The 72,089-nt window shown below is 45.5% G+C and overlaps 1 protein-coding gene across 2 annotated transcripts; it reads right to left on the bottom strand.

The window, feature by feature from the left end:
* Positions 1-19,189: 19,189 nt before the first annotated feature.
* On the bottom strand, positions 19,190-65,451 carry LOC142246569 (leukotriene B4 receptor 2-like). 2 transcript variants are annotated; one of them, XM_075319644.1, is made up of 4 exons: positions 65,329-65,451; positions 65,184-65,245; positions 61,408-61,605; positions 19,190-22,397 (listed from the first exon to the last, which is right to left on the bottom strand). In XM_075319644.1, exon 4 carries the CDS (start codon positions 22,379-22,381, stop codon positions 21,308-21,310), a length of 1,074 nt encoding a protein of 357 aa, XP_075175759.1. In that variant the 5' UTR covers positions 22,382-22,397; positions 61,408-61,605; positions 65,184-65,245; positions 65,329-65,451; the 3' UTR covers positions 19,190-21,307. The 2 variants fall into 2 exon arrangements, with proteins under 2 accessions (XP_075175759.1, XP_075175752.1); XM_075319637.1 differs by lacking the exon at positions 61,408-61,605.
* Positions 65,452-72,089: the final 6,638 nt, after the last annotated feature.

Raw genomic sequence — 72,089 nt, 5'->3', positions numbered from 1 at the left:
TGCAGAAGGGACCAAAGGACTCCTGGGTTGACCACCGGCGGGCCCTTGCCCGAGCTGCCGACCACTGGACCCAAGGCCTGCAGCTTTCCACCGGACCAGAGATCCTGGACTTGGTCATCACGGAGCAACTCTTGTGGAACTGCCCTGAGGATCTCCGCCAGTTCATCCGAGACCAGAAGCCAAAGGGGTCCACGGCTACAGCTGCCCTGGCTGATGACTACACCAACAATCGGGCCCCTGAGGCCAGGAGAGCGGCCACCAGTAGCACCTGGAGAGGGGGTAAGATGAATTCTGTGACTGCCCCACCTGCCCCTAGACTGCAGGGGGTGTCCCCCTCAACTCCCCTCTCCAGGCCCGTGGCAGAGCCAAGACGGTGCCACCAGTGCAACCAACCTGGACACTTCAAGGCCATGTGCCCTCAGCGTCCCAAGGCCCCGGCTCCGTCCCCGTCCCAAGGGCCGCCCAAGGTGTATTGTGTGGGTGGGGGTTGTGGTAGGTCCCTGGACAGCTTCCAACCTGTCACCGTCGGCCGGTCTGTGACCATAGGACTGCGAGACAGCGCCTCGGAGGTGACTTTGGTGCGGCCTGAGATGGTGTCCCCCCAAGACTTGGTACCTGGAAAAACCGTCGCTGTCTCCGGGATTGGAGGCATTGACCCGGCGCTGCCTGTTGCTGGCCTTTATTTGGACTGGGGCGCAGGGCGAGGGGTGAGGAGGTGGGGGTAACTGATCGGATCCCCGCAAACGTGCTACTTGGGACAGATTTGGGGCAGATAACCTCCCAGTTTGGGCCCCCCCCAAGGGCTGAACCTTCAGCCAGTACTGACATGCCTCCTGACAATGTTAATGTGTTCTCTATGAATGATGTAAGGGAGGAGGGAGTGAACTCTGATTTTTCTGCTTGCATAGACACACACACAGCTGCAGCTGTGACAGGAGGGGAGGGGGTCAGAGGAAGGTGTGACAATGCCTCTACAAGTAATCAGCCAGTGAGCTGGGATCTGTTGCCCTCTGCAGGGATAAGCAGAGAGCAGGGTGCTGCAGGGGGAGGACCAGTGTGTGGGATGGGGGCTACCACAGCAAATGTGGGGTCCCCAGAGATTTCACAGCGGGGTTCTGTTGCTGCAGGGGGGGAACAGGCAGGTGAGATTGGGGCCGGTCCCGGAGCGGAAGTGCTCCCAGGCAAGATCTCGGTGCAGGGTTCCCCCACAACCGGGGTGACAGGAAGCCAGGTAGGTCTGCCTGAACCAACGACTTGGTCAGGAACGGAGGAGGAGCAGGCACGACCCACGGTCGCAGCGGCTGTGGCCGCTGTCACCCGCAGTGGGAGTGCTGGAACCCAAGGGGCCTCCCGGAGGTCCGATGGCTCTTCCCCTTCTGACCAAGTGGCAGCCGAGTCAGGCGGAGGCCAGGACACAGGTCCCGGGGTACAGACCGAAGATGTGACAGTCTCGTAGATTCTGGCCACATCTAGTCCTGGGTTTCAGGCAGCGTTAGAAGCTGACGACAGCCTGAAAGCTCTAAAGGAGCAGGCGGCACAGCCTCCCTCGGACTCGGACCCGGAGCGAGTGGTCTGGGACCAAGGACGGCTGTACCGGGTCACGGTCCAGCAGGGTTCACCGGAGGCGTGGCCCAGGGACCGACAGTTGGTGGTACCCTATCCGTTCCGGACGGAGTTGTTGCGGATCGCACATGAGATTCCGATGGCCGGACACCTAGGGATCGCTAAGACCAAGGCCAGGTTAAACCAGCATTTCTACTGGGCAAAAATGGGGGCCGATGTGGCTGCCTACTGCCGTTCGTGTGAAACCTGTCAGAGAGTGGGGAAGGCGGGGCCACACCCCAAAGCCCCCCTGGTATCTCTGCCCATCATCGATGAGCCTTTCAGGAGGGTGGCTGTGGATCTGGTCAGCCCGCTGGCCATCCCCAGTAGCTCCGGGAAACGCTTCATACTGACGGTAGTGGACTATGCCACCCGGTACCCAGAAGCAGTGGCCTTGTCGTCCATTCGGGCTGACAAGGTGGCCACCGCATTGCTGGAGATTTTCTCCCGAGTGGGTTTTCCCCAGGAAATGCTCACTGACTGGGGGACCCAATTCATGTCCCAGCTGATGGAGGCCCTCTGTAAGCAAGTCCAGGTGCGACATCTGGTGGCCAGCCCGTACCACCCACAGACTAATGGCCTGTGCGAGCGGTTCAATGGCACCTTAAAGCAGATGCTTAAGATGTTGGTCGACTCCCACGGGCGTGACTGGGAGCGGTATCTCCCACACCTGTTATTTGCTTACCGGGAGGTTCCACAGGCCTCAACGGGATTCTCACCGTTTGAGCTCCTGTACGGGCAACGTGTGCGGGGCCCCCTGGCTCTGGTGAAAGAGGCTTGGGAAGGGGATTTGGCCACCCCTGGAGTGTCGGTTATCGAGTATGTCATGCGCTTCCGGGACAAAATGCAGGCCTTGACGCAACTGGTACACGACAATATGGCTCAAGCCCAGGCCGATCAGAAGCGTTGGTACGACCAGAACGCTTGTGAGAGGACCTACCAAGTGGGTCAAAAGGTGTGGGTACTGGTCCCCGTACCACAGGACAAGCTTCAGGCAGCCTGGGAAGGCCCATACCTCGTGTACCAGCAGCTCAACCCTGTGACGTACCTGGTCACCCTGGACCCTGCCCGTGAAAGGCGGAAGCCCTTCCATGTGAACATGATGAAGGCACATCATGAGCGGGAGGCGTGTGCGCTCCCAGTGTGCAACCTGCCCGAGGAGGGAGAAGCGGAAACCCTCTTGGATATGCTAGCCCAGGTTAGGGCAGGCGGATCCATTGAGGATGTGGAGGTTGGCCACCAGCTCTTGGAGGACCAACGGTCCCAGCTGTGGGCCACCCTACACCCTTTCCGGGGGTTGTTTACCAACCAGCCCGGAAAGACTGACTTGGCTGTCCATCACGTGGACACTGGGGATCATCCCCCGATCCGGCGTTCAGCATATCGGGTCTCCCTGGAGGTGCAGCGACACATGCGCCAGGAGATTGACGAGATGCTGAAGCTGGGGGTGATCCAGGCATCCAACAGCGCTTGGGCCTCGCCTGTAGTCCTCGTCCCTAAAAAGGACCGAACCACTCGGTTCTGCGTGGACTACAGGGGGCTCAATGCTGTCACGGTCGCCGATGTGTACCCAATGCCACGCATCGATGACCTGCTCGATCAGTTGGCCGGGGCTCAGTACCTGACCATCATGGATCTGAGCCGGGGATATTGGCAGATCCCCCTGACTCGCAAGGCCAGGGAACGCTCTGCCTTTATTACCCCATTTGGACTGTACGAGTCCACGGTGATGCCATTTGGGATGAGGAATGCCCCTGCCACTTTCCAGCGGATGGTCAACACCCTGCTCACGGGACTTGAAGGGTACGCGGCCGCGTACCTGGATGACATTGCCGTCTTCAGTCCCACCTGGGAGGACCACCTAGAGCATCTAGCACAGGTGCTCAGGCGGATCCACCAGGCAGGTTTGACCATCAAGCCGGGAAAGTGTCAGCTGGCCATGAGCGAGGTCCAGTACCTCGGTCACCGGGTAGGCGGGAGAACACTGAAGCCCGAGCCTGAGAAAGTGGAGGCCATCGCATCCTGGCCCTCCCCCAGGACCAAGAAGCAGGTGATGTCCTTCTTGGGGACCGCCGGGTACTATAGGAGGTTTGTTCCACGCTATAGTAGCCTGGCAAAGCCCTTGACGGACCTCACCAAGAAGAAGCTGCCCTCTGCAGTCGATTGGACAATGGACTGCGAGACAGCTTTCCGGGCCCTAAAGGACGCCCTGTCCAGCCCGCCCGTGCTACAGGCAGCCGACTTCACGCGGCCGTTTGTAGTACAGACCGATGCCAGTGACTTCGGCCTCGGTGCGGTGCTCAGCCAGGTGGACTCTGCAAGCCAAGAGCACCCAGTCTTGTACCTGAGCAGGAAGCTGTTACCAAGGGAAGTGGCCTATTCCACGATGGAAAAGGAATGCCTGGCCATAGTGTGGGCCCTGCAGCGTCTGCAACCATATCTATACGGGCGCCACTTCATCGTGGAGACGGACCACAATCCCCTCAGCTGGTTACACACCGTCTCTGGGACAAATGGGAGGTTGTTGCGATGGAGCCTTGCGCTCCAGCAATACCACTTCACCATTCACCACAAAAAGGGCCGTGACCTCGGTAACGCAGATGGGCTGTCCCGACAAGGATAGGTCGCGGACGGGCGCACGGGGGAACACCGGAGTGTGCTGCCCCCTAGCGCCCTCAAAAGGGGGGAGGTGTGAGGGAAATCCTGGGATATGAAGAGGAATGATGATGTCCAGTCATCATTTTTCTCATCACCCCCCTGAGGGCAACCCCCCTCCCTTGTCCCTTCACACACTGAGGTACTTCTCAGATGCCAGCATCTGGAAAGGTGTGAAGTCCCACTTACACCTCCAACAGCCATCTCCTCTGATATGGAGATTGCTTGTTCTCTCAGGCCTCTAAAACACAGAGAGAGGAAGACCCCCTGGGAGCTGTGTCCACTCATCAAAGAGAGTGGGCAGGGACCTAGCAAAACCAAAAGTAGCTAGCATACTGCTGGCTCTGTAATATCATACCCAGTTATGATATTACCGTGCGTCTCAGCCATACACCTCCTACATCGTTAGAATCGGGACTTCAAGCCGAATTTGTGCATATCCTCGACGTCTATGTGGCACCCTGGGTCGGCGAGATATAAAGAACTGCTAGTAGGAGTCCGGTAAATGAGTCGTGCTTGGACTCAAAATGCAGAGGGGACCCGGGCGGATCTGATGGCACCAGAACCATCCCGATCGGACCTCCCAGTCCGGAGTTGCAGGTAATAGCCCCTTCTGGGATATTACTCTGACTCAATGCAGGGGGAGTGGCAGTGCTTCCCTATGAGGTCACTAAGGTAGGAGGGGACCTGGATTTGCCCAGGTTGATAACCCTACTTCGGCCATTTCCCAGTGTTCTTTTGCTCGGGGGTCTGGTCAGGGAAGACCTGTGAGGGAGATCCTGGAAACCTGGTCCACGGCGCCCCCCTGTGGCCAGACGCACAAGGTAACTGCTGGAACTGTGTATGCCTGTTTGTAAACCATGCTTTAATTGTAACTGTACTCTGACCTATGTATATTCTGTAGATCTCCTATTGTATATATTGTAGTTTCTAGTGTGGCTTCGGCCGATTAAAATATATAATTAATCTTGGGTTGTTCTGTTATCTCGATCTTGAATCCCACGTCTGTGTGTTCGGCTAATAGTTACCGTGAAGCGGTTGGTGGCAGCGAGTTGTGCCAAGGAGTATTGTGGGGAGGCCAGTGAGATTCGGGGAGATTTTATATATTCCGCCCGCGGAGGTCGGGGGAATATCTACCCTACTCTCACCGGGGACCCTTCAATAATCGGCATAAGTAGTATAGCGGCCTCCTTGCTTATTGTCGGGCAATTCCATAATTGGCCTGACTATAAGAGGGGCGCTAGAGAGCGCGTCACGTGCTCTGTCTGTCGGTCGGGAGGTATAAAGGAGGGGTGACCCCCACTTGTTACCCCCCGATTGTGACGTACTGGTAGCCAGCGCGGGGGATTTCTGAGTGACCCCCCCGGTGGTTCGTGACACTATGTATTATAAGATAAACTGGTCTTGCACATTTTTGTATTGATCTTTTCTATCCAATATTTGTCACTTTTATACTTACCTGTGATTATAATTATCCTTTGTCCTTACCTGGATAGGTAGTCTTTTATTATTGCTGTAGTAACATCCCATTCCAGTGCTGGCATTGGCCCTGGTTTTTACTGCAGGAGCTCGGCTGTCAGCTAAGCCAAGCTCCGGCGGTGATCATATGGGGAAGTTCTGATATTTAGATTGACTGAGCAATCACAGTTTTTAGAAAGCTGGGGCCGTTGTAATTGTTCTCCGCATCACTTCCCACGCCGGTCATCTGCCGGCAAAGAGCTATTACTATGTGTTTTCACTTAGTTTAAATCCTTGATGGACATACTGTATCATGTCATGATGCGGCATCTGACTTCTGCTTATACTGCTTATGACATGCTATAACCGTCATGTGGTGTTAAGGGGTTAAGAAGATCATTTATATTTTTAAGTCATTGTTTTACATCAGGATCTGTAAGCTAAAACTAGGATTGGAACCACTGAGAGAAAAACGATAGTGCAAAAATGTTAATGTTTTCCATGCTTTGGAATCACTGGTCTGGACAAAATACAGAAAATGACGTTGATCCTTGTTTGCTTTTATTTGTACACATTTTTATTACATGATATTTCCTCTTTGGCGGTATTTCCTATTTACTGTAACTCGTGTTACTAAAGAGCAATGCATATTTATAGTTAGCAATGCTCACGCAGATGAATTCAAACTGAAATTGGCACTCAATGAAACCATTTAACTTTGTTAAAGAATTTAAAGCAGATACAGCATGTATATACGTTAGAAATGGAGGGACACGGTATGAAATGTCTTGAGATTATTGGAGAAACAATAAAACAAAATACCTGCAAGATTAGGCTATGTTCACATCTCAGTTGAATGGTGATATTTTTCCCGTAAAAAATTATGAACATTATGCCAAACCCAATATACCCCATTAAAAGTCAATGTGGGTCCATCAGTTGGAATTTGTACATAATTATAGGGATAATAATAATTTTATTCATTTATATAGCGCTATTAATTCCACAGCACTTTACATACATTTGCAATACTGTCCCGATTGGGGCTCACAATCTAGAGTCCCTATCTGTATGTCTTTGGAGTGTGGGAGGAAACCGGAGAACCCGGAGGAAACCCACGCAAACACGGGGAGAACATACAAACTCCTTGCAGATGATTTCCTTGGTGGGATTTGAACCCAGGACCCCAGCGCTGCAAGGCTGCAATGCTAACCACTGAGCCACTGTGCCGCCCGGATGTTATTTTGTTTTAGGCTGCACCTCTACTTTATGAATAGCAGTATAAGGATATGCTATACAGCAAGTACACAGTGTAACTGAGACAGTCCATGAGATTATGCAGATATCCCACCTCTGCAGCCAATTTATCATGACTATGCACTTCTCTGTCTTCAATTGTCAGTTCAATATGCAATTCACTGACAAGTATAGACGAGGCCACAGCTAATTCCTCTACTAGGCCAGTTATTGGGGAACTCAGAGTGATCCTATGGTATATATACACCTCTGATTCTAGTGCATAAAATAAATTAATGTATCCCAGTATGGTCACTGCCAACTCCACAAAAATAAAAGGAACTACTAGTTGCCACCACCAATAGTTTATACAGGTATAGCTTCAGGGATGTAGATTATAGAGCAAAAGGAACAGAGCTATTACATTTTATATACTGTATTTTTTGGATTATAAGATGCCCTTTTCCTCCCATAAATTTGGGAGGAAAATTAGGTGCTTCTTATAAGCCAAATACAGCTTACTGGGGGTGAAGGAGAATGATCACAGGAGGCAAGGGCAATGCTGCGGACTATAGTCTGTGTGCTATGCGGCAGGCAGTGCTAGTGCTCATTGTGGACTGTGAGGCAGAGGCCATCCTGAAAATGCGGACTTCAAATAATTGCACCTGTACTCGGCGCCTGTGTAGATGGAGCTCTTGGCTCATGATCTCATCTGTGCATGTGCAGCCTCTGGCCCATTGATCCTACAGCAACAGATTTAAGGAAAATGGCACCTGGAGGTGGCGCTTTAGCAGATGAAATCTCAGCTTGTCATTGAGCCGATAGCTCAATCTGTGCAAGCGCCAACTACAGGCAGCATTTTTTTTAAAGTCTGCACTGCCAATAGTTTCTATATGTTCCTGCTTCACACCACCCGCAGCGAGCATCCGGGACACCTGCTGCACTGCTCGCAGCATCACCCTACCCCACCACAGCCCCTGCTTCCTGTGACCCCACTAAATCACTACTGCTGCTATCCCCCCGGTAAATCACCAGCGGATTATAAGACAGAACCCATATTTTTCTTACCTTTTTTCCCCTCTAAATTTGAGGTGCATTTTATAATCCAGTGCATCTTATATGAAAAATTCATATTTAATTTGAAAAGTAGGCAGTTTATAAAAATAAATAAAAGATGTTGCAATGGGAACAAAATACATACCGTATTTTTCGCTTTATAAGACTCACCCCCAAATTTGGTGAAGGAAAAGAGAATTTTTTTATTAATGTTAAATGGGGTCCATCTTATAATGCCAGTGTCCGTCTAACAAATCATATAGGGTATATGTCCCTCATAGCCCCCATCCTAAAATTAACCCCCCTTAATCTGGATATGGCTCCCTTATATTGAATATAGCCCCCTTGTGCTGGGACACGTCCCCCAGTGATGCCACATGTCCCGCATTGATGACACACATCCCCTATTGCTGGCACATGTCCCCTATTTATGGCACATGTTCCCCTGTGCTGCCCATGGCCCCTACAGATGGCACACCTCCCGTGTTTGATATGGCTCCCATGTGTGCTGCCCATGGCCACTATAGATGGCACACCTCCCCTGTTAGATGTGGCCCCCCATGTGTGCTGCCCATGGCCACTATAGATGGCACACCTCCCCTGTGTTAGATATGGCCCCCATGTGTGCTTCCCATGGCCACTATAGATGGCACACCTCCCCTGTTAGATATGACCCCCATGTGTGCTGCACATGGCAACTATAGATGGCACACCTCCCCTATGTTAGATATGGTCCCCATGCTGCTGCCCATAGTTAAATAAAACACTCTTTCCTTACCTTCTCAGCACTATAATCCCTCGTGTCTCCCTCTGTGTGGTTGAGCTCCTCCTCCACTTCCTGGTTATCGGTGCCGGTCATGTGATCGGCACAGCAGAGTGATATCATCTCTGTGTGCCTGATCACATACAGCAGCAGAGACACCGGGAGATCAGCGCTGGAGGTAAGTAAAGCTTTTTTTTTTTTACTATGGGCAGCAGTATGGGGGCCATATCTAACACAGGGGGGATCATGTGCGATCAAAGGAGGGCGCAGGCAGATATAATATGCGCCGCTGCCCCAGCCCATCGCCGTGGTGCGGTTTCAGCACCATAGTGATTGACAGCGGCAGTGCATATTATATGAGCGGGAGCAGGAGATCAAAGGCTCCATCCTGCAGCTTTCACAAGCGCCCAGCACCGCTTTAGAGCTGCCCCCACCTCCCCTGGACCCTGCAGTATATATATATATATATACATATATATATATATATATATATACATATAATATATATATATATATATAACACACACACACCCGTATATTCGGATTATAAGACGCACCCCCTATTTTCCCCCAAAATTTGGGGGAACAAAAGTGCGTCTTATAAAGCGAAAAATACGGTATATACAGTTGCATAAAATGAAAGGGATAACAAAAAGAAAGTACTAAACCTGTGTGACAGAAAGGAAGAACTTCTTTTAGAAAATATGGAACAATCCTACCGAAACCTGTATCTTCCTGCATTGAACAAAGTGTCTACTTAAACTTGGGTATTTATTAAACAACAGCCATTCTTACATACCACTTCTTGATGACCTTAGATGGTACAGGTGATGGGATGTGGCTCTGGTCTCTAAAAAATTATCAGATCTCCAACTTTCAGGCTATCTTTGCCCTTGGAGTTCCAAGACAAAAAATATTGTAGTCATGTCTAATATTATAATTTTACCTTTCTATAGAGCTGAAACATGGCATGAATAGCATCATCCATCTGACCGATTTTAATTTGGGGCAGATGTGCCGATCGCACAGTTATGTAATAATATGCATGTTATTCCACTCGGGATCATGATGCCAAAAATGTGTCTACTATACCAACCTACCACAAGAACCCACTGTATGTTGGTTCTGAAGAGCCTGGTTGCGGCCCTTTGAAATCCAACAGGGCTGATTCAAGAGGTGATAAATTTGACGCTTCCACCCTGTGGTATATACAGAGCCCAGGCTTTTAATTTGCTTTATAGCAGATGTATTAGTTCAGTTACCTGTCCACACTATAGAGTCCTACTTCCATGAAGGCTGAAATGTCAGCTTCCTCTCTCTTCCTCAGTTATAATTAGTTTATCACTTCCTCAGTTAGAATTAATCTCATATGTTCAATGTAGGGGTGATATGTCCCCTCTCCGGAGATGTCTTTATGGATTGTAAAATTTTCTCTATTTCACACAGACTATGGGAAACAACAGAAAAATAAGTCTCTTGATCTCATGGGGATGTTTTCTGGGCATGCTATGTCACATGTGCAGAGGCTACTGTGATAAAGAGCTGAGTGGGAACCATCACCCATTTTCAATAGAGTATCAATTAAAATAGCAATAATAATACTATAGTACTGTGCAAAGTTTTTAGATAAGTATGCAAAGATGTGCAAATTAAGTGTCAAGCTCGCCGCCGGGAATTGCACTGCAGTGAACAAAAGTGGACCCACTGGACCATAGGGAGTTCCGAGGCTTAACTCTTTTGTGGGGTAAAGACCAGGACTATGGCAGCTGACCCCCAGGGCAGGGTTGGACACAGGAGTAGACAAGGGCTTAGTTTCAAGTATAGACGGGACTACAGGAGTGGCAGAGGCAGATGGCATGGCCAGGACAGACAGGCAAGGTTACTAGGAAGGCTGGGACCTACAGGATGGTTGAGGATGGAGGCACGACCGGAATGGACAGACAGTCTCTGGTACAGCAAGGGGGTGACCCTGATGCTGGAGACAGAGCCAGGGCGGACAGTCACAGTCTCTGGTGTGGCAAGGACCACAGAGGTAGCTGAGGCTGAAGGCATGGCCAGGGCGAACAGGCACAGACTCTGGTACAGCACGGATCAGTGCTATTAGCTCTTAAAAGAGCTATTGTATTCTGGTTTCTGGACAGTACTATGGAGGTAGTTGCACACATTGCTTTAAATACTGTCTCTGCTCAGAAATCTGTCCCTCCATATGCTACACTGACCTACACTGCAGGTAGCCCTGAACAGGGCTTTTTGTGCTATTAAGAGGTCTACACTCTCCCAAGCAGCTGCTCATTCTATCCCTATACTGATACAATCTTGGCTCCAGATGCAATGTGTGCAAAATGGTGTCCGACGGTCTATTATTGAACCTATGATGCTAATCGGCTAGCTAATCACAGTAATGCCACAACTAAGATGGCTGCAGCATTACTGTGATTGGTTAAGAAGCCCAGCATGATTATTGGCTGCAAATCAGGCACCAAAACGGCTGGGCAGGAAATCCTAATATAGAAAAGCGAATACACCATTATTCGCAATATAATTAATAGCCCGAATACCATACTATTCTGCAAATAGCGAATAGTGGCGTATACATTCACTCATCACTAGAGGGTAGCGGTGCGCTCGCATGCCCTAGGGGCACTCCAGGAGGTGTGATGCGGAGAGGCCCCGGTAGGCAGAAGGAGGAGAAGCCAATGTGGGGGAGAAGCAAGGACACCGGGCAGCATGGAAGGAGCCAGCCATGGCTGTGAATGACAGTGCATCCCTGCTGGAGGAGGAAAGGAGGGATGCAGCATTACAGTAAGAATGTTTTAAAAAATTGAAGTGTTACCAATTTATTTTTAGCAATTACCAAAATTCTAAGTGTATGAATAGAGAAATTTAAATCGAATCAGTATTAGATGTGGCACTCTTTGCCTACAAAATAGCATCAACTCTTCTAGGTACAATTGCACATCATTTTTGAAGGAACTCAGCAGGGAGTTTGTTCTAGACATCTGTCTCTCCCTATTAATTCTGTTCTATTCGATTTTTCTCCCACATTAATCTTAACTGCTGTGACACACTTGTGACGCCCTGGCAAAACCAGGTAGTCACAGTAGTAGTCCACCCTTCTTGATACCACCAAAAACCCACACGCAGGTACAACACACAGCCATTAAAGCCTAGCCACCCCCTCATTATAATAAGGACACACCAGTGGGCGGGATCAGGCAGATGAGAATGCCCACCTAGGTGTCCTGAGGTGTCAGGGGCGGGAACACGACAGTCAAGTATGGACAGTTGAGATGAAATTTGAGTAGTCAAGTGCAGACAGAGAAGTGGAGTCAGGGGTAGGGGCCCCTGGACTACTTGGCTAGGTGGCAGACAGTAAACAGGGCCACAGGCGATGAAGATCCGGTCGCGGGAGACCATAAGTGGACCGGGGCAGGGATTAGCCCGCCGGTGCTGTGCACAGACGGGGTGCCTGGACCCTAGGATGAGGAAGGTTGCATGAACCTTGTTAATCAACCAGCAGAGGACGAGGCTTCAGGCAATGTTCTCCAGAAGCTCAGAGAGCGAAACGGAAGCCCAACGTGGGGGATAATGTGTCAGTCATAACCCACAGAAATCCCAAGGGTCAGATTTCGCCACAGCTCCCAACATACACAGTACCGGGAGTGGACTTCCCCGTTCCATGTGGAGTCGTCCCAGAGAAGACACAAACACAGAGTGCAGGAGGAAGGGATCCCTGTTTTCTACAACCGGGTGTGGGACCCGAATACACCCACCAAAAGCGACTGGTCACTGGCAACTTGGTTTACCACTGGACTTGTGTGCGATTATTGAACTGTGACTACACCATTGATCCCCGGTCCAATCCGGCATGCCACCTCCAGCAGCCATTACTCCCGTGTACCAAAGAGGGCCCCAGGACTACACCTCCCCTACCCGTGGAGGGGATCCCACCTTGCTGCCCCGCTCCATCAGCCCCGGGCGCCCCATCACCGGTGTCACCATCCCTCACCGCAACCCAAGGGTGGCGTCACCGACACATCAGCCCCCTGTAAATACCCCTTTCTGACGGTTGTGAGGACGGACGGCCGTGCAAGCCCGGGTCTGGTCACCACTCGAGCCGCAGCAGCGAACCCGAATCTGAGCAGCCCAGAAGCGGCAGCTGCCCCCACCCGCAACACACTATCCTTAAGGGCTATTTACACACTGCAACATCGCTATAGATATATCGTCAGGGTCACGGTGTTTGTGACGCACATCCGGCACCGTTAGCGACATCGCAGAGTGTGACAGGCAGGAGCGACCTTAAACAATCGCAAAAGAGACAAAAATCGTTGTTATATGAGAGGTCGTTCATTTACCAAAAATCGTTGTCTCGTACGTAGCGAGGTTGTTCCTCGTTCCTGCGGCATCACACGTCACTATGTGTGACATCGCAGGAGCGACGATCATCTCCTTACCTCCGTCCACCGGTAATGAGGAAGGAAGGAGGTGGGCGGGATGTGACGTCCTGCTCATCTCCGCCCCTCCTCTGCTATTGGATGGCTGCCGTGTGATGTCGCTGTGACGCCGCACGAACCGCCCCCTTAGAAAGGAGGCAGATTGCCGGCTACAGTGACGTCACAGGCAAGGTAAGTCCGTGTATTGGGTGTAAGCGATGTTGTGCGCCACGGGCAGCGATTTGCACGTGACGCACAACCGACGGGGGCGGGTACGCTCACTAGCGATATCGGTACCGATATCGCAGCGTGTAAAGTACCCTTTACAGTTTCTGCAGTTTGTGATAATTTCCTCTATGACTAAACTGTGACCAGTGACTTTCCCTCACTATCCAGATTCATCACAAAATGGCTGCTGCATTTCACACTTCTAATTTTATACAGGCTGTGATACACCCACCCGGTTGGTTGTTCTATCATATGTTTAATGATAGCAGCAATGCATTATGGGAAAGCCTGTCTGGCTGTGCCCGAGGTCATGTGATTCTTCTCTGGCTCATACAATCTTTTACCATATGGATAATGATTGTGGTGATTTGCATGATGCAACCTGCATATAATCCCCCGGCTTAAAAGGTGTATTCCATTCTCCAAGATTTTATCCCAATATGTAGTAGGTGTGATAGTAATATTAACAAACCAATTAGAAATGTAGTATAGTGCTCCCGATATAGCCATGTCTCTTAACTCATATGCAGGGCATTACAGCTTTGGTATTCATGGTTACAATCACGCATGAGGTAAGTTACATAGCTGATCAAGAGAACTATACTAGATTTCTAATTGGAGGGAATTCATTATTATTATTATTATTATTATTATTGCACCTACTACATTTTGGGATAGAACCTTAGAGATGAGAATACCATTTTCTGAAAATTATAACCCACATTATGGGAAATCCACAATGGACAAGCCAAATTAGCCAGAAACCAGCACCTAGCAAAGATCTGAATTTTTATTTTTCAATGATGGACACTCTCTCATTCATAAGCAAAGATACATAATATTCAATGTATATTTCATCTTTTTAGGACAAGAGAATTTTTTTTCCAATTCAGATTCCATGGATGCTCATGTTGAAGAATGGAATACAAAGGCAACTAATGAATTAAGGCATAACAACTGGACCAATCTGCCCCAAATTTGGCATGTAGTAAAATCATGCGCTTTGTAATATCTAACCCCCGGACCCCCGGTTTTGTCTCTCTTGGACCTACCATTCTTGAGATAAGTCTTAAAAAAAATGGAATACAAAAGCAAATATTAATTTATGGCCAACCGACTGGGCCAATTTGCTCCCAATTTTGTGCATAGACTAATCAGATGCTTCAAAGATTTTACACAGGGATTGTCAGTAGTAAACAAACTTTTTAACCACACACATAAACAACAATCAGTTGACCTGCAAACATTTCGAAATGTTGTGCTTCCACCATCATTGGCATGGGTGGCACATACTCACATTTTAATTCCACGGGCGGACTTCTGGTTGTTAATAAAATGGCACAGGAGACAGATGAAGACCTCAGATCAATGATCTTTTCACTAAATTGAGATCTCCATCTGCTTCGCTTCTGCCACCATTTTATTGAAGACCAAAAGTGAAACCAAACTGCCACCCACAATGGTGATGGTGGCATCAAAACTTTTTAAAAAAAGAGGTAGGTCACTGAATAGAAACACAGAAGATAAGGAGAGGGGTGGAAGAGCAGTAGACGAGCCTATCCACAGTCCAACCCCGATGCACTAAAATATTATTAGAAGAAAACTTCAAACTCTGATTAAACAAGATTGGATACCTTCACCAAAGGTATCAATGTAATCAGTATCACAGCACCCTTATGACAATGTATTTACATTGCTAAACCTTTCTGACAGATTCTCTTTAAAAGAAGTCTGTCAGCACATAATGCCTGGGCAAACCAAGAAGAAGCTGTGGATGTGAATACATCCTTGGTGTGGCCAAACAGGTAGTTGCACCTTCCCATCCACTTGTTTTTCAACTCTGCTCCCTTATTCCTTGACTGACAGCTCCGACTTTTCAGGAGCCAGAGAAGGATGGAGACAGATGGAAAACAAGCAAGTGAAAAAGTACACTGAACTTCTTGTCCACACCAAGTGCATAGCTTCCAACCATCCCGAATACAGCGGGACTGTTCCGATATGAGGCAGCAGACCCACTCTCCCAGCAATTCAGAGCTGTGTCCTGACTTCCACTCACTTTATTCTCTCCAGCCATCTTCATTGCCTCCTTCTCTGGTGCAGGCCATCATCTCTCTGCCTCGTACACACATTTACATAAACAATTCTTCTCTTTTCCTAACATCTGGTCTGCCCAGGAATGGAACCCAAAACCTGCATCATTGTAGGCAGTATTAAACGCTGTAAGCCACAGCCTCCACTGAAAAGTGTAAGAGAGTTTGCTATATTTGGTGTGCAGTGAAGGCTCTGAAATCACTGGCACTATGGTCTGATACACAGAGATGCACTTGTACATAGTAGTGCATTTCTATATACAGTTAGGTCCAGAAATATTTGGACAGTGACACAATTTTCGCGAGTTGGGCTCTGCATGCCACCACATTGGATTTGAAATGAAACCTCTACAACAGAATTCAAGTGCAGATTGTAACGTTTAATTTGAAGGTTTGAACAAAAATATCTGATAGAAATTGTAGGAATTGTACACATTTCTTACAAACAGTCCACATTTTAGGAGGTCAAAAGTAATTGGACAAATAAACCAAACCCAAACAAAATATTTTTATGTTCAATATTTTGTTGCGAATCCTTTGGAGGCAATCACTGCCTTAAGTCTGGAACCCATGGACATCACCAAACGCTGGGTTTCCTCCTTCTTAATGCTTTGTCAGGCCTTTACAGCCGCAGCCTTCAGGTCTTGCTTGTTTGTGGGTCTTTCCGTCTTAAGTCTGGATTTGAGCAAGTGAAATGCATGCTCAATTGGGTTAAGATCTGGTGATTGACTTGGCCATTACAAAATTTTCCACTTTTTTGCACTCATGAACTCCTGGGTAGCTTTGGCTGTATGCTTGGGGTCATTGTCCATCTGTACTATGAAGCGCCATCCGATCAACTTTGCGGCATTTGGCTGAATCTGGGCTGAAAGTATATCCCGGTACACTTCAGAATTCATCCGGCTACTCTTGTCTGCTGTTATGTCATCAATAAACACAAGTGACCCAGTGCCATTGAAAGCCATGCATGCCCATGCCATCACGTTGCCTCCACCATGTTTTACAGAGGATGTGGTGTGCCTTGGATCATGTGCCGTTCCCTTTCTTCTCCAAACTTTTTTCTTCCCATCATTCTGGTACAGGTTGATCTTGGTCTCATCTGTCCATAGAATACTTTTCCAGAACTGAGCTGGCTTCATGAGGTGTTTTTCAGCAAATTTAACTCTGGCCTGTCTATTTTTGGAATTGATGAATGGTTTGCATCTAGATGTGAACCCTTTGTATTTACTTTCATGGAGTCTTCTCTTTACTGTTGACTTAGAGACAGATACACCTACTTCACTGAGAGTGTTCTGGACTTCAGTTGATGTTGTGAACGGGTTCTTCTTCCCCAAAGAAAGTATGCGGCGATCATCCACCACTGTTGTCATCCGTGGACGCCCAGGCCTTTTTGAGTTCCCAAGCCCACCAGTCAATTCCTTTTTTCTCAGAGTGTACCTGACTGTTGATTTTGCTACTCCAAGCATGTCTGGTATCTCTCTGATGGATTTTTTCTTTTTTTCAGCCTCAGGATGTTCTGCTTCACCTCAATTGAGAGTTCCTTAGACCGCATGTTGTCTGGTCACAGCAACAGCTTCCAAATGCAAAACCACACACCTGTAATCAACCCCAGACCTTTTAACTACTTCATTGATTACAGGTTAATGAGGGAGACACCTTCAGAGTTAATTGCAGCCCTTAGACTCCTTTGTCCAATTACTTTTGGTCCCTTGAAAAAGAGGAGGCTATGCATTACAGAGCTATGATTCCTAAACCCTTTCTCCGATTTGGATGTGAAAACTCTCATATTGCAGCTGGGAGTGTGCACTTTCAGCCCATATTATATCTATAATTGTATTTCTGAACATGTTTTTGTAAACAGCTAAAATAACAAAACTTGTGTCACTGTCCAAATATTTCTGGACCTAACTGTACCTCTAATCTAGAGGGAAAATAAGTCAGATTTATTTCTTTAAAAGTACTAAGAAATAATTAAACCAATTACAAAAATGTCATTTTTAATGCACTTTAAAACAAAAATAACAATAAACATCACAAGTCAGCAAATAATATTTGGTGTTCCTGGAATCGTAACAACTCGCATAATATAGTAAACAGATTATTTATGGCGATCAATATAAAATGGCGTGATTTAATTTTTTTCTCCATTGAATCCATAAAAATAATAAAACCTAAATTATTTTTTTTTTATATACTGTATTTTCATCTGCAGGTTTTCTACAGGTGTCTGCACCACGAGATGCAATAACAATCACCTCTGATTATTGCATTTTTGCTGGTTTGTTTGAGTTTTTCAGCTTATTATATTATGCAATTTTGGTGCAGATTTGAAGCAGTATTTTTAATGATTTTTTTTATGGTACAGAAAAGCTTTGATTCTGCACTTAAAAATACATAATATTTTGATTAAAAGGAATTTTTTTCAGGCTCCACATAAAAGCTTTTAGAAAAATAATAAACCAAAAATGCACATTTGAAAGATGCACAGCCCCAGGAAGGCAGGAGTTTTCATGAAATCACATCCACTTTGCTGGCACATTTAGCCTGTGTTCACATGTAAAGTAAATACTGCATTTTCTCTGCTGTTTTTTTTGCTCAGAAATTCTGTTGTGTTTTACTGTGCAGACAAACTGGATGTGATTTAATTAAAACTCTGCTCACTGTGCATCTTGGATGCTGTGAGAACTCCTTCACACAACCACGTCTCCAGCACGTGTGACGTCCATTTTTATAGGTAAGCCTCTATGTGGGGCCACAAGTATAAAAAACACATGTAAAAAAAAAACAGTTCCTTTAAGTGCAGATTCAAAGCTTTTCTATACTATAAAAAGACCATTCAAAATCCTGTTTCAAATCTACACCAAAAGGCATTAAATAAGGGGCAAAATACAAAAATGTAGCAAAAATGCAATGAGCAGAGAAGACTGTTATTGTGTAGTTTTGTGCAGACACCTTCGGAAAACAAAAAGCATAGTATTTACGCAATGTGTGAACAGGGCCTTACAGACATAAAAAACAGGATGTAATATAGCAAAGCTGATATAAAAATAAGAAAGTTATGCCTGATACGATTATGAAAGAGATTAACAAAAAATAAATGCATAGGTCCCAACTAAAGATGAACAGATTGAGTCATTAGTTTTCAATTCAGCATCCAGGCATAGATGACGTTGCACCACCCATGGCTAATGAAAAGTAGCACTAGGAAGGAAGAGATTCATGGGTCGCCCGTCCAGCCGCCTGGTACCACTGACTAAGATGCTGGACTGGAATCCCGCAAATCGATCCTCTTATCGCTAGTGCTCCCTGATGCAGATGTAGTGGGACAGTCCCAGATTTGGATCTATGCTCTGCAATCTTGGGCGTCTACTAAATGTCTCTCACTACCATTGCCCCTATGACATCTCCATCCAGTGTAGAAATAAATGGTAAATGTGTGGCTTGCAGGTGTGGCTAGGGACATGGTCAAAAAGTACCACATTGCGAGGCACGCACCTCTTAGTTTGTCCTTTCTGTTGTGTAAAAAGTGGGAGATGTTAGTGTGTACTTAGCACCTGTGCTTGGCTTGAACAATCATTTAATTCTAGCAGACACCATTTAAGTGGTTTAGTGGACTACAGACTTTAAAGGTGCTAAGTAGGGATGAGCGGACCTGAATGGTAAAGTTCGGGGTTCGTACCGTATAACAGGTGTCCGGATCTTGACCATGAATACTTTAAAAAAAGTCTGTGTCTGAGTACAGAGTTTGGGTACTGTTCGTATGCTAATAAAGTTTTTGAAAGGCTGCAGCACAGCCCATCAACAAGCTTTATTAATTATATGCAGAAGATGATTGTACACTGCTGTGAACAATAAAGATAAAAGAAAGACGTGTGCTACGCCTATTTTTGATAATCAGCGCAGATAAAATAACCCTCAGCTGTCTGTTTTGCCTTGGCTGGTTATCAAAAATAGAGTCAATCCAACAACATTTTTTCAAATCATTTCTTTAAATCATTTTTTAAAAAATGCTGTGAGGTTCCCCCTATTTTTGATGGCCAGCCAAGGTAAAGCAGACAGCTGGGGTCTGATAATTATCAGGATGGGAAGGCCTCTGGTTATTGGTCCCTCCCCAGCCAAAATATACCAGCCCACAGCTACACCAGAAGTGCGCTTCACCCGGCCAATCCTGGCACTTTACCTGGCTTTTCCCGATTGCCCTGGTGCATTGGCAATTGGGGTAATACTTGTAGGGTTTATGTCAACTGTGAATTGGCAGCTAACATTAAGCCTAGGGGGTTAGTAATGGATAAGAGTCTACCTACTAAGTAAGCTACTAAAAAACACACAGACATGATTTTTTTTTTTTATTTGAATAAAGATTCCCTCACATGCTCTCAATTAACAATTTATTACTTCAAAACGAGCATGAGAAATTCTGTACATACTTCTGACCGGCAGTGATCTCTAGAGCCTTGTTCTGAGAAAGTTCTGATTACTTCGGAACGTCTAGGATTTATTTTGAAGAAATAAACTGGTGAACGAGGCAATGTGGGGGAGTCTTTAGTCAAATAAACTTTTTTTTTCCCAGTATCTGTTTGATTTTTAACTGATGAGTTAGCAATGGAGGTGTCTGATAGACACTTATACATTACTAAGCCTGGGATTTATGTCATCTGTCAATTCAAAGCTGACATCAACCCCACAAGTATTACCCCAATTGCCACCACACCAAAGCAATCAGGAAGAAGAATTGGCGCATCTAATGGATGCACCACTTTTGGGGTGTCTGTGGGCTGCTATTTTTAGACTGGGGAGGGACCAATAACCATTGGGATTCTGAGCCTGATTATACCAGCCCCCAGCTGTCTACTTTATATTGACTGGTTATCAAAAATAGGGGAGACACCACACTGTTTTGTTTTTATGTAATTATTTAAACAAATTAAAGAAATGGCTTGGTATCCCCTCTATTTTTGATAACTATTCAAGGTAAAACAGGCAGTTGAAGGTTTTTGCCAGCAGCTGTCTGTTTTTCCTGCTCTGGTTATCAAAAAATGATGGGAACCCACATAATTTTTTATTATTTATTCCATATACACATGTTTGCAGTGCAATTGCCCCATTTTTGCTTCCTTTTGCAGCCCACTAGCCTTTAATACAACTATTTTAGAGCCCCAAAGTTCAGGTCCCCATAGACCTATATGGTTTGGGGCCCAGGGTTAAGTCCGGGTCTCAAGCCAAACTTTTAACTAGTGTCCGGCCGAACCTGGCAAACCCGAATGTCCACAAACTCACTGATCTCTAGTACAAGGGTTAAAGTGGAATTATGTCAGTGTAGTTTTATTATTGTTATTACACCAAAAATATTAAAACATCATTTACTGAAAAGAGTATGCTAATGGCATCACATAATGATATCACAAGTATAAAGTAGGAAAATAATTTATGTGGTGTATTTATAGTGTGGACATATTAAGTCCTCATTCACATGACTGTATTATGTGTATGTTTTGTGCTTAGCTGTTATAGATTTATTGTAGACACCCTACTATACATGTACCTCAGTAATATACTTATTTCAAAAGGAGGCAAATAGAGCTTTTTCTGTCATATTTGAGGAACAACAATTCTTCCAAACTGGCATTGCTTCTAAGAAGGAAAAATCTTAGCACATACATCAGTGGCAACATAGCATGGTATGTGGGCAAAAAGGTCCTGCATCTCCATCTCCATGGCACGACTGTATATATATATATATATATATATATATATCTCAAAATGTTCAATATGTGTGTCCGTGGCTAAAGATCACAATTTAAAGGTCCTAATTTTACTCCATTTTTCACTTCAAGGTCTACTGATTCTCCTCGACTTCCAACTCGAACAAGGCCCTTTACAAGGTCTCGTTGGGATCTTACCCTTTTTTGGATTTCTGCCACTGTTCCTTCTAGAAGCTTTGCTACAAAGCCTACACCAAATACTTTAAATAGGTCTGATGCAGCAAATGCGTACAACAGAGGGTTAACGCAGGCACTGAAAAAGGCTAAAGCAGTGGCCCCAGCTCTGCTCTTTTTAGCGAATATTGCCAGTTTATCAGACATGCTTCCTGATGTCAGATTTGCAGTCACCTGAATTGCATTGACAACATGGTATGGAAGCCAGAGAATCGCAAAAGTCACTAAAATTGCGGCAATCAGTTTCTCAATTTTTGGTCTTCGTCCAAACCGGATTGATTTCAGCTTCAGCAATACTAACATATAGCTGAAGCACACCAAAGGAAAGGGAAGCAAGAAAGCTACCAGTGTCTCGAAGGTGTAATGGAAAATAGCCTCTCCGCGGCTAGCATGGCAGGGCTCACAAATAGTTGCGTTCATTTGTTGATTTACAATGACCTCTCTGAAAGCAAATGCAGGAAGAGCTAAGGCCCCTGCCACTAGCCATATGGCTAGGAGAATCTTTGTTACCACTTCCCTTTTACGGAGTGACTGAGCCATGTAAGGCCGGAAAACTGCTAGGAACCGGTCCATGCTCATTAAAGCAATGATAAAAATACTTGCAAACATGTTGAGGCAGCAGACATAATAAGCCACCTTGCAGACACCTCTACCAAAAATCCAGGTCTTTAGGGCTAAAAATGCTATAAAAAATGGACTCAGAAGCAAAACTGTTCCATCAGCTATTGCCAAGTTAAGGATCAATATGCAGGTTACAGATTTTTCTCTCCCCTTCAGTTTCCACAAGATGCTCCAAATAATGAAGGCATTCCCAGGTAAGCCCAATGATGCAGCCAGTCCCAGAAATATTGCCCCAGAGATGCGGGAAGCCTGTGAGCTCAGGATGGTGTCATTTCCATAATTATTGACACAGATGTTCATTTTGAAATGGCTCCACCTAAATGGGAAGAGAAGGAAAAAAAAGGTGTTCATTATGGAGGAACAATATTTCCACATGGGTGTAGTGGATATTAAATAGATATTTCACATATAAATGCTATTCTCATTCCAATACTTATTCCATAAGGAAAGTTCCTTCAATTTTTATTTCTACATAGCATGTTAAATATAGGAACCATACAAAATGCAAGGTTACATAGTGAGCTGAATAATAATAATAATAATCGTAATAATATCTTTATGTACCATTAACAAATCCTGCAGCACAACAAACTGAAATATTTATATGGTAAAAATAAATTTATATGGTGTTTTACAATAGAAAATGTATGAAAACATGCTGAATCGGGTTCATAGGTATAAAGAGATTGTTTGTCATAAATGTTTATTATAGGACAGGTTTGCATAAACAGAAAATAAAAATGCACCAATACTTACTACAGTGCACATGACCACTGCAGCCGATCACTGGGCTCAGCAGTCTTGATGCCAATGTAGAACAATTCTTTTAAATGATATCCCAAACTATTTACTAAGCAAGCGCTCACAGATAAAGACTATAGAAATTTGCACTACGGTCTTCATTTGTCTATGTCATCGGTTTTTTGTATATATAGGCATGTAAGAAGGTAGCTTTTTCAGTCACTAGACCTGACAGACTCAGTTCTGATGCAAAAAAGCTTTCATAAAATGTACTGTATATGCCACATTCTCAGTTAATTATAAAAAGCTGTATTAAAGGGAACCTGTCAGGTGCAATATGCACCAAGAATCACGAGCTGTTCTGGGCGCATATTGCTAATCCCTGCCTAACCTTCCCTGTATCTAGTAGCAAACAAAGAGATCTTTAGAAAATGTATTTCTAAAGAGCATTCATTATATGGTAATGAGCGCAGGGACTAGTCGCAAGGGTCGTTAGTTCCTGCGCTCATTTCGCCCTCTTAGCATGTTAGCATGCCTACAGGGATGTGCTATTTAATGCCCATTGCCTAGCGTCATCAGCAGTGACGTGCATACCTGTGTCCATTGTCACCGCATCCAACGCCGGGCAGTGCACATGATCAGAATGCCCGGACTTCTGGTCATGTACACGTCCCGGCTTCAGAGCGGTCTAATGCACATGACCGGAAGTGCGGGGCATTCTGTTCATGTGCACTGCCCGGCGTCTGATGCGGTTACAATGGACACAGGGATGCGCATCACCATTGATGACGCTAGGCAATAGGCACTTATTAGCATGTTAGCATGCCCCTGTAGGTGTGCTAACATGTTAAGAGGGTGGAATGAGCGTGGGCAGTGACCTCTATCCTCTTGTACCAGTCTGTGCCTTGTATTGTTTATGATTATTGTACTTGTCCCAATTATGTATACCCCTTTCACATGTAAAGCGCCATGGAATTGATGGCGCTATAATAATAAATAATAATAATAACACTTTTTCTAAAGATCTCTTTATGTATGTGTGGCGCTACTGAGGCTTCAGTCGCCACAGGGTACTGCATCTCCCTTAAGGTGCAGTACTCATCCCGGGTAAGGAAGAGGTTAACAACTGGTGTTCATCACTTACACAATACAGGTTAGGTGCTTTCCCACTGGAACTGGGCTAGAGGTGGTCACCATAGCAACAGGACTTTCCCAACCACTAGTGAGTCATCAGGAAGGTGGGCGCAGCACGAGGGAAGTGAGGAGCACACAGACTTTTACCTCAGAATATAACTATATGGAGAGAAGGTATGCACACCAGTGACTATGCAAGGGGAATACATACAATACAATGTTACCCCCACTGGTGTGCATACCTTCTCTCCATATAGTGATTTTTTTTTAGGTTCTTGCACCCAGTTCAGACTTAGAATGGTGTTCCAAATGTTATTCCTTATTTTTTACCTCAGAATAGTCTGGGAACTGGAGAAAGATGGTCAGTGAGGAGAGTGCTTGGGAGCTTCCCCAGAAAGACCAGCCAAGGAGAGTGCTTTGGAGCTTCCTTGGAGGGAGAAGGACAAGAGTACCATAACATCCAGGGACTCGCAGAAACACGGCCACTAAGGAGAGTGCTTCAGAATTTCCTTAGTTAAGACCGGACAGACTGGAAGAAGCATGAGATGACCGGTGGAGCTGGTGAGACAGAGGAGCAACGAGGGGTGAGCCTAATAGCCCCTTCGGGACCGGCACAGTCAGGGTGCAGAAACCTAGGGTGGCGTACACTCCACATTGCGCCATCAGAATCTGCAAGGATGGGGGATTTCATGTCCTATTGCCCACCATAAAGGTCCCGGGGCACAGCAGCATATAGAGTCAAGAGTCAAGACCACGGTCGGCCCCACAATTGATTCGCACTGCCTGCAGACGAGGCAGGAGCTAAACGCAAGGACACTGGGGTCCTTAAGTAGCTTCACGCCACGGGGATCCACACTACAGAGCGCAAGGAAGGAAGGTTTCACAGCTTTACAACACCGGTGGTGGCCTCTGAATCATCCGGGATTGGCTGGGGCCAATCACGGCGGGAAGCGGCACTCCAAGGGCGATGACCTGACAGTGAGTAAAAGAACTTTGTCAGCAGTCCTTGTGTTGTTCAGTCATTCCCGTCGTCGACGCCCCGCGCTCTGGCACCATCGGCTGCTACCTCCCACCCTCATCCTCCCTGGGGCCGAGCTCTACCTGTGGGGCGCTGGACCATCTGTGCTACCTTACTTTGTGCCCCGGAGGAGAGCAACATCTCACAGTGGTGGCTAATCGTTGGCCGCATACCACAGGTGGCGCTGCAAAGCAAACCCCCATCATTACCTATTCTGGTCACCTTGCACCTTTTTTATTGACACCGACAGGGCCACGGAGCCAGGTCAGGTCATTCATAGCAACTCCAAATACCACTAGCCCGGTGACGAGTAGCCCTGAGGCCCCATGGGCACGTCATTTGCCACTAGATACAGGGACTGTTAGGCAGGGATTAGCAATATGCACCCAGAACTGCTCATGGTTCTGAGTGCATATTGCACCTGACAGGTTCCATTTAAATACCACTTACCCTCAGAGGATCCAATGTTGGCCCTCTGCTGTTGGTCTAGCCTTTGTTTTTGCAGCAGTGATGTCATGTCGATATTTCTGCAGTCAATCACTGAGTTCAGTGGCTGTCTACACAGGCAGAGCCATGGAGCTTGGTGATTGACTGCATTACTGGCGTCGTGACATCACTGCTGCAACCAAACATCAGAGACTGTTCCAGCAAAGTTATGAGATTTTTATAAGTATAATGCCCATTCTGCCTATTTTACACAATGTAACTGTTAAGCTGCGATTTTGAAATCTGCAACATCTCAATGTCTCTTGAGGGAAATATGTTGTTTTATAAGGAGATTTTTCCCATAGACTTGAATGAGATTAGGAAAATCTGCAGATTAAAAACACATATACACATTATTTTAGTTTCCTCAGCGTGTACTGTAATCCACACATGACTTTATTACTAAAATTGTATCAAAGCTAAATAACAGGAAGTAGTCAAAACAAAGCAACTTTATTTAAAACATGACATACATAAAGAGACTAAAAACGCAACAGAACAAACAAAATAAAAAAGCATGAAATAAATTCACTACAATAAAACGAAATGAAAAAAAACAAAACACATATATCCTAATTTAGCAAAAAGTACATAGCAGCATCTGAAACACACCGAATACTCATTGCAGTATGTATTCACACATTTTTGTCCCTTTTTTCCATAAAAAAAGTATAATTTACAGTACCAGCTTAGTAAATGAAATGCATAACATACAGCTGACTTTTTATTTTTTTTCCTTGCAGATTCATGTACATGCTATAGACAAAAAACACTTCACATCCGGTTTATTAAACTGATTTCCAGTCATAAGGGTACTTTACACACTGCGACCTCGCTATCAATCTCGTTAGCGATGTGAATTTCTAGATCGCAAGTGCGATCTTTTGAGATCGCACATAGGTTATTTTACGCATGTGCGATGTAGAATTTCACATCGCTCACGAGATCGCTATCGAGGTTGCAGCGTGTAAAGTACCCTATAGGAATTTCTGAAACCCACCTGACAAGTGTGAAGATACCCTAGAGGTGTTGTTACAAGGCCGGCTCCTAATAGGTATGAGTGGCAGAGCTGTAAATGTATTGAACCTTGTAACCCTAGAACCACTTGTAGATAAGTTACTCACAGTGTTTGTAAAGTGACTCAACTGATTCTATAAGTGCATGGAAGTGTGCATGTGTCGCCCGGGGACCAGGGGTACTCAGATCCAGGCCACAGAGTCACTTCTGCGGGTATCACGATGGCGTGACCCGGTCTGTGATCCCAGGCTCCACAGTAAAAGGGGTATTTGGGTGTTGGGATATTGTCCGTGACGCCACCCACGGTTGTGGTGATGTGTAGCACCACCGCTGCTCAATACGGGGATCCCGGGGATGGTGAAGCGGAGCAGCTAGGTGTTGTGATGCCCCTCCGTGGGTAGGGGTTGGTGATCCCGGGGCCCGGTGATGGGGTAAGCAGGGAGCAGGGCGCAGTGCTGCAGTGCGGTGCCCGAGGGCACGGGTGTACTCACAAGAAAGTCACACGGAGTCACTGGTAAACTAGGAATTGCCGGTGTCCGCAGCCTTCGGTACGGGGGGTGTTAGTATCCCACACACGGTGCAGCAGCCCTTGTTGTTCCTTCCCTGCAGCCAAGTGCCTTTCTCTCCTCTCTCTTCCTCTGTCTCCTCAGCCGGGAACGGGGAATCACTCCCCTGTAGTGATCCGGGTACCCAGGTACCGAGGGGCCACCGCAATGCTCCAGTAAACCTGTTCTGGCCCCTTCCTCACTACGGCCTGTCCCGGCCCTTTCAGAGACGCCTTGCTCCCCACCTGGGAGCTACAACTTCAGACCTCCGTCCTGTCTGCTCTCCACACACTGTCTGCTCCAGCCCCTCCCCTCTCCTCTGCTTTTCTCTTACCCTGGGGGCTGTGCTTTGTCTGGCTGCACCGGTGTGAGATCAGATTACCAAGGAGGAATAACTCTTTCTGTGACAACCTGGCTGTGCCAGGGCGTCACACACCCCCTTGGTAAAACACGGCCCGTCGAGGCACCAACATTTATTAAAACTGGAAAAAGGATCAAACATTTTAAACATTTTCAATCTTCCCACAGCGGGATGCACATTGCTTCAACATTGCAACAACAAATAACACTTTTAATAATGTCAACGTGACGGGTCCTTTAGTCACCCACCCAAACAACCTAGCCTTGGTGCTGCCCCTAAAACCCAGGCAGCACCCCTTGACCCCAGTCCAGAAACGGTTCCAGATTGGTCAACGGGACCGGTACTTTGCTGCCGTTGCGGCCGGGCGGACTGCCGGAGCCGTCGTCATCTCCGTCGCGGCCGGGCGGACTGCCGGGGCCGGTGGCAGGGTGGTGACAAAGGTGAGGCCTGGGGACCCCAGGTCTGGGTCCTCCCCAACAGGCGCTGCGGGCTCCGCTACCGGTAACAGGGGTAACGGGTCAGTGCATCGCTGCGGTGGCCTCTCCAGGAACCAAACGTTGGCAGAGTCCTGGCGTCCCTGCCTTTACAGTCCTTGTCACATAAGCTGCGGTTCCTTCTTCCTGCTCCCCCTTGGTACTCGGGAGCAGTCCTTCCAGCAACTTTTAAAGTTTCCCTTTCGCTTCCGGTCCTCCGGAAGCTTCACTTCCGCCCGCGTTCTCAGGGGGCGGAGCCTCTTTTTCGCGCCCACCGCTTGGGGAAGAAGGCGCTGGGCGGGAAATTTTCGCGCCCAAAATGGCGGCAAAGATGGCGACTTTCAAGGTTTTTGCAGCGGATCACCGCTGACAGTCCAGAATAAGGCGCACTTCCTCCAGGTAACTGGATGGGTTCGATCCTGTTCGTGACACCAAATGTGTCGCCCGGGGACCAGGGGTACTCAGATCCAGGCCACAGAGTCACTTCTGCGGGTATCACGATGGCGTGACCCGGTCTGTGATCCCAGGCTCCACAGTAAAAGGGGTATTTGGGTGTTGGGATATTGTCCGTGACGCCACCCACGGTTGTGGTGATGTGTAGCACCACCGCTGCTCAATACGGGGATCCCGGGGATGGTGAAGCGGAGCAGCTAGGTGTTGTGATGCCCCTCCGTGGGTAGGGGTTGGTGATCCCGGGGCCCGGTGATGGGGTAAGCAGGGAGCAGGGCGCAGTGCTGCAGTGCGGTGCCCGAGGGCACGGGTGTACTCACAAGAAAGTCACACGGAGTCACTGGTAAACTAGGAATTGCCGGTGTCCGCAGCCTTCGGTACGGGGGGTGTTAGTATCCCACACACGGTGCAGCAGCCCTTGTTGTTCCTTCCCTGCAGCCAAGTGCCTTTCTCTCCTCTCTCTTCCTCTGTCTCCTCAGCCGGGAACGGGGAATCACTCCCCTGTAGTGATCCGAGTACCCAGGTACCGAGGGGCCACCGCCCTGCTCCGGCTACCTGTTCTGGCCCCTTCCTCACTACGGCCTGTCCCGGCCCTTTCAGAGACGCCTCGCTCCCCACCTGGGAGCTACAACTTCAGACCTCCGTCCTGTCTGCTCTCCACACACTGTCTGTTCCAGCCCCTCCCCTCTCCTCTGCTTTTCTCTTACCCTGGGGGCTGTGCTTTGTCTGGCTGCACCGGTGTGAGATCAGATTACCAAGGAGGATTAACTCTTTCTGTGACAACCTGGCTGTGCCAGGGCGTCACATGCACAAAGGGGGACATTACGCACTCTTTAGGGAAAAAAGAAAAGGACAAGTTGTAGTTTTTACATTTATCACTTTGGGCCACAGTACCGTATGTGCTAGTGTTTACATCTGTCATTTTCTTTCAGCACTGTAAATAACTAACTTTAACCCCAGAACTACCTGTAGCTGGGCTTCTCATGAGAATTTTATTCACAGTATACACTGCAATATTGTGATATTGCAGCATAAAGAATAATATATCAAATAATTGCTAAAGGCACTGGGAAGGAAAAATCTAATATATAAATCTGTGTGTGTGTGTGTGTGTGTGTGTGTGTGTATATCCGCTAAAGTAATCCGCACCGTCGCATTTACAATCACAACATTTTGCACAGACACCCCATGTGACTCAGGGAACGTCATAGACTATGTTTTGAAGGGAAAATTTAACCCCACATTTTACAGTTACTCTTCAAAAAACCTGCTTACATTAGAGTGAATGGAGCTACAGGTTATTAATAGCAACTGTGATTGGTTGCTATAGGAACAAAGGACATTCTTAGTATAAGAAGCTTATATGTAAGGTAAAATGTTGGTGGAGACAGACAGACAGAAACACAGACAGAGAGGCAGAGACAGAGAAAGAGGCAGACACGGAAAGAGACAGAGATAAACAGACAGAGACAGATAGGAAAAAAAAGCCAGACAAACAGACAAAAAGAGACTGACAGAAAAACACACGGGGAAAGAGACAGACAAAAGCAGACAGGGAAAGAGACAGAGATAAACAGACAGAGACAGATAGGAAAAAAAAGCCAGACAAACAGACAAAAAGAGACTGACAGAAAAACACACGGGGAAAGAGACAGACAAAAGCAGACAGGGAAAGAGACAGACAGAGATAGACTGGGAAATAGACAAAGACAGACAGGGATAGACAGACAGAGGCAGACAGGGAACGAGACTAACAGACAGAGACAGACTGGGAAAAAAAACAGACAGAGACAGACAGAGAAAGAGACACAGAAGCAGACAGGGAAAGAGACCTAGACAAACAGAGAGAGACAGACAAAAAAGGGGAAAAAAGGCAGACAGAAAGGAAAAGACTTACAGGGAAAAAGACAGACAGGGGCAGACAGAAGGAGGCAGACAGGGAAAGAGACAGACAGGGAGAGAGACAGACAGAGACAGACAGAAAGGGAAAATACACAGAAAGGGAAAGAGACACAGACAGGGAAAGAAACAGACAGAAAAAAAACAGACAGGGAAAGAGACAGATAGTGAAAGAGACAGCCTGCAGCTGTTAATCAGTTATATCACATTTTCAATCACTGACAGCGATATTTAACATGCACAGGCAGAGTGCTTGTCATTCCCTGCTGATGCAATCACGAGGCACCAGTGGGTTGTCATGATATCCAAGGGTCAGCTGATAACCCTTGCATCTGCCATTTTAATTTTCCTGTGAATGCCAGCTACATGCTGGAATTCATAGGAGATGATATTGTCTGCTGTATAAAGCAGTGCTGATGCCCCGCTCTGTACAGCACAAGCAATCGAATGATTGTAACTTAGTTTCCTAAGGGGAGTACTAAAAACTATAAAAAGTAAAATAAAGTTATAAAAAATAAAAATAACACATGTTCAAAATCACCCCCTTTTGACCCATTAAAAATTAAACAATTAAAAAAAATTAAAAATACACACATTTGACATTTGAATTCGTTGCATTCAGAAATGTTTGATCTATCAAAATATAAAATCAATTAGCCTTAATGCTAAATAGCATAACGAGAAAAAAAATCTAAACATCAGAATTTCAGTTTTTCCGCCACTGCAACAACAGAAAAAAAAATATAATAAATAAAATGCAATATCAATGAAAACATCAGCCCGGAGAGCAAAAAACAAGCCCTCACCCTGCTCCATATCCCCAAAATTGAAAATATTACGGCTCTCGGAAAGTTGTGACACAAGCAAGATTTATTTTTTCAAATGTTCAGATTTTTTTGTACCACCTATATAAAACAAAAACTATACATGTTTGATATCTACTATCGAACTGATCTGTTAAAATCATATTGCCAGATCACTTTTATGGTAAAATGAAAGCTGTAAATGAAATTAAAAAAAAAATTGCAGAATTTCACTTATTTCTATTTTGCCACACCTGGAATTTTTTTCCTGCTTACCATTACATCATATGATAAAATGAATGGTGTCATTCAAAAGTACAATTCATCCTGCAAAAAACAAGCCCTCAAACGGCTATATTTAAAGAAAAGTAAAAAGGTTATGGCTTTTGGCATATGTTGAGGAAAAAACAAAAGCAAAAATGAAAAATCGCTCTATCCTTAAGGGGTTAAATCACTCCTTTTTTCCCATTCAAAAATAAAGAAATTAAATTAACATATCTGTATATAATGTGCAATTATTTGAACTACATATTATATGATGGGAAAAAAAAATTTAAACCACAAAATTGCTGTTTTTTGATCCCCATATATTTCCAAGAAACAATGTCATCAGTATTTCAAAATGGTATACATTAACCCCTTTACAACCTTTGACGTACATGTACTTACCAACCGCTGTCATCTGCTCTGGTCCCACTCCGCCATTTTATGACTAAAGCTTTTGACAGACCAAAAGTCAGAGCTAATGGTTACAAGCTTTCAGTGGAAGTCAATGAAAGCATTGATCTGGCTCTCATAGACTTACATTGAGAAGTGGCCTTTGGTTTACCCAGCAAACACTGGAGTGATTTGGCAGGTCATGAAAGGCAGAAGATTACTGGAGTAGTGCACAAGAACAGAAGAAGATGGCGGCTGGTAAGTATATTACTAGGGGCAGGAACAGTACATTAGTGATACCCCTCTGGCAGTAAAATAAAAAAAAATACTAGAGTGGTGCTTTAAGTGGTTCAGTAAAATGCAGACACATATTATTTTGTTTTATAAAGTTCTGAAATTACATGGGATATATCCTTTAGCAATGTATTTAAAAGTCATCTATCAGCACCTATTAGCAGCGCAAACTGCTCTACCATTGTTATACCTTACCTGAGTATAGTGATATATTTGTATACTCTACAACATAACCCTGCAGTTTGCCAGTAAACATTGAAAACAGCACATGACTATAAAGATGGGCATTTTGATGCATTTTTCTGCCAGGTGATACAGTATTGGTGCAGGAATTTGGTATATAAATTCCACCACCAAATCTGCATCTCTTTCTGCCAGGAGATGCAGATCTGATTGAACTCAGTTCACCTGAGGTGAGGTCATTAAGTTCAATAAATTCACCTGAGGTGAGTTTACCTGTGGTCAAAGGTGGGGTACTGTGGAAACCTACAGCTGTGACCACAGGTAAACTCAGTGATGTCACCGCTCACAGCTGCGACTTAGTCAGTGTCTGACTGAAGCTGCAGTGGGTGGCCATGTTTCCCAATGTGCCCACTCGTGACTTCAGTATGTAGCAGAGCTGGGATCGTCATGGGACCTTGTGTGGATTACGTCAGACCTGGGTGTTTGTGTTGTTGATAAATTGGAGAAAGACGATGATTTTTTTTGCATGTTATTTCAAATAAAAAAAAAAATTGCCATTTGTATTTACTTCTTTTCACTTTCAGAATTAGTAGTGGGGGGTCTCCTAGATCCCTACCTATTACTAATCTAGGGCTTAATAGCAGCTGTGACCTGTCATTATCCCCTTATACTACACTAGGGCAAGCAAAATGAGCTGGGTAAAGTTCTGGACTTGTTGCATCTAATGCATGTGACAACTCTGGGCAGCTGTGTGCTGATATTTTTAGACTGGAAAGTACAGTAACCATGAGCCTCCCCTGCCTGAGAATACCAGACCCCAGTTGTAATCTTTATCATGTCTGAGTATCAAAATTGGGAGGCCGCACACATTTTTCAAAATTATTTCAATAATTAAAAAAAAAGCTGCATAGGGTCCCTCTTATTTTGATACACAGCCAAGATAAGCACACGGCTCAGGGCTGTAGCCTGTAGCCATCTGCTTTATCTGCGCTGGGTATCACGATATGGTGGGACCCTAAAGGGACGCAAACAGCATGTGTGATTCTAACTAATCACAGATGCAGTTATACATGGTGGGGGTAAGATCTGACTGCAACCAATCATAGATGGCAGGACTGCCAGTGGGCAGGGGAAGTAGTGAATGTGTATGAGAGGTAATGAACAGACCCGAAAGTAGTGTTATAGCCATGAGGAAGGTCGGTAAGTATAATGGTCCTGCTTTATTCGCTTTTTTTCTCTCTTTTTCTTTTTTTATTTCTATCATTTCCCTGGTGTCTGAACCAGAACAGTTACTCAGAATTCCCTGAGAAATCTTTGTTTGGGGTCCGTTCAAGAACACAAGGTATCCAGTACAGACCTTAAACTTTACAGTTCAGGTTTGACCATCACTACATGTCAATCATCCAAAAATCAAGCTTTGTCTCAGACTTGAGACTCGGATCACACCACAGTGCATGGAATGACCGCAGCTTTTCTGACCTAAATGCTACTTTACACACTGCGATATCGGTACCGATATCGCTAGTGTGGGTACCCGCCCCCATCTGTTGCGCGACACGGGCAAATTGCTGCCCGTGCCGCACAACATCGCCCAGAGCCGTCACACATACTTACCTGCCCGGCGACATCGCTGTGACCGGCGAACCGCCTCTTTTCTAAGGGGGCGCTCCGTAAGGCGTCACAGCGACGTCACTGAGCGGCCGCCCAATAGCAGCGGAGGGGCGGAGCTGAGTGGGACGTAACATCCCGGCCACCTCCTTCCTTCCGCATAGCGGCCGGGAGGCAGGTAAGGAGAGCTTCCTCGTTCCTGCGGCGTCACACGGAGCGATGTGTGCTCCCGCAGGAAGGAGGAACAACCTCGTTACTGCTGCAGTAACGATTTTTGAGAATGGACCCCCATGTCACCGATGAGCGATTTTGCACGTTTTTGCAACGATGCAAAATCGCTCATCGGCGTCACACGCAACGGCATCGCTAATGCTGCCGGATGTGCGTCACCAATTCCGTGACCCCAACGAGTTCGCAGTAGCGATGTCGAAGCGTGTAAAGCCCCCTTTAGTAAGACAGCTTCGTGTATTTGTATGCAGCTGTCACGCTTTGGTCAGGGGATCCACCGGCCAATTCTAGTATTGTGATGTGATCCTTGTCCGTGTTATATGACAGTCAAACTGCACCCTTGAATGGATTGTAGCAGGTTGTATATTGTGAGCAGAGATGAGCGATGTTCGAATCGAACCGTTCGCCAATTTCAAATTCGAGTTGTTTTGGGCGATGTTCGACTCGTTCGACGAACTCGAACGATTTGCTTAACGTTTGACCGTTCGAGTTACCGTTCGATAACGGTTCGCTCACCAAAGCGTGGCTTTTCACAGTAAGGCTATGTGCGCACATTGCGTATTTGCATTCGTCCTGCATCCCCAGCACAATACCTCTCTCTTTCCTACTCACCGATCAGCTGCACGGCTTTCACAAAGCTCTGGCGGCTTTTCCTCTTTTGAAAATGGCTGCCGCTCATTATTCAATCTCATATTCCCTGCTTTCCCCACCCACTGGCGCCCATGATTGGTTGCAGTCAGACACGCCCCCACGCTGAGTGACGGTAGTCTCACTGCAACCAATCACAGCCGCCGGTGGGTGGGTCTATGTCGTGCAGTAAAATAAATAAATAAATAATTAACCCCATTATGACAGCCTTACAGAGATAAACGGCGGCAGAATAAGGTACTTATTCTGATCTGCCGTTTATAAACGGCAGGCAGAAATAAGTGAATAGCGCCCCCCAGGGTCAGAAAATCTCCGGTGTTTAAGCTACCGGGGGTAGCTGAGACCCTGGAGATCATGATTTAGGCCGTTTTTTCTGGTCTCCGCTCACGTGATCGCCGGTATACACCGTATACCGAGGATCACGCTACAGTAAGTGATAGAGATGAGCCACCCCATGGCGTTCGAGTTTGGTTTGGTTCGTCGAACGGAGGCCCCATTCGACGAACGTTCGACGAACCACTCCAACCCCATTGAAAACAGTTGGAGGCAAACACATAAAAACACATTATACATGTACACATACAGTTAATAAACATTGCCATAACACTTACAGGTCCCTGCGACGCGTCCTGCACTCTGTCCACCACCGCTTTTCCTTCCGATAATCACTGCGTCCTCCTGGTAACCAGCACTGATGATAGGACCTATCGTGATGTCAAAATAGCATGTGACCAGTCACATGTCTATTATCTCACTGGCTACAGCCTGGTCACATGGCTAGACGTCATGCTAGGTCCTGTCAGTGCATCTCTCTGGCATGCGGTGATCGTTCCAGCATCTCTGTGTACTGGCAAAATGCTCTGGCACATGGTCTGCTTCCCCGTTCCTGCATGTGTGCGCTCTTTACAGAGTCAGCCCACATGCAAAAACTGGTTGCCACAGCCAGCGAATAACGGAGATCACTGTTGCTATAGCAACCCGCCTGTCAGCGGTGACATCACCGCTTACAGCCTGCAGCTTCTGCTCACTCACTGAGTGATTAGACTGCACGGGGAGCAGCAGCGTCTTCCTCCCATGCTGTGCTGTCTGATGTAGCAGTGCTGCATGGGTTAAAGGAGAAAGAAGACAGAAGACCATGGATCGTGGAGGGCTGAGAGGGAGTAATAAACATGGAGTCTCTAAGTGTGTCTGTGTATTTATTTCTATTAAAGTATTTTTTCTCTGTGTGGTCTTTTTTTTAACCCTTTATTGGAGATTATTAATGGCCAGGTCAAACTAGCCTGACATTAAGAATCTCTGGCTTAATGCTAGCCAGTAAAACAAAGCTAGTATTAACTCATTATTACCCAGCAAGCCACCCGGTTTCAGGGATGCTGGAAGAGTTGGATACAGCGCCAGATGATGGCGCTTCTATGAAAGCGCCATTTTCTGTGGTGGCTGCGGACTGCAATTCGCAGCAGTGGCACCCAGAAAGCTCAGGCCAACCTGTGCTGCGGAATTCAATCCACAGCTGCCTAGTTGTACCTGGCTGGACACAAAAATGGGGCGAAGCCTATGTCGATTTTTTTTTAATTATTTCATGAAATTCATGAAATAATTAAAAAAAGGGCTTCCCTATTTTTTTAAGTTCCCAACCAGGTACAAATAGGTAGCTGGGGGTTGGGGTCAGCCGTAAATGCCTGCTGTACCTGGCTAGCATACAAAACTATGGCAAAGCACATGTCATTTTTTTGGGGGCAAAAAACTCCTGCACTTGGATGGAGTATGCTGAGCCTTGTAGTTCTGCAGCTGCTGTCTGCTCTCCTCCATACAGACAGACAGCAGACATCAGCTTCAGAACTACAAGTCTCAGCATACTCCATCCAGTACTTTATGCAGGAGTTTTTTGCCACCCAAAAAAATTACGTGGGCTTCGCTATGTTTTTGTATGCTAGCCAGGTACAGCAGGCAGCTACGGGCTGCCCCCAACCCCCAGCTGCCTATTTATACCCGGCTGGAAACCAAAAATATAGGGAAGCCTTTTTTTTTTTAATTATTTCATGAATTTCATGAAATAATTAAAAAAAAAATGACGTTTGCTTCGCCTAATTTTTGTGTCCAGCCAGGTACAACTAGGCATCTGGGGATTGGAATCTTCAGCTCAGGGTGCCCAAGCTTTCTGGGCACCACTGCTGCGAATTGCAGACCGCAGCCGCCCCAGAAAATGGCGCTTTCATAGAAGCGCCATCTTCTGGTGCTGTATCCAACTCTTCCAGCTGCCCTGGTGACGGGTGGCTCGCTGGGCAATAATGGGGTTAGGGCTAGCTGTATATTATCAACTGGCCCTAAGCCCGAAGTTCATGATGTCACACCAATATTAGACATGGCCACCATGAATTTCTACTACAGATAAAAAAAAAAAACAACACACAGAAAAATATTTTTAGTAGAAATAAAACACAACACAATTAGTGACTCCATCTTTATTGAAGTAAAGAACCCCCTCTGCAGTAATCCTGGGTCAAGGGTCCCGCGCCGTCCAATCCGGATCCAATATCATCTAATCGGTTTGCTGAAAGGCACAGCGATCAGATGATGTGTCAGGTTCAAGGGCCTGAATCACATGACACAGCAGCTGATTGTATGAACGGCTTTTATACAATCAGCTGATGCATTAGTGCAAAAAACCCCCCAAAAAACTACACACTTCTGTGCAGACTCCTGTCCAACAGCATCAGCTGATAGTTTAGCCGGCCGGGCGGTAAAAAGTCGGCCTCACTGCTCGACTTATAGTGTCAGCTGATTCCGTCAGGTGACCGCATCAGCGGATCATCGCCAGGTCTGAGAGAAAGAGAAAGAAGAGAGAGAGAAGATAGCGAAAAGAGAGAGAGAAAAGAGAGAGAAAAGAGAGAGAAAAGAGCAGAGAGAGAGGGAGAGAGAAGAGAAAGAGAAGAGAGAGGAGAGAGAGAGAGGGAAAAAAGAGAAAAAGAGAGACTGAGAAAAAGAGAAAAATACTAAAAAAGAGAGAGAGAGAAAGAGAGAGAGAAAGAGAGAGAGAGAGAGAGAAAGAGAGAGAGAGAGGGAGAGAGAGAGCGAAAGAGAGCGAAAAAGAGGGAGAGAGAAAAAGAGAGAGAAAGAGAGAGGGAAAGAGAGAGAGAAAAAGAGAGAGAGGGAAAGAGAGAGAGGGAGAGAGAGAAGAGTGAGAGAGAGGGAAAAAGAGAGAGAAAGAGAAAAAGAGAGTGAGAGAAAGAGAGAGAGGAAAGAGAGAGGGAGCGAGAGAGGAGAGAGAGAGAAAAAGAGGGAGAGAGAGAGAAAAAGAGAGAGAGAGAAAAAGAAAGAGAGAAAGAGAGAGAGCGAGAGAGAAAGAGAGAGAGAGAAAAGGAGAGAGAGAAAAAGAGAGAAAGAGAGAGAGAGAAAAGAGAGTAATGCAGCCTCATTCCGTGAACTGTTCCGATTTTAGAGGTGTGTCCTGCGGCTCACAGCTGATGTCCGGCTCCTCCCCTCAGTGCATAATTAAATTAAATTATAATTATAAATAAATAATTGAAAATTAATTACATTTTTTATCGGGATGGCCGGGACTTGAACTCGTGAACTAATGCTTCTTAGGTGGGAGCTCTATCCATTGAGCCACTGGATCTATTGAGAAACATAGGCAGATTTGGTAATCTTAACGTCTACATTGCAGAGTGAAGTCTGGTGACAGCGCGGCTCACTTCAGGTGCTACGTGGAGAGGACACATCACTCCCTGTCATCTTCATGTAGCAGAGCTGACAATGTTGTGTAGATTACTTCGGACCTGGAGGGGTATTTGGGGATTTTAATAAAATGGTAAAAGAGGATGTTTTTTGTCTTTTATTTCAAATAAAGGATTTTTCGCTGTTTGTGTTTATTTACTTTCACTTACAGTTTAATCATGGAAAGTATCTCAGGGAAACGCCTGTCATGATTAACTCCTTATTACCCCAATTGCCACCGCACCAGGACAATTTGGGATGAGCTGGGTAGAGTCCCGGGACTGCCACATCTAATGGATGTGGCAATTCTGGGTGGCTGCCTGCTGATATTGTTAGGGTGATGGGCTCCCCATAATGTGGTGCTCTCCATCCTGACAATACCAGCCTCCAGCCGTGTGGCTTTATCCTGGCTGGTATCAAAATTGGGGGGAACCACATTTTTTTTTTTATTAGTTTCTATTTATTTATTTTACTGCACGATATAGACCCACCTGCCATGGGCTGTGGGTGGTTGCAGTGAGACAGCTGTCACTCATCGTGGGGGCGTGTCTGACTGCAACCAATCATGGGTGCTGGTGGGCAGGGAAAGCACGAAATAACTAATTGAATAATGAAGTGGCAGCCATTTTCAAAAGAGGAAATGCCGTTGGAGATTTGTGACAGCCGTGCAGCGAGACGCCCGTGATCGGTGAGTAGGAAAGAAAGAGAGATTGTGCTGGGGATGCAGGATGCATGCAGATACACAACGTGTGCACATACTTACTGTGAAAAGCCACGCTTTTGGTGCTTGAACCGTTCTCGAACATAACTCAAACTATCAAACTTTTACCAAATCGTTCGAGTTCGAACATGAAATTGGCGAACCTCAAACATCGCTCATCTCTGGTAAATGACAGCGCCGGTAAAAAATTATTTATCTCCCATCCGGCATGAACAAACATGTCAGATGGGAGATAAATCTCCTCCTTGGTCCCCTCCGGTCCCCCAGTGTCGCCAAAGTGCCTCCCCGACCCCCAACCGCCTCCCGGAAATCCAAGATGGCTGCGCGCACAGCAGCACGCCAGCCGCATTCACCCTACTCCTCTGATTTCTCGCATGTGCCATGACACATGTGACAGAAAACTCCTCCCCAGGCCCTGCCAGGTCACGCCCTATAACCCCCCCGATGATCCCCGGTGTCCCACGGTACCTGTGCAGTGTTGATCCCACGCGGCCCCCTCCTTCACAAAAGACACTGCCGCATGCACAGAGCGGCTGTCAGCTCAGCTTCATGTGTTCAGTCACAGTGAGACGCTGAGCTCACAGCACGGACTCTGCTGCTGTGGACCCGGGGAGAGTGGGTGCAGATTCATTGCACCCACACTCCTCACATGGAGGGTCTGTACTCCTAGAAAATAGGGCATACATTCCCTTAGCGTGCCACCCATATTCTAGAAGGTCCAGAGTCGTTGTGGGACCCCCTTATTGGATTACTACAGACCAGATTTTTTTTCCTTACAATAAATTGGTGAAAAAGGGAATGTTTTGGGGAGTGTTCTTTAAAAATAATTTTTTTTTGTTGTCTTTTTTTTGTTAGTACTTACAGTTTGTGATGTCGGGTATCTGATAGACGCCATGACATCACAAACTGCTGGGCTTGATGTCAGGTGACATTACAGCTGGTATCAACCCCATTTATTACCCCGATTGCCACCGCACCAGGGCACGGGATGAGCTGGGGCGAAGCGCCAGGATTGGCGCATCTAATGGATGCGCCACTTCTGTGGCAGCTGCGGCCTGCTATTTTTAGGCTGGGAAGGGCCAATAACTATGGACCTTCCCACCCTGAGAATACCAGACCACAGCTGTCCGCTTTACCTTGGCTGGTGATCCAATTGGGGGGGGACCCTACTTTTTTTTTGTAATTATTATTATTTATAAAATAATTATAAAAAAGGGTGACCTCCAAAATTGGATCACCAACCATGGTAAAGCTGCCAGCTGTGGTTTGCAGGCTACAGCCATCTGCTTTACTCTAGCTGGCTATCAAAAATGGGGGACCCCACGTCATTTTTTTTTTATTTATTTTTTGGCTAAATACAAGGCTAAGCACCCTTTAGTGCCACATGAAAGTCATTAAAAGGTGCCAGCTTAGAATATGTAAGAGGGTGGGACATTATACAGTGCCTACAAGTAGTATTCAACCCCCTGCAGATTTAGCAGGTTTACACATTTGGAATTAACTTGGCATTGTGACATTTGGACTGTAGATCAGCCTGGAAGTGTGAAATGCACTGCAGCAAAAAAGAATGTTATTTCTTTTTTATTTTTTTTTTTAAAGTGAGAAAAGTTTATTCAGAGGGCCATTTATTATTGCACCCCTCAAACCACCAGAATTCTGTTTGGTTCCCCTAAAGTATTAAGAAGTATTTCAGGCACAAAGAACAATGAGCTTCACATGTTTGGATTCATTATCTCTTTTTCCAGCCTTTTCTGACTAATTAAGACCCTCCCCAAACTTGTGAACAGCACTCATACTTGGTCAACATGGGAAAGACAAAGGAGCATTCCAAGGCCATCAGAGACAAGATCGTGGAGGGTCACAAGGCTGGCAAGGGGTACAAAACCCTTTCCAAGGAGTTGGGCCTACCTGTCTCCACTGTTGGGAGCATCATCCGGAGTGGAAGGCTTATGGAACTACTGTTAGCCTTCCACGGCCTGGACAGCCTTTGAATGTTTCCTCCCGTGCCGAGGCCAGGCTTGTCCGAAGAGTCAAGGCTAACCCAAGGACAACAAGGAAGGAGCTCCGGGAAGATCTCATGGCAGTGGGGACATTGGTTTCAGTCAATACCATAAGTAACGTACTCCACTGCAATGGTCTCCGTTCCAGACGAGCCCTTAAGGTACCTTTACTTTCAAAGCGTCATGTCAAGGCTCATCTACAGTTTGCTCATGATCACTTGGAGGACTCTGAGACAGACTGGTTCAAGGTTCTCTGGTCTGATGAGACCAAGTTCGAGATCTTTGGTGCCAACCACACACGTGACGTTTGGAGACTGGATGGCACTGCATACGACCCCAAGAATACCATCCCTACAGTCAAGCATGGTGGTGGCAGCATCATGCTGTGGGGCTGTTTCTCAGCCAAGGGGCCTGGCCATCGGGTCCGCATCCATGGGAAGATGGATAGCACGGCCTACCTGGAGATTTTGGCCAAGAACCTCCGCTCCTCCATCAAGGATCTTAAGATGGGTCGTCATTTCATCTTCCAACAAGACAACGACCCAAAGCACACAGCCAAGAAAACCAAGGCCTGGTTCAAGAGGGAAAAAATCAAGGTGTTGCAGTGGCCTAGTCAGTCTCCTGACCTTAACCCAATTGAAAACTTGTGGAAGGAGCTCAAGATTAAAGTCCACATGAGACACCCAAAGAACCTAGATAACTTGGAGAAGATCTGCATGGAGGAGTGGGCCAAGATAACTCCAGAGACCTGTGCCGGCCTGATCAGGTCTTATAAAAGACGATTATTAGCTGTAATTGCAAACAAGGGTTATTCCACAAAATATTAAACCTAGGGGTTGAATAATAATTGACCCACACTTTTATGTTGAAAATTTATTAAAAATTAACTGAGCAACATAACTTGTTGGTTTGTAAGATTTATGCATCTGTTAATAAATCCTGCTCTTGTTTGAAGTTTGCAGGCTCTAACTTATTTGCATCTTATCAAACCTGCTAAATCTGCAGGGGGTTGAATACTACTTGTAGGCACTGTATATTTGTTTGACATCTGTCTATCTATGTATCCATCCTTCCTAGCTTTTTTGACTGCGTGCCCGTGATTAGAGTTTCAAGCGTTTTGGACATTGTGTTTTCACTGCGTTGTACAGTACAATCGCAGTGGAAGGATTTTTAGAAATCTCCTGCCACTGTGCTTATTTTCTCCACAGCATAAACTGACATCTGGCGCTGCAGAATGTCAATTTATGCTGCAGAGAAGAGAGTTCTCCGTGGACAGAATAGAGCTAAAGTCAGCAGCAGCCTGCACCTGGATCGAGGTCATGGCCAGCTGCGTCTTCCGTGGACAACACTCACATCTCTGTAGACTCAGTGTCGCCGGATCGTGGGCACATATCCTAAAAGTTAGACATTTGCTGCTAGAGCAACATTTTTGTGATGCCTCTGGGGGTTCAAAATGCTCACAATACCCCTGAATAAAATCCTTGAGGGGTCTACTTTCCAAATTGAGGTCACTTGTGGGGGATTTCTGCTGTACAGGTACCTTTAGGGGCCCTGCAAATATGACATGGTGTCCGCAATCTATTTCAGCTTTTCCAAAATTCAAATATTGCTCCTTCCATTCCAAGCCCTCCCATTTGTCCAAACAGAAGTTTATGACTACATGTAGGGTATCACCGCGATCACAAGAATGTGGGTAACAAACTGTAAGGTCCACTTTTTGGTGATACCTCTTGAAAAGTGAGAAATTTGGTGCTAAAGCAATATTTTTGTGAAAAAAAAATAAAAATTTTCAATATGACGGCCTAATGTTATTAAATTCTGTAAAGTATCTGTGGGTTCAAAATGCTCACTATATCTCTAGATAAAATCCTTAAGAGGTCTAATTTCCAAATGGGGTCACTTGTGGGGGTTTCTGCTGTTTAGGTACCTAAGGGGTCCTGCTAATGGAACATGATACAGGCAAATCTATTTCAGCCAAATTTGCTTTCCAAAATTCAAATATTGCTCTCTGTTCCGGGCCCTCCCATTTGTCCAAACAGAGGTTTCTGACCATATGTGGGGTATCAGTGCACTCAGCAGAAACTAGGGAACACATTTTGGGTTCCATTTTGTTGTGTTACTTCTTCTAAAATAAATAAATAAATTGGGGTTAAAGAAACATTTTTTAGGTAAAATATTTTTTTTTGTTTTTTTTCATTCCATGTTGCTTTATTCCTGTGAGGCACCTGAAGGGTTAATAAACTTCTTGGATGTGGTTTTCAGTACTTTCAGGGGTGCAGGTTTTAGAATAGTGTCACTTTGGGGTATTTTCTGTCACCTAGGCCTCTCAAAGTCACTTCAAATGTGATGTGGTCCCTAAAAAAATGGTTTTGTAAGCTTTGTTGAAAAAATGGGAAATTGCTGATGAACTTTGACCCCTTCTAACTTCTAAACCCCAAAAAAAATTGTTTCAAAATTTGTGCTGATGTAAAGTAGACATGTGGGAAATTAATTTATTAACTATTTTGTGTGACATAACTCTCTGGTTTAAGGGCATAAAAATTAAAAGTTTGAAAATTGCTAAATTTTCAAAATGTTCGTCAAATTTCCGATTTTTTCACAAATAAACGCAAAATATATCGTCCTACACTTATAACTATCCTGAGCTACAATAAGTCACAAAAAAACAATCTCAGAATCACCGGGATCTACTGAAGCATTCCAGAGTTATAGCCTGTAAAAGTGACAGTGGGCAGAATTGCAAAAAATGGCCTGGGCATTAGGGACAAAACTGGCTTTGTCCTTAAGGGGTTAAAAAAAAAAAAAAAACTGCGGTCCCCCCCAATTTTGATACCAGCCAAGATAAAGCCACACGGCTGGAGGCTGGTACTGTCAGGATGGGGAGCGCCACGTTATGGGGAGCCCCCCACCCTAACAATATCAGCGAGTAGCCACCTGGAATTGCACATCCATTAGATGCGACAGCCCCAGGACTCTACCCGAATCATGAAATAAAGGGGCACCTTTCCCCTATTGGGATCACCATCAGCAATATTTAGACTAAATCAGTAGGGAGGGTAAGAATCGCTGTATGTAGGGATCAACCAAGGAGATTTTGTTCAAATCACAAACAATAATTTTATTGGTACAAAATTTATGCATACATAATATCCACACAAGACAGTGAAAAAGTTAAAACATTTAAAATATAAACAGTCAACAAACACCCCAATACACAGTTCCATGTCAGGAACCTGACACCAGGATCCCGAATAAGACTATACTAAATGTACCAATCAATATTAAATCCAGGCTAAGAAGCAGGTGTAATCTGTCACTGCAAACCATATTATGGCATATGGTTTGCAGTGACAGATTACACATATGTCCTACTTCTTAGCCTGGATTTATTGTGTGGATATTATGCATGCATAAATTTTGTACCAATAAAATTATTGTTTGTGATTTGAACAAAATCTCATTGGTTGATCCCCTACATACAGCGATTCTTTCCCTCCCTTCTGATTTAGTCCCGGGACTCTACCCGGCTCATCCCGAATTGCCCTGGTGCAGTGGCATTCGGGGTAATAAGGAGTTAGTGGCAGCTACAGTTAGGTCCAGAAATATTTGGACAGTGACACAATTTTCGCGAGTTGGGCTCTGCATGCCACCACATTGGATTTGAAATGAAACCTCTACAACAGAATTCAAGTGCAGATTGTAACACTTAATTTGAAGGTTTGAACAAAAATATCTGATAGAAATTGTAGGAATTGTACACATTTCTTTACAAACACTCCTCATTTTAGGAGGTCAAAAGTAATTGGACAAATAAACCAAACCCAAACACAATATTTTTATTTTCAATATTTTGTTGCGAATCCTTTGGAGGCAATCACTGCCTTAAGTCTGGAACCCATGGACATCACCAAACGCTGGGTTTCCTCCTTCTTAATGCTTTGCCAGGCCTTTACAGCCGCAGCCTTCAGGTCTTGCTTGTTTGTGGGTCTTTCCGTCTTAAGTCTGGATTTGAGCAAGTGAAATGCATGCTCAATTGGGTTAAGATCTGGTGATTGACTTGGCCATTGCAGAATGTTCCACTTTTTTGCACTCATGAACTCCTGGGTAGCTTTGGCTGTATGCTTGGGGTCATTGTCCATCTGCACTATGAAGCGCCGTCCGATCAACTTTGCGGCATTTGGCTGAATCTGGACTGAAAGTATATCCCGGTACACTTCAGAATTCATCCGGCTACTCTTGTCTGCTGTTATGTCATCAATAAACACAAGTGACCCAGTGCCATTGAAAGCCATGCATGGCCATGCCATCACGTTGCCTCCACCATGTTTTACAGAGGATGTGGTGTGCCTTGGATCATGTGCCGTTCCCTTTCTTCTCCAAACTTTTTTCTTCCCATCATTCTGGTACAGGTTGATATTTGTCTCATCTGTCCATAGAATACTTTTCCAGAACTGAGCTGGCTTCATGAGGTGTTTTTCAGCAAATTTAACTCTGGCCTGTCTATTTATGGAATTGATGAATGGTTTGCATCTAGATGTGAACCCTTTGTATTTACTTTCATGGAGTCTTCTCTTTACTGTTGACTTAGAGACAGATACACCTACTTCACTGACAGTGTTCTGGACTTCAGTTGATGTTGTGAACGGGTTCTTCTTCACCAAAGGAAGTATGCGGCGATCATCCACCACTGTTGTCATCCGTGGACGCCCAGGTCTTTTTGAGTTCCCAAGCTCACCAGTCAATTCCTTTTTTCTCAGAATGTACCCGACTGTTGATTTTGCTACTCCAAGCATGTCTGCTATCTCTCTGATGGATTTTTTCTTTTTTTTCAGCCTCAGGATGTTCTGCTTCACCTCAATTGAGAGTTCCTTAGACCGCATGTTGTCTGGTCACAGCAACAGCTTCCAAATGCAAAACCACACACCTGTAATCAACCCCAGACCTTTTAACTACTTCATTGATTACAGGTTAACGAGGGAGACGCCTTCAGAGTTAATTGCAGCCCTTAGAGTTTCTTGTCCAATTACTTTTGGTCCCTTGAAAAAGAGGAGGCTATGCATTACAGAGCTATGATTCCTAAACCCTTTCTCCGATTTGGATGTGAAAACTCTCATATTGCAGCTGGGAGTGTGCACTTTCAGCCCATATTATATATATAATTGTATTTCTGAACATGTTTTTGTAAACAGCTAAAATAACAAAACTTGTGTCACTGTCCAAATATTTCTGGACCTAACTGTATAAGCTGCCATTTAAGTCCTAGGTTATCCATTGCAGGCGTCTCCCCGAGATACATTCCATGATTAATCTGTAGTGAAAGTAAATAAACACACACAACGAAAAATCCTTTATTTGGAATAAAAGACAACCCCCCCCCTCATTTAGCACTTTATTAATCCCCAAACACTCATCTAGGTCTGAAGTAATCCACATGACGCTTTCAGCTCTGCTACATGAAGCTGACAGGGAGCGCCGTAGAACACGACCGCTCTGTGTCAGCTCCACGCAGTAGCTGAAGTGAGCCGCACTGTCACCGGAGACTTAACTCAGGTAGTGCCTGCATGTGTGCGGTAATGATGGGGGTGGTAATGCCTACGTGTCAGCGGTGATGATGGGGGTGGTAGTGCCTGTGTATGCGGGGATGACGGGGCCCGTGTGTGCAGGGATGATGGAGGCCAGTAACTGCAGTGACGGCAGCGCTGATCGCGGCTCACTTCTGTCACTCAGGGGATTTGCGGTCACTGGTGCATCGTTCACCGGTGACCGCAAATCAGGCTGCGACACAGACAAAGCCGCAGGATGACAGTGAAGTCGGGTGAAGTTCATCCGAGTTCATTCTCATCGCGCAACTGTATGTGTCTGCTGTCAGCGGGCATGGAGTGAGCTGAATGGCAGAGCAAGCATCCAGCGTGCATACATTCTGCATCAATTCTGCAGTCACAATACATTCACATGTGCTGCCAAATCGCTGCAGAATTATACGCATGGACACTACGCAATGTGCGCAATGTTAATAATAATAGCCAAAGTCAGTGTATAGTGTGAGGAGGGGGGGGGGCCTGAAATAATGGCGATCTCCATTTTTTTTTCCTAATCGCGCTTACAGTGGGCGGTGCATTCTGTCAGCCAATCACACACACACACACACACACACAGCAAAGTGCATTTTTTGCACATACAGCAAGGACATATGTCATTGGCTGTGTATGTCACATGTCCTCGCTAGAGATGAGCGAACCGGTCCCGGTTCGGCTCGAGGTCGGTTCGCCGAACGGATATCCCGTTCGAGTTCGGCTCGTCGAACGTTCGACGAACCGAACTCGAACTGCATAGGAAACAATGGCAGGCAATCACAAACACAAAAAAACACCTAGAAAACACCCTCAAAGGTGTCCAAAAGGTGACAAACAACTCACAACACAACACAAACACATGGGAAAGTGACAAGGACATATACTCATGCGAAAACAAAACAGCTGGACAAGGAAAAAGAGGAGGACACACAGATATATGAGTATATGCAAGGAAACATCGATTCCATTATTGTGCAACTTGAGCCCTGCTCATTTTAGGCTTCCAATCTTGATAAATTGCCTGAGCTCGCCACGAACACCTTGGGGATCTTGTCGTGTCCTGCAGCCAGCGTTCTCTCGGAACCTGTCTTCAGTGCTGCTGGGGGTCTGCTGGCAGATAAGCACACGTGTCTGTCCACTGACAATGTGGACATGGCTCTCAGAGGACTTTTCTTCCCCTGGGTCAGCCAGGGGACGGGAAAGGCACGCGTATTTTTCAGAGTGCTTCATGCAAAGCATCTTTTTCTTTTTCAAAATGGGGGTCAACTGATGCCAGTCAAGTGGGGTGTGTGTGGCCAAATTAGTGGCAACGAGGGAGACTGTGGTTGGAGTCCCCTCGCTGTGTTTCTGAAAGAACCAAGATGAACAAGTCATGGCTCTCAGAGGACTTTTCTTCCCCTGGGTCAGCCAGGGGACGGGAAAGGCACGCGTATTTTTGAGAGTGCTTCATGCAAAGCATCTTTTTCATCTTGAAAATTGGGTCAACTGATGCCAGTCAAGTGGGGTGTGTGTGGCCCAGTTAGTGGAAACGAGGGAGACTGTGGTTGGAGTCCCCTCGCTGTGTTTCTAAAAGAACCAAGATGAACAAGTAATGGCTCTCAGAGGACTTTTCTTCCCCTGGGTCAGCCAGGGGACGGGAAAGGCACGCGTATTTTTGAGAGTGCTTCATGCAAAGCATCTTTTTCATCTTGAAAATTGGGTCAACTGATGCCAGTGAAGTGGGGTGTGTGTGGCCCAGTTAGTGGAAACGAGGGAGACTGTGTTTGGAGTCCCCTCGCTGTGTTTCTAAAAGAACCAAGATGAGCAAGTCATGGCTCTGAGATGACTTTTCTTCCCCTGGGTCAGCAAGGGGATGAGAAAGGCACGCGTATTTTTGAGAGTGCTTCATGCAAAGCATCTTTTTCATCTTGAAAATTGGGTCAACTGATGCCAGTCAAGTGGGGTGTGTGTGGCCCAGTTAGTGGAAACGAGGGAGACTGTGTTTGGAGTCCCCTCGCTGTGTTTCTAAAAGAACCAAGATGAACAAGTCATGGCTCTCAGAGGACTTTTTTTCCCCTGGGTCAGCCAGGGGACGGGAAAGGCACGCGAATTTTTGAGAGTGCTTCATGCAAAGCATCTTTTTCATCTTGAAAATTGGGTCAACTGATGCCAGTCAAGTGGGGTGTGTGTGGCCCAGTTAGTGCAAACGAGGGAGACTGTGGTTGGAGTCCCCTCGCTGTGTTTCTAAAAGAACCAAGATGAACAAGTCATGGCTCTCAGAGGACTTTTCTTCCCCTGGGTCAGCCAGGGGACGGGAAAGGCACGCGTATTTTTGAGAGTGCTTCATGCAAAGCATCTTTTTCTTTTTCAAAAGGGGGGTCAACTGATGCCAGTCAAGTGGGGTGTGTGTGGCCCAGTTAGTGGAAACGAGGGAGACTGTGTTTGGAGTCCCCTCGCTGTGTTTCTAAAAGAACCAAGATGAACAAGTCATGGCTCTCAGAGGACTTTTCTTCCCCTGGGTCAGCCAGGGGACGGGAAAGGCACGCGTATTTTTGAGAGTGCTTCATGCAAAGCATCTTTTTGTTTTTCAAAAGGGGGGGTCAACTGATGCCAGTCAAGTGGGGTGTGTGTGGCCCAATTAGTGGCAACTAGGGATACTGTGGTTGGAGTCCCCTTACTGTGTTTTACATGCTTTTAGAAGGGCAAGACATGGCTTAGAGGTTGACTTTCAGCATCTGGAAACTGTTGGCTACCAAAATGCTGCCTTTCCAACCTATTTAACCGAGGATTTTCGAGACCTTATGCCCATCGCAGTGCCTCAAGAGCCGATGCCCAGGCGCCACTCCTTCTCCAACAAAGGCGTGCACGCGCTACACCAGCATGTCACACTAAACATCATTGATTCCTTGAGAAACTCTGTGTGACAGGGTGCATTTAACCACAGATAATTGGCCCAGTAAGCATGGACAGGGGCGTTACATGTCGCTGACTGGGCAATGGGTTACTGTGGGGAGAGATGGAGAAGGGTCTGCTGTACAAGTCTTGCCGTCCCCACGAGTTGTTTCAATCCTTCTTCTGTATGTAGAAGTTAATACACTGCTTCTGCCTCTTCAACCTCGTGTGGGTCCTCCACCTTGGCACAAACCCTGTGTGGTCAGGCCACCCTTCCTTGTAACTGCGCACAAGGAATACCACACACCTCCTTACTATGCTGGCAGCAGAGCTCAATGCCATCCGGCGGTCAAAGGTTTACTTTGAAATGTATGGGAAATGTGAGTCACACCGCTGAGAAGTTGTGGACGGTTAGCTCTGGAGACCGAGTTTCATCAATGGTTGTCTCCACTCAACCAGCAGCCAGGGAAGGCCGGGTGCGACAATGATGCAAACATGGGTGCGGCCCTTCGCTGTGACAATGTGACACACGTGCCTTGTGTGGTTCACATGTTGAACCTGGTTGTCCAGCAATTTTTAAAGCACTATCCTGGCCCACATGGCCTTCTGCAGAGAGCACGGTGTAACGCCTTCCTTGATCCACACACTCAGATGGGCTGTAAATGATAGGCTAGAGGGAAGCCACTCACCGAGCAGGACCCCTAGAACCCTGAAACCCTTTAACCCCTATACAGGGATTAGGAATTACACAGGGCCCAAGGTGGTTAATACATGTGGAAGGCTGCAGTTCCAGAGAATAGTAGTCAGGCAGGGTCAAAACATTAATTGAGGAACAGGAACAGAATGGGACGGCCAGGACTTAATCAGAAAACAAGCAGAGGTGAAATGCGGATCGGCCAACAAGGTACATAAACAGCAAGCAGGAAAAGTAGTCAGGTAACAAGCACACAAAATCATAAAACTGAACTGGGGGTAAAATTAACCAGAGGTTCATAGCTATGTCTGGCAGTGGTCTGCAGACAGGATGGACATAAAAAAGGGTGTGGTGTCTTCCCATTGGTTGTAGCTGAATGATGGTATTTCATCTGTGAGATACCCACCAGCTACATTCAGCCAGAGATTCTGCATCTGTCAAGGTAATGCAGCCCAGTGGGTGAGCATAACCTGCGTCCACCTGCGCCGCTGGCATCGACTCCTCTCCCATCATCAGCACTATGCATGAAAGGAACACGTTGTCACCTGGCGACCGGAGTACAAATTGACGGAGCGGACTCCGTTGGTGACTTAACAGCCGTATGCGGCAATGATGCAAACCTGGCTGCGGGCCATCGTCAGGGCAATGTGACACACGTGCCTTGTATGGCTCACGTGTCGAACCTAATTCTCCAGCAATTTTTAAAACACCATCCCGGCCTACATGGCCTTGTTTAGCGGGCACGCTCGCTATTTGCTCACTTCCATTGTGCGCACACAGCAGCTCAACAACTTTCGTCGCTACAGAAGTTTTTAGGTCTGGTGGTTAAACGCCTGAAATGCGATGTGCCGACACGCAGGAATTTGAATCTGCACATGTTGCAGCATTTGTGGCAGCACCGCCGAACCCTGCTGCAATACGTTATGACATATAGCCTGGGATAACTTGATCCAGAGGTGGTGCAGATCACGCTGCTGGAGTGGTGTCAGATCAAGGACCTATGCACCCTGCTACACAGTTTACAAATGTCAACGAAGATGTTTAGCACTGGCAATGTCATTCTCAGCGTGACAATTCTGGTCATCTACATGATGGAGCACACTGTAATTATTATTCGGAGTCAGGTGTTGGGACAAGAGGAAGGGGAGGAAGTACAGGAGGAGTCATATGCGGAAGGGATAACAAGATCTACGAGGTCCAGATGGTCAGCGGCACCTAGGCGGCAGTCATGGTGAGGGAGAGGGATTAACAAGGGCGCATAGTATCAGCAAAAAGTGTTGAGGAAGGTGCAGGAGCCCATGAAGAAATGGAGGACGAACTGGCGATGGGCATGGAAGACTCAGCAGATGAGTGAGAGCTTGCTCACATTTCGGTTGTGCGAGGTTGTGGGGAGAGGGCAGAGGAAGGAGGCACGATTCTCACCTCTCTGCCACCAACACACCAAGGACTTGGTCCTCCTGGATGCACAAGACACATGAGCGCCTTCTTGCTGCACTACCTACAACATGACCCTCGGATTGTACGAATTCAAAGTAATCCTGAATACTGGGTTGCCACACTGTTAGATCCCCGGTACAAGACAAAATTTGGCGAAATAATTCCTGCCATAGAAATGGACGCACGTATACAGGAGTATCTGCAGAATGTGGTACGCAATCTTAGATCTGCTTTTCCACTAAACACCAGTGCTGCACAGAGTGAATCTCAACGTTTTGTCATGGATAGGAGGAAATGGTCTTTTACTTGTCCACATCTGAGGGACCAAGGGCTGGCTGCTGTGCTGAGATGGCATTGAGTACGGTGTCCCTGCAGAGTTGCACTTTTGGTCATATACCAAAATGAGTTGAAAAAGGACAGATGCTGGTGGAAAGGGGAACAGGTGTGTTGGAAAGGGGAAAAAAGTTTTGGTCCGTGGATTTGGTGGTTAAGCAACAGTAACATTTGCTGAAGAAACACCATCTGTTACAGTGGGACTGGCAGATTTGGATAAGGTGGTATATACTATGTTACCGCTATATAACGAAAATTAATAAGAAAAGAAAGAGAAAGGTATATATCCCCATCAGCAGTCAGTGTCCACCGTGCTCCCAGTTGGAAAAGGAGAGGTTGGCAACTGGAAGGATTGGTGGAGGATACAGAGCTGTGTGGCTATGAAACTAATAGTAGCCTGAACCGAGTTAGACGCCATTCGGATCTGGAGACTGGGAGCCCTGTTAGCGTCACAGGGTCCACATGCCCACCCAGCCCAGGAACTCCCTGTTAACAACACAGGTGCCATTGAGTACGCTGACCGTGTGCGTAGGGGCCACACCTGTGGACAGCAGGCGCATCAGCAGCAGCAGGCCTGTTAATGCCACTGGGCTGCACAAGCAGGACTGGTAGGACAGTGGTAGAACTGTGGTGGTGGCCTGCATCGACACCCTATCCCTGCCTACCTCTGGCCTAAAGCCGCAATGGGTTCAACACATGGAGGTGTGCTCTTTCGGAGCATAATAGAAGACTGCGCACCTCCTTGTTGGCTCCAGCCCCTTTTATAACCTGGGTCCGCCCCAAACCAGGGTGAACCACAATGCACCTCCTGGAGACAAAAGTAGAGTGACACGTCATGAGTGGCATAACTAGCGTCCTATTTGGAACCGCAACTTCAATGATGACCTCATGGCTGCCATGACCCAAACACCTCACCAGTCATCGTCTGACCATCAATAATGCGGTGACAAGTCATAGGGGTGGGCCTCTGCAAGCCATTTGGGAGGACACCTGATGCCCTGTGGTCTATATGGGACCCCCACATCAGGGGCAGGGCCAAAGAGTTCATTACCGGACCTAGTCTCTGATGCAGTAAGTGCCTGACCATGCTCAGTAGCATGAAATACAGTCTCTGAAAAAAGACTATCAGCTTTAGCATGGTACAGTCAGGCAGAGCTTACTCACTAGACGAAACACTGTAGTTAGGCTGCGGCTGGGGTAAATCGGCACACGCATGCGCACTAGCTGCCTCTCCACACTTAGACGTGGAGGAGAAATTGCTCTTCGGGTGTGAACTTGGAGATGCTGTCTATGAACAGAAGGAAAAGCTAAAGGAAGCCTCACATTCTATCCCTCCAAATTATCAAATGCAGCAATGAATTCCCTGAGTTTGCTATAACATTAGCGTAGCAAAATGTGCATGAGGGTGTCATGTAGAGGTGCTAGAAATAGCTTGGCACTAGTGGGGCACTAATGGAATACAACAGCCAGTTCTATGATGCCACTAAATGGCAGTATTTTTTGCTATCATTATAGCTTATTAAAAACAGAGCAGGAGGGTGTCATGCAGAGGTGCTGCACATAGATTTGCACCAGTGGGGCACTAATGGAATACAACAGCGAGTTCTATGATGCCACTAAATGGCAGTATTTTTTGCTATCATTATAGCTTATTAAAAACAGAGCAGGAGGGTGTCATGCAGAGGTGCTGCACATAGATTTGCACCAGTGGGGCACTAATGGAATACAACAGCGAGTTCTATGATGCCACTAAATGGCAGTATTTTTTGCTATCATTATAGCTTATTAAAAACAGAGCAGGAGGGTGTCATGCACAGGTGCTAGAAATAGCTTTGCACCAGTGGGGCACTAATGGAATACAACAGCCAGTTCTATGATGCCACTAAATGGCAGTATTTTTTGCTATCATTATAGCTTATAAAAAACAGAGCAGGAGGGTGTCATGCACAGGTGCTAGAAATAGCTTGGCACCAGTGGGGCACTAATGGAATACAACAGCCAGTTCTATGATGCCACTAAATGGCAGTATTTTTTGCTATCATTATAGCTTATTAAAAACAGAGCAGGAGGGTGTCATGCACAGGTGCTAGAAATAGCTTTGCACCAGTGGGGCACTAATGGAATACAACAGCCAGTTCTATGATGCCACTAAATGGCAGTATTTTTTGCTATCATTATAGCTTATTAAAAACAGAGCAGGAGGGTGTCATGCACAGGTGCTAGAAATAGCTTGGCACCAGTGGGGCACTAATGGAATACAACAGCCAGTTCTATGATGCCACTAAATGGCAGTATTTTTTGCTATCATTATAGCTTATTAAAAACAGAGCAGGAGGGTGTCATGCACAGGTGCTAGAAATAGCTTGGCACCAGTGGGGCACTAATGGAATACAACAGCCAGTTCTATGATGCCACTAAATGGCAGTATTTTTTGCTATCATTATAGCTTATTAAAAACAGAGCAGGAGGGTGTCATGCAGAGGTGCTGCACATAGATTTGCACCAGTGGGGCACTAATGGAATACAACAGCGAGTTCTATGATGCCACTAAATGGCAGTATTTTTTGCTATCATTATAGCTTATTAAAAACAGAGCAGGAGGGTGTCATGCACAGGTGCTAGAAATAGCTTGGCACCAGTGGGGCACTAATGGAATACAACAGCCAGTTCTATGCTGCCACTAAATGGCAGTATTTTTTGCTATCATTATAGCTTATTAAAAACAGAGCAGGAGGGTGTCATGCAGAGGTGCTGCACATAGATTTGCACCAGTGGGGCACTAATGGAATACAACAGCGAGTTCTATGATGCCACTAAATGGCAGTATTTTTTGCTATCATTATAGCTTATTAAAAACAGAGCAGGAGGGTGTCATGCAGAGGTGCTGCACATAGATTTGCACCAGTGGGGCACTAATGGAATACAACAGCCAGTTCTATGATGCCACTAGGTACACTGACTGTTTGCTAGTATATTGGCTTAGTTAAAAAGAGTTTGAGTGTGCAATGCAGGCAGACGTGCTGCAAATATCTTTGCACTAGTGGGACAATACAGAAGTACAATAGCCACGTTTAGGATGCCACTAGGTACACTGACTGTTTGCTAGTATAATGGCTTAGTTAAAAAGAGTTTGAGTGTGCAATGCAGGCAGACGTGCTGCAAATATCTTTGCACTAGTGTGACTAGACAAAAGTACAATAGCCACGTTTAGGATGCCACTAGGTACACTGACTGTTTGCTAGTATAATGGCTTAGTTAAAAAGAGTTAGAGTGTGCAATGCAGGCAGACGTGCTGCAAATATCTTTGCACTAGTGGGACAATACAGAAGTACAATAGCCACGTTTAGGATGCCACTAGGTACACTGACTGTTTGCTAGTATAATGGCTTAGTTAAAAAGAGTTTGAGTGTGCAATGCAGGCAGACGTGCTGCAAATATCTTTGCACTAGTGTGACTAGACAAAAGTACAATAGCCACGTTTAGGATGCCACTAGGTACACTGACTGTTTGCTAGTATAATGGCTTAGTTAAAAAGAGTTTGAGTGTGCAATGCAGGCAGACGTGCTGCAAATATCTTTGCACTAGTGTGACTAGACAAAAGTACAATAGCCACGTTTAGGATGCCACTAGGTACACTGACTGTTTGCTAGTATAATGGCTTAGTTAAAAAGAGTTGGAGTGTGCAGAGGACAGGAGGGTACAGTGTCAGGATTGTGGGGCTCTGGGTAGAGGAATGGAAGCCTGCCTTTCTATTCCCTCCTAATGGGGAAATGCAGCGACGAAATCCCTGACCTTGGCTACACAGACGCTGTTTCTGTTTTCAGGACCTGTCACCTATGGCTCTGACCCTGCCGGTACGAGCCCTTAAAAGGACTGATATAAAGTGCTCTCCCTAAGCTGTCCAGTGCTGTGTATGGAGCGCATACAGCTGTATCGGCGATAGGACAAAGGACGGAGCTGCGCCAGTGATGTCTGACACCAAGGACGCAGAAGAGATAATGGCGTCCGGACGGGCAGATACTCGTTTTTATAATGCAGGGACATGTGACATGGACATCCTATCACACATGCCGTTGCTTCTCTGGCTAAAAGTCCACTTAGCTGTGTGTGTGTCTGGGATTGGCTGACATGCTGGCCCGCCCCACAAGACGCGCGCGCTTAGGGAAGGAAGACAAGGAAAAAAAAAAAAAAATGGCGATCGCCATTATACAAACAGCAGTGATCTGAAGGCGCTGTTCCCGCACACTATACACTGAAATGTCATAATAGTGTGAGTCACAGAGTAACTTACACTATTACAGCGGAAAGCCAGCTAGGAATTAGCTGTTTTTTTGCTGCCTGAACCGTTCTCGAACGTTTCTAGAACTATTGAGCTTTTGCAAAAAGCTCGAGTTCTAGTTCGATCTAGAACAGGCCCCAAAATCACTCGAGCCTAGAACTGGAGAACCTCGAACCGCGAACCGCGCTCAACTCTAGTCCTCGCCCTATAAGGACTTCTGAGTAGTTTCACTTTTGGACACCGTAGGAGTTTACTCTGTGTATATGTATTTCATACCAGAACTGGCTCACCTGGATCACTCTGTGCACCTCCTGATTTGTCCTGTGGCTTCTACGCGGGTAAGCTGAACCTTTTTTTGTGTTTTCTATGTGTTTGTGTTTGCCTGCCATTGTTTTCAATGGGGTTTGAAGGTGTTTATCGAACGTTCGTCGAATGTTCGACGAACACACCCACCGTTCGACGAACCGAACTGAACTCGAACATGGGGGGGTAGCTCATCTCTAATTGTGAGGAGTTTAAAGATTAAAAAACACATACTTTCCCCTCACCCATGACAGCACCAGAGAGGGATCCGTCCAGCGAGGACAGGAAACCATTCTGAAATAAAAGGGCGGTACCTCTCCCCTTCGTCAATTGATTTCCTGTCCTTGATGGGAGACCTTGTTCTGAACTACAGTAGATAGATTTTCGGTCTGGTTGAGCGCTATTGAATGGGCTGACAGGTTGTTATAGTGATTTGATTTTATTATTAAAATAATAAAAAACTCCTGTTTGTTACATACAACGCGTTTCAGCAAAATATCTGTTGCTTTCCTCAAATATACCTGAGGAAAGCAACAGATATTTTGCTGAAACGCGTTGTATGTAACAAACAGGAGTTTTTTATTATTTTAATAATAAAAGCAAATCACTATAATAACCTGTCAGCCCATTCAATAGCGCTCAACCAGACCGAAAATCTATCTACTATATGCTTACTCCCGACAAGGGAATTCGGTTAGAGCTGCTGAGTGGACCAGGACCTGCCAGATCTAACGTGAAATCTCCAGCTGAAGGACGGTGGATCGCACAGGCGCTCCAGGATCCAAGGTGCCGGTGAATCCTAGGAGCCAGCAGCGATACCTAACTCTGACTCCTCCAGCAACGGAACATCAGCGGTGATAATAGAAACCCCCTACCCCGGAGGATATATCTATCTATCCATCTACCACCGGGGTTGTGCGAGGGCGCACAACCTCTTCAGGTGAGCAAAACCATAACTGTACTAAATACATTTTCAGCTCACGGGTGCTTCTCATATGCGCTACTATATATTTTTCAGTAACTTGTTCTGAACTACGGCGGTTAGAAGAAACTGTATTTACCCAGCCCCGTCCGGTGTCCGGAAAAGCAGGGTGAGTCCTGTGGCGCCGTTCTTCTGGGCTGGAAGCGCCGTCCACCAGCCCTTAGGGAGCCTGGTGTCCATGCGGGGGTGTACGGCAGGGCCCTTCCGGGGGTCCAGACCGCCACTCTGTCTTCCCCCCTTGTGCTCCCCTGCTGGCTAGGACTTCCGGATGTGGCGCGCTCTGGGATGCGCGCAAGGCATGCGGGGTAACGGAGGCGTGCTTGACATGACGTCACATGAAGAAGATGGCGACGCCCATGCAGCAGCAGTGGCGATGTTCCAGGGCACCGCAGTGGCGATGACGCCCATGGTCTGGACACCGCTGGGCCCATGGAAGCGGGGGGGACTGGAAGGCGGAGGATCGCTGTTTCAAGGTGCTTGTGCCTACATCCCAGGAGGGATTCAGAAAGGCAGCAGCACTCTCCGTAGCGCCGGCAGCATTGTTGTAAGAACAGTCACCGTTCTAGTGACACTGGTTGACCCGGCCACGGCAGCCAGAAGGGCAGATCTTCTTGCGGCTCCACAACTTCTGCGAGACCTGTGGATGTCTGACGAAGCCTCCAGACCCAGTACCCTTTATCTCCTGTGGTGGGTGAGTGATCTTCGTGAATGTCATCTTACCCTTAGGTCCCTTGTGGTTCCCCCCATTAAGTGGCTCCTAAAACCCCATAAGGAGTGTCCTCTGTGCAGTGAGCCAATGTGGCCTATGGGCCTAGTGTTGGAGTCCCCTAGTGTGGGGCATTTATGGCAATGTTTATGCTTCACTCTTGGATGGCGGCATGAGAGTTAAAAATGTGTCTTCATTGTGATCTTGCTGATAGCAGTCATTATATCATGCAGCCCTTCCTTTGTAGTAAACAGCAGCAGCCTCCACGGTTGGCAACAAAACCCCTATGACAGTCCATTCCTACAGAATGACAGGTACACAGTGACAGCTCGTTATTGACACCTGTCACTAACAGAGGGGGCTGGTTACTGACAGTTACGGCACTCACTCTCCGTGGCCTGTATGCATGCGCTCCTGTATGGCCAGTCCTGTATGCACGCTCACCATGTTAGCCTCCACTGCTATGCAAATAGCAGGTCCAGCACTTTTAAACATTGTTCAACACTTTGCATAAGTCTGTGGAATCCTGGGAGACAATAGTCTGGTGAGATGAGACAAAAAAATGTAACTCTTTCGAGGCCATAATACACACCATGTTTGGAGGCAAAAAGACGACTCACCAAAAAAAAAACAAAAAAAACCCTCCATTAATGACGTTTTGCTACTGGCCTTGCCGTTAGCACACAGAGTTAGTGATTACAAGCCTTATCGGTAGTACAGCCCTACACTCAGGTATCAATAATGGGGTCCTATTACTACCTGCTCCGGCCTTCTCCCAAAGGACGCCTCTCGGTCCCATAGCACGCAGGTGATAGTTCCTCCCTCCTTGCGGCCCTCCTACAAATGCTGGGGTACACAGATTCACGCGTACAATGTCCATAGGGCCTTGCTTCTATTCGTCTCAGTGACACATAGTGTGAGAGAAACACAGTCCTTATTCATGGCCTTCAATGTAGTAGGAAAGGTCTGTGGGTGTCAATCCGCACTGTCTCTCAGTGGATTAGGGAGTCCATTGCTTTAGCCTACTCCTCTAGTGGGTCTGCCATTCCTGAGGGCATAAGGGCCCTTCCGCCAGTGTGGTGTCGACCTCCGGGACTGAGAAGATACAGGTATCTATTGACCGGATTGTAGGACCGCTCCCTGGTCCTCACACTCTACGTTTCTCTGTCACTATCGGTTGGATCTATCCTCCTCGGCTGACCTCTCGTTTTGTGGATGGATGCTTGAGACGATAGTCCCTCCCTAATGCGTTATTCTCTGAAAATCTCTCACGTGGTGCTGTCATGGGTGGGGGGAAAACACCTAGGTTACTTAACGGTAGCCGTTTTTTCCAGAGCCCATGACAGCATCCATATAATCCCTCCCTTCTCACCCTTAGTGTGCACTATTTCAGGTGTGCATGTGTGTGTTATAGTTGGTGTTGGAAAAACGTTTTTTGTGACGCAACAGCGATCTTGCTAGCAATGTTGCTGTGTGTGACATCCAGCAACAAACTGGCCCCTGCTGTGAGGTCGCTGGTTGTGGCTGAATGTCCTGGACCATTTTTTAGTTGTTGCTCTCCCGCTGTGAAGCACACATCGCTGTGTGTGACAGCGATAGAGCAACAACTGAATGTGCAGGAAGCAGGGAGCTGGCTTCTGTGGACGCTGATAACCAAGGTAAATATCGGGTAACCAAGAAGCCCTTTGCTTGGTTACCCGATATTTACCTTAGTTACTAGCGTCCTCCGCTCTCAGGCTGCCAGTGCCGGCTCCCTGCTCCCTGGACACGTAGCCAGAGTACACATCGGGTAAATAAGCAAAGCGGTTTGCTTATTAACCCGATGTGTACTCTGGCTAGGAGTGCAGGGAGCCAGCGATAAGCAGTGTGTGCTGGTAACCAAGGTAAATATCAGCGCTTGGTTACCCGATATTTACCTTAGTTACCAAGCGCATCATCGCTTCCACGCGTCGCTGCTGACTGGGGGCTGGTCACTGGTCGCTGGTGAGATCTGCCTGTTTGACAGCTCACCAGCAACCCGTGTAGCGACACTCCAGCGATCCCTGCCAGGTCAAGTCACTGGTGAGATCGCTGGAGCGTCGCTTAGTGTGACGGTACCTTTAGGCATGCATAAAAGTGCAGTCAACAATAGTTTTGTGCACCCTTGAATTGAAGGGCACAGATGAATAGAGGCCAAACGAGGTTCAAATTAACTTTGCTGCCTCATTATTGAATGGATCTTTTGAGGGTTTCACCTGAATCACGTATTTTGGAGATGTAAATGGAAACCTTAAAGATAGTACTCAGCATAGAGCACAGGATAAATGTGAGCTGATCCAAAATATTCTGTACCTCAAATTGCCACCAAAAGCATTCCGCTGTAAATACAAAAAACAAGTCCCCACTGTGGGCTTTCCCACAAATAAAGAAATCCAACAAAATCTGCACTTCCAAATCCAAATGTGCACCACTACATGCCTAAACCACAGTTAATGTCTAACATTTTGTGACACACACCTGTAGTGTCAATATGCTCACTGTACCCTTAGATGAATTCATTATGATACAGTTTGTAAAATGGTGTCACCTGTGGGGGATTTCTGCTGTTCTGGCACCTCAGTAGTTCCTGCTTACGTGGAGGTTATTGGCGTACGCAGGAGAAATTGCACAATAAACTGTATGGTCCATTTGTTTCTTATTTGCCCTTATAAAAATTAAAAACTTGGTGCTAAAACAACATTTTAATGAACAAAATGTAACTATTTTTTCTGCACCACATAATGGCACGTGTGATGTCAATATGCTCACTGCACTCCTAGATGAATTTATTGAGGGGTGTAGTTTGTAAAATGGGGTCACTGATGAGGCGTCAAGGGTTCTGACAATGTGACTTGGCACCTCCAAACCATTCCTACTAAATTTGAACTCCAATGTTGTGCTCCTTCCCTTCACTTTGCATTGTGCCTCAAAAGTAGTTTTTGACCACATTTGAGGTATTGGTGAACTTAAGAAATTGTGTAGCAAATTGTTTGGTCCATTTTTTCCTGTTACCCTTTTTGAAAATTAAAACTTTGGGGCCAAAGCAATATTTTAGTTGGAAAACTAGTAAATTTTCATTGCCCAATGTTATAAAAATTCAGTGAATCACGTGAGTTAAAATTTTTCACTATACCCACAAATGAATACCTGAAGAGGTGTAGTTTCGATAATGGGTTCACTTGTGGGGAGTTTCTGTTGTTTTGGCATGTCAAGGGATCTTCGAATGTGACATGGTGTCCGCAATCTATTCCAGCCAAAATGGTGCCCCAAAATTCAAATAGTGCTCATTCTCTTCCAAATAATGCCATGTGCCCAAACAGTAGTCTTTCACCACATAGAGTATCCCTGTATTCAGGAGAAATTGCACATCAAATTTTATGGTCCACTTTCTAATGTTACTCTTCTGAAAATAAAAAAATAGGTGTTAAAGTAACATTTTTATGGTAAAAATGTATTTTTTAACTTTCACAATCCTAATTTCTAAAATTCTATGAAGCTCTTGTGGGTTCAATATGCTCACCACATCTCTAGATAAATTCCTTGAGGGGTGTAGTTTCCAAAATAGGGTAATTTGTGAGGGGTTTACACTTTTTAGCCATATCAGCGCCTCTACAAACAGGACATGGCATCCACTCTCTATTCCAGCCAAGTTTACGCTTCAAAATTCAAATAGCGCTCCTTTAATTCCCAGCCCTGCCATGCACCCAAGCAGTAGTTTCCCACCGCATATGGGGTATTGCAGAAAATACACACAAATTTACTGTCCATTTTCTGCTGCTAAAGCAATATTTTTGTGGGAAATTTTTCATATTTTCCTTCCACATTGCTTTAGTTCTTGTGAAGCACCCAAAAAGGTAAAAAAAAACTTTCTGCCGGTTTAAGAATATTGTCATTTTTGGGTATTTTCTCTTCCCTAGGCTTCTCAATGTCACTTCAAATGTGATGTGGTCCATAAAAATAATTTGCTTTGAAGATTTTGTTGGAAACATGAGAAATTGCTGGCAAACTTTGAACCCTTCTAACTTCCTAACAAAAAAAAAATATAAAAATTGTGCTGATGTAAAGTAGAGATTTGGGAAATGTTATTCAGTAACTATTTGGAGGGATATAACTATCTGGTTTAAGGGCATAAAAGTCGAAAGTTTGAAAATTGCAAAATTTTCACCAAAATTCCAATATTTTGATAAACTTTTAACCTTTCTAACTTCCTAATAAAGTAAGTTTAAAAAAATGATACTGATGTAAAGTATATAAGTGGTAAATGCTATTTATTAACTATTCTGTGTGATATAACTATTAAAACTTTGAAAATCACTACATTTTCAACATTTTCACCAAAATTACGATATTTTCATGAATAAACGCAATCAAAACAAAAAAAAAAAAACAACCAAAAAAAAAAGACCTACATTTTCCACTAACATGAGTTGCATCATGTCATGAAAAAACAATGTCAGAATCACCGGGATGCGTTGAAGTGATTCAGGGTTATAACCTCATAAAGGGACACTGGTCAGAATTGAAAAAATTGGACTGGTCAGGAAAGTGAAAACAGGCTGAGGGGTGAAGGAGTTAATAAAAATCTACAAGGTTAGTATTTTTTTTTACGCTCACTTAACAAGGTTTATGGATAGTAAAGAGGATAGTATATGGCACTGTTTACACTATGCTACCACCATAACTTTAGCAGGCATAGTACAAATCAACCAGAGTACCCCCACTACAATATTGAAGCCACAGTGCCTCCATACCAGTCACAAACAATTATTTGCGCTGTCATATCCTATCTTGCTTTGATGCAAGCATGAAGTTACGGCCAATGCCTAATAACAAACGGTTGGCACAGGATCTCTTCCCAGAATATTATTTCACGAGAAGATACTCCCTATGCCTATGGGGCAACACCAGCAATCCATGACTGTCTGACTCCTGCTGAATCATCAAAGCTTTACAATAATGACGTACTGTTTTGTAAGGATCACGACATGTCTGAATATTTCATAAGTTAGAGAAAGGTCTCAGCCAAACTTTCCCAGGAACCTGAGTGGCAAATCTTCACTGTTTAGCTGTGCTTCAGCCTAACACTTATCACTATATAACTAGGCTGCTTTCTCAGTAAGGACTCTGGGATATATAAATGACAATTACTGTGGGCAATTCAAATTGTCTCTTCAGGGAGGAAGGAGACGAACTCTAGTGCCACCTATTGGAAGTAGCAATCCTAAAAGTCAAAGTGGCCCTTTAACAAGCCTTTTCATATGATTTAGGATTTATACCAGACCAGAACCTCAATTTGCAGACACAGTGTTTTGGGATGATTGTCCCTTGTCAGTGCAAAGTATGAGATCTGATCTGGCTTTGAGAAGCTAAAGTGGAGTATAAGGGTAGACCTTTTCTTTTTGCGGAGACTGACAAACCAATCTGGCTGTCAGTGGTGAAGAGTCTTATTCAGTCATGCACCATAAGGCTACATCCATACATTCATGAGATTCGTCCATGCACTGGCCATTGTTTCTTTTCTCAGGCAGCACACAGCCTCTTATAGTTTCATTGATCTATACAGACATTCATTTTATAAACATGTCCTTATCTCTGGTCCATGATACTCAGGGTATGTCCTATTCTCATCCATTTTGCAGATTAGACTTAAGGGGGCTTTACACGCTAGTGATATCGGTACTGATATCGCTAGCGTGCGTACCCACCCCCATTGTTTGTACGACACGGGCATATCGCTGCCCGTCACACAAAAAAATAGCGCTCCCTCGTCACATGGCTTACCTGCCCTGCGACGTCGCTCTGGCCAGCGATCCGCCTCCTTCCTAAGGGGGCTGGTTTTTCCGCGTCACAGCGACGTCACACGGCAGGCATCCAATAGAAGCGGAGGGGCGGAGTTGAGCGGGACGTAACATCCCGCCCACCTCCTTCCTTCCGCATAGCCAGTGGAGGCAGGGAAGGAGATGTTCCTCGCTCCTGCGGTGTCACACACAGCGATGTGTGCTGCAGCAAGAACGAGGAACAACATCGCTAATGAGAGGTAAATGATTTTTTGTTTTAGGACGACCTCTTCGCGGCAAACGACTTTGGCCGCTTTTGCGATTGTTTTAGGTCGCTCATAAGTGTCACATGCTGCAATATCGTTAATGACGCCGGATGTGCGTCGATAACGACGTGACCCCAACGATAAAACATTAACGATATCGTAGCGTGTAAAGCCCCCTTTAGACCTTAAAATCCATGGGAATCTGTGAAATCTAGGAAGCTAACACTTCTACATCAGTTTTCTCTCCTTGGTTCATCTGTTTATCACTGATTAATTGTAAAGAGTCATTGGATAAATAAAAGTACAGTCTATCTGCTCAATTTATAATAACGGATGTAACATGGAGGCAAACCTGATGACCCACACAAGAATGGTCCTTTTTACATGGATGTAAGAATAGAGATGGTTGTGTGAATGCAACCTTAAAAGAAGAAATAGCTGATCAGATTTTGCTAGTGTGTGACTAATGTGGATGCATACTAACATGTATTTATTCAGTTATCTTTATTTTAGTGGATCCTATAGGCCAGTTATAGTACACTATATTGTATGCAGGCTTTATAAAGCGTGCCGGAATTTCAATATCTATCATTCCCAGAAATACTTTGCAGCTAAACATGAGCTCGCACCCCTCACATGCTGCCTGGAGTTTGGGCTGCATCTCACATATTAGCTCATTAGTATAGGATATATGTATACTACACTTTCTTACTCTCGCTTTTCTAATAGTGTCGATTCCTGCGTTGAATCCCCTAGACATCTGTAAAAGTTATTTATTACATGTGATTGTTTATTCTGGGCTCAACAAGCTCTTTCTATTCCCATCTTTTCTATATAGGTTATATACATGCCCAGGGAATAGTCCCGTGCCGTCACTAACCTGGTGGGGCAGCCTTGGTCTCCGCAGGTCTCAAGAGTCCTTTGCTGTAGGATTATTTCTCACTGTCACACAGTAAATCATATACAATGTTAAATGTATATAAGAGATGTAGGAGACTATTATCTTATAGTCAGAAGACACTTACTTTTTGTGGATAAGTCATTTATATAGAAAGTTGCTGATTTTGCTGCCTTTCTTTTTTTCTGATCCTCATTGCATTTCTTGCCTGTTCTCCTATATCCCAGTCTTAGTCCGTTTCCCATGAGTTCCTCCCTTGGTCTTGGACCATCCTTCCACTCTCCAGTTGAGACATGCTCCTTAAGTCTCACGCCCAACTCATGCTTAGACAGCATAGATAGGAATGTTTCCACTCGCCTCTCCCAGTCACTTCATAGCAAACATCCTTCAAATTCAGCCTGGGGTATATTACAAAAGCAGAAAAATGTGTTTTCCCTTGACATGTCTTTTTTTTTTCTTATTTACCTATGTTAAAATTCCAGCATTTATTTGTTTTACATTGTATAGCGGTTTTCTTTTCACACTTAGTTCCTGGCCCACCCCTTATCTGTGTCACAGGCCAGCAATCGGATGGCTGAGTGACGTTGATAAAGCAAATTACTTTTAATAGAACTCTGCAGAGGATACTGACCACGAAACCTCATTCCCGTCAGTCTGTTTACCAGTCCAGCTTCTCACAGAAAAGAACAGACAAGATGTTCCCTATTATAACTCTGGTACCGCACATTATAAAAATGTGTTCTGTATCAAGGGGGATTTCATAGAGAAGGTTAACCAATTGTTATCAGTCAGCAGATACAAAAGTATTGAATTAGAAGTATTCTTACTAGCAATTTGCATAATTCTTAATGTAATGTTTATATTGATGAAGCAGAGCATAGCTTCCAATTTGACACAGCTCCTCACTTTATATAAGATTGCATATACATCCTATGCATTCTCCTGCATTACTAAATAATATACTCCTCAACATAGAAATTGCAACCCCAAGAAAGAAAATATGTTCAATTACGAAAACCAAAGGATATTCAAATGATGAAAAAATGGAAACAAGATTTTCAAAATATACCGATTTATTCACACAGGTAATATTTTTTTCAAATAATTTGAAAAAAAAAAAGGCATACGGTCCCCCCATTTTTGATAATCAGCCACGGTAAAGCAGACAGGTGAGGGCTGGTGTTATCAGGATGAGAGGAGCCATGGATATTGACCCCCCCCCCCAACCTAAAAATATACCCTCTATTTTGATATCTGGCCATGGTTCTTCTTTTAATTGAGCTATTTCTTTCAAAGGCTGAAGTTGAAAAGGCTACAAAAGACTGAACATTTACACAGGAAGTCATTTTTACATTGCAATGTATATTTTAGTACTTTTTTTTATCATTTTTAGACACTTTTTCAAATAGGTTTCAGAGTGGACTCACCTTAAGGCTAGCGCCACACATCCGTGCCTCCGGTACGTGTTTGGCATTTTTTACACGTACCGGCGGCACGGAGACATGTACAGCAATGCTACCCTATGGTAGCAGGCACACACACATAAAACCACACGGAACGTTTGTCCGTGTGCGTTTGTACGTGTGTGCGATTTTCAAAGCGCTGACATGTCAGTGTTTTCTCCGGCAGCACGGGTGTCACACGGCCCGCACCCGTACCACACGGGTGTAGTGTGGATTCGGTCCCGTGTGACACGCGCCGGAGAAAACACACATGTCAGTGAAAAAAAACCAAAACATTAACTCACCTTCTCCAGCCCTCCTGTCTCTGCCGCTGCTGCCTCTTGCTGCCGACCACCGCTCATTATTCTCATTGAATATTCACTTCACTGCCTGGCAGCAGCAGCAGCGGGGAGACGGGAGGGCTGGAGACCGAGGATCAGCACCACGGACAGCAGCGCGGACATCAGGAAGGACCAGGTGAGTATAATAATTACCGATTCTACGTGTGCTATCGCGGATAGCACACGTAGAACACACGTGTCATGCACGTACCAGAGACACGTACTTACCTGCACGCAACACGCAGGGAAAATACGTGTCTCTCGGCACGTGCGTGAATTTCACGTGAGTGTGGCAGAAAAGATGTTGTGTGCACCAGATCGCTTGATTTTTCCAAATGAAATATAGATTTACACTGATCCGCAGATAATGTGCTCTCTTGATTTTATGCTGTATTCCAGGGTTACGCGTCTACTTTCCATGCAGAGGACCTCCACTCCTGAAAAGGCAGGTTTCTCTAAAAAAGTAACTATTTTATGTATATTCACAATATATATTTCAATCTTAATTAGGTCTTTCCAGGTAAAGCTGATATACTCACATTATTCATTGTTAATATCTGTAAATAACAAATTAAGTCCTGTTCCATGCACCAGAGTCTTGAATTAGGCAAAAAACAGTGTATTGGATTTGCCAGAATTAGGCTATGTGCACACACTGCGTTTTTTTGACGCTGCGTTTTTGTGCGTTTTTAGCGCTAAAAACGCACAGAAACGCAGCGTCTTTAAAAAATGCATGAAAAAAACGCATGCTTTTTTACCGCGTTTTGGTGTGTTTTTGGCTGCGTTTTGCTGCGTTTTTGCTCACTGCGTTTTTCTGCGTTTTTTTATCAACATTGCCATTGCCATTAAAGATTGTTGAAAAAAAAAAAAAAGTTTTCTCCGGTCCCGCCACCCCCGCTCCGGCTGTGTGCTGGCTCCCAGGCACGTCTGATAGCTGCATGACCTGGCCGTGATGACCTGGCGGTGATCACCTGATGCGGTCACCTGACGCATCAGCTGATCGTAAGTCTTGCGGTGACGCCAGATTTTACCGCAGAGTGACTGATCCCCGGCGCTTGCAGTCAGTTCATGACAGCTCCATAATCATCATCCATACAATCCTATTTAGATTGAATGCCAAACAATGTTTTCTTTATAGAAATCTATAGAAAATTTATTTAAATGCAATTTTATAAAAAGTTTTTCCAGGGACATAAGAAAGTGCAACACATAGTACAGAAATGTGTTTAAAAACATATACAAAGCCAGTCAGGGAGGTGTGTCAGTACAGACCAAGCTGAAAAATATGCATGACATAGCCCACGGAGACAGCATAGCTAAAGTGCATTAGTATGTCAATTAACATAATACAGTCAACGCACACGACACACACACGACAATCTAAGCCAAAAACAACGGGTGGCATTAAAAGAGCTCAAAAATATGGATGATGTCGTAATTAAGCAGGCCGACAAGGGGGGAAACGTGGTTCTCTGGTCCAAGGAGCAGTATGAAAAGGAGGCGTTCCGCCAACTGAATGATGCCTCCTGTTATACGAAACTTGATGGGAATCCACTAAGGAAGTACCAGGGTGAGCTTTATGATCTGCTATTTCTTGCCTTTGAGAGGGGTATCATACCCAAATCCGTTTTTGAAGGCCTCCTGACTGAACAACCGGTTATTCCAACGATATACTTTCTGCCGAAAGTGCACAAGAATATTGATTGCCCACCTGGCAGGCCAATTGTGTCCGGTAATAATAGCCTATGTGAGCCTGCTTGCAGGTTCCTGGACTATTACTTGCAACCCCTTGTTATTACCCTCCCGTCCTACATTCGGGACTCTACGGAGTTCCTGAATCGTCTGGAGGGCATCACATTCGAGTCTGACATCATCATGGTCACTGCTGACGTTGAGTCACTTTATACCTCTATAGCCCATGAGGATGGCATCGCTGCGGTTGACTTCTTTTTACGGTCTACTGAGCTGGATGTGCAGCTGATTGATCTCCTCCTGCTTTTACTTAGATTTATTTTATCTCATAATTTCTTTTTATTTAAGGACCGTTTCTATCTCCAGGAGAGAGGAGTTGCGATGGGGGCGTCTTGTGCGCCCTCATACGCAAACCTCTTTCTTGGACTATGGGAACGGTCCATATTTTTTCCAGCATCTGAGATGGGCGCAGTTCACATGTGGCTGCGTTTCATCGACGATATTTTTTTGATTTGGCAGGGGGAGATCAATCAGTTGGATATCTTTATGCAGCGTCTTAATGATAATATGAATAACATCAGATTGACTTATGTCTTCAGCAGTGAACAAATCGAATATTTGGATGTACGAATATTGAAGGGGACGGACGGAACATTGTGCACAGATATTTTTCGCAAAACCACGGCTGTAAATTCATTTTTGAGCGCCAGATCATCACATCCGAAAAAGGTGATTGATTCCATTCCTACAGGGCAATTTCTGCGCGCCCGACGGGTGTGTTCTGATAATGTCTTATTTGAGCAACAATCTGAGGATTTAAAAAGAAGATTTAGGGCACGGCATTATAGAGAAAAGTCTATACAGGAGGGATATACCAGAGCGAGGGATACTCCACGTGATGCCTTACTAAAAACCCATCCTAAAAAGAATGATGACATCGTTCGTTTCATCACTCCCTATCATGGACAATGGAGGGAGATGTTCTCCATTGTCAAGAAATACTGGTCAGTGCTTCTCACTGATAATGACTTGTCCCTCATACTTACCTCTGGACCTGCAGTGACGCCAAAAAGATCCAAAACACTAAAAGATCAAGTTGTGAAAAGCCTCTATATTCCAGCAGTTAGAAACACCTTTGGGGCAAATAGGGGTCCCAGATGGGGGTCACGCTCCTGTGGGGACTGTGGGGCTTGCCCACAGATGGATCGAACGGGTGAATTTTGGGATTCTTCTAGAGAGAATACCTATAGAATTGTACACTCCATAAATTGTCGATCCACCGGGATTATCTATTGGGCAATATGTCCCTGCGGCCTCATTTATGTGGGCCTGACCACCAGAGAGTTCCGGATACGTGTCTTGGAACACATTCGTGATATTAAGAGTGCGGCTAAGGCCACAAAACCGGAGGAAATTTTGCTTCTAAAGAATATCCCTAAACATTTTAGGGAACGTCATGATTGCAACTGGCGGTTACTCAGATTCAGAGGTATTGATAAAGTTTATCTTGGTGCAAGAGGGGGTGACCTTAGGAATGCCATATTTAAGAAAGAGGCTAAATGGATCATAACTCTTGATACAGTAAAACCGCGGGGGCTGAATGATATGATCAGCTATAAGCCCTTTCTGATTTGAACATTTTGGCTCACGGTCTGCAAATGTGTAGTGGAGGTATTGGTTTGTGTTTGCGTACCAATTGCCGTTTTATGTTTTGACATTCTTTTCTCTTCTTTATCCCTTTTTTTATTTTTCCCATTCCCCTTTTATTATTAATTCATACCTTTTAGAGATGGCTGCTTGTACCTGCATATACTGGAGCTACTAGAGCAAGAAGATATATCTGGACCGTTTGCATCATCAAGATCTGGAATAATTGCATCTTAAAAGACTTTATGGATATTACTTCATGGATATCGTCTAACTTTTCATATATTTATCTTTGCAATTATTTCCTATGCTCGGTTCTTATTTGCCCTGTTGTTTGCCCTCATGTAATATGGCGGCTATGGACTTCATCCTGTGCGCGCACGGGGCTCTGATCACTCCTCCTCTCTGTGTCTGGTGATCTAATGGTTGTCGGGTTGTGCGCATGCGCACTCCCGCTTCCTGAACGCCGGACACAGTGGAGGATGGGCATCGGATCTCCGGGGCGCGCCACCATAGGATGGTAAGACGTGTTCATTTCAGATATAAGCAGCCCTGGATGTCACCTCTGCACCTCCCGATGAAGCGATAAGCGAAACGCGTTGAGGTGCAGGGGGGTGTGTCAGGCTTGAACACAGCAGCGTCCCTGGTGGGTCATAGTACCTTTATATACTTTGGAACTTTGCCATCTTTCTTGCTGAAAGGACGGGTTTTTTCTTTGCATTGCACATATTTGAGCAATGGCACATAACTCACAGGACAGTCCTGTTATCATAATTATTTGAGTTTTATTCCATGCTCATAGGACAGCATGCATGGTGCTCCTTACACCTTGCATGGCCTTCTATGCATGTACATGATATGACATTTCACTTGTTTGCTATTCAATGTACCCCAGTGTGCTTTTGACTGCATTATATGGAATTGATGTACTAATGCATGGTAGCTATGTATGGTGATCTTCACATCCTGCATGGGTCTCTGAATATACAGTGCACATTTTTGATACAACATCTCGCTTAATTGTTATTCAATGTACTTCAGTGTGCTGTTGACTGTATTATGTTAATTGACATACTAATGCACTTTAGCTATGCTGTCTCCGTGGGCTATGTCATGCATATTTTTCAGCTTGGTCTGTACTGACACACCTCCCTGACTGGCTTTGTATATGTTTTTAAACACATTTCTGTACTATGTGTTGCACTTTCTTATGTCCCTGGAAAAACTTTTTATAAAATTGCATTTAAATAAATTTTCTATAGATTTCTATAAAGAAAACATTGTTTGGCATTCAATCTAAATAGGATTGTATGGATGATGATTATGGAGCTTCTTTGTAGGTTGTTCTGTTGTTAATGGTGAACCTCCATGCTATATGCTATATGGTTATTATGGACCTAGTTATTCAATTTGTTTTTGTGCAGTTCATGACAGCTGCAGACAGGCCGCCGGGGTGATCTCCGGAGTTCAGGTGAGAGCACCGGAGATTAGCCCGGGATGTCTGCAGCTGTCATGAACTGAATCGCAAGTGCCGGGGAATCAGTCACTCGGCGCTCGCTGTAAAGTCCAGGCTGCACGCCAGAGCTCAGGTGAGAGCTCCGCAGTGCAGTGCAGGTACCTGAATCCAGGCCTGACATTACTGGAGATTCCTCCGGTAGCCAGTCCGACGCTGATCAGAAGTAGTGTTTTTTGTTTTTTTTTGTACTGATGCATCAGCTGATTGTATAAAAGCCGTTTATACAATCAGCTGTTGTGCCATGTGATTC

Source organism: Anomaloglossus baeobatrachus, chromosome 1 (genome assembly GCF_048569485.1).
Source record: "Anomaloglossus baeobatrachus isolate aAnoBae1 chromosome 1, aAnoBae1.hap1, whole genome shotgun sequence".
NCBI lineage: Eukaryota > Metazoa > Chordata > Amphibia > Anura > Aromobatidae > Anomaloglossus > Anomaloglossus baeobatrachus.
The sequence above is the reverse complement of the archived record's forward strand: the minus strand, read 5'-3'. Positions and strand labels throughout refer to the sequence as shown.

Bases quoted from the DNA above. Each gene is read 5' to 3' on its own strand.
- LOC142246569 (XM_075319644.1), bottom strand. From the start codon at position 22,381: ATGAACATCTGTGTCAATAATTATGGAAATGACACCATCCTGAGCTCA.